General features: G+C 29.0%; 2 protein-coding genes across 2 annotated transcripts; both read right to left on the reverse strand.

The window, feature by feature from the left end:
* Nucleotides 1-8,143: 8,143 nt before the first annotated feature.
* Nucleotides 8,144-34,527, reverse strand: LOC149537776 (uncharacterized). Its single transcript, XM_089802374.1, has 7 exons — nucleotides 34,464-34,527; nucleotides 34,238-34,344; nucleotides 33,756-33,968; nucleotides 33,598-33,662; nucleotides 32,748-33,366; nucleotides 32,577-32,666; nucleotides 8,144-8,236 (listed from the first exon to the last, which is right to left on the reverse strand). The coding sequence occupies exons 1-7, from the start codon at nucleotides 34,525-34,527 to the stop codon at nucleotides 8,144-8,146; spliced, it is 1,251 nt and encodes a 416-aa protein (XP_089658500.1).
* Nucleotides 34,528-37,147: 2,620 nt separating this feature from the next.
* Nucleotides 37,148-37,720, reverse strand: LOC149537777 (uncharacterized). The gene has a single exon (XM_089802375.1). The coding sequence runs from the start codon at nucleotides 37,718-37,720 to the stop codon at nucleotides 37,148-37,150; it is 573 nt and encodes a 190-aa protein (XP_089658501.1).
* Between the last annotated feature and the right edge of the window lie 34,369 nt (nucleotides 37,721-72,089).

Below are 72,089 nucleotides of genomic sequence, written 5' to 3' on the forward strand. Positions count from 1 at the left end.
ATGCTTATTTGGTGACACCTTCTAGCTATTTCTAGAAGCATTCTAAATGTTTCCTGAAAGCTCTTTATATTCAGGCATTCATAGAAGCTTAGAGATAGCGTTTGGAGTGCAATTGGAGCATTGGAGGACTCAATAATTCTGAAGAAGGGAGGAGCTTGCTCTGCGGATTTTTTGAGGAAGAGCGATTTAGCATCAGAATCTGGATAGATTCTTGTGATTTTACTTATGCTATTTTCGCATCACGCATTCTCTGTCTTCTTCATGTCTTCCATATGTCTTCTGAGAAGTTTCATATTTATATACATTCTCAATGTGGGTAGATTAATTTAATTGGAGAATTTTATATGAATTCTATAATGCAAATATCTTATTCTTAATTGTAGATATAATCTTTGTGGGAAAAAAAAAATACATGGTTATGTATTCAGATCTGCATACATATACGTATATATAAATATATATTTATATATGCATATGTATACATTTATTATGGATCTATTATAAAATTTGAATATATATATATATATATAATCCTAAATGCTAACTTGCCTACTTTACTAACCCTAATTGATCTAGACTATCTAGATTTACAATCTAGATTTAGGGGACATATATGTATACATATATACATGTTTAACTCAAGAGTGAAATATTATGTACTTGATTAAATTATCTAACCTTCAGATGGTCCTTCTTCAATATCCATTGCTTCATCTTCAATTTCCTCATGTCTAACATTTTCATCATCTACTAGAATTGCACGTGCATGATATAAAAAATAAAATCAAGTAAGTTTATAAGGGGAAATATCGCTCACTAAATTTAAAAATTAAAGATATAAAGTTTGATAGAGACCTAGAATTCTAGAAAGATCTATATTATATACTTGCAAGAGATGCACATGTACCTGTTTGAACTTGGGATGAACCTTCTCCAATGTCGATAGGTTGTCCTGGTTGACTACGTCCTAAATAAATTCATTTATTTAATTTTAATCATAATCTAATAAACCTTAATGGACTATAAATTATTAACATAATTGGATAAGCAAGGTAATTCCCATGCTAAATAAATTCATAATTTAAATTTATTCATAATGTAATATTCACCCTAAGGGCCTAAATATGAACATAATTTCAAATAAAATCTTAATATTAAGTTAATCTAGTAATGCTAATTTAAGATAAATATGATATTCCTAATTGGATTTAGACCCTAATCCTAACTAAATAAACTAATTAAATACATTGGAAAAAAGATTGTGCATGTGTACCTGATCTAAGATAGTATCTTGCTAGCATTTTTTGACGATTTTCATCTTCTTGTTCCTTAGTTCTTCTTCGTGCATATTTACCTTCTCTTTTATCTTTATTGCCCATGTCGTAAATTCTTCCTCCAAAATTTGAAAATAGGTTAAAGTTTGTCAAATATTTCTTTCTACCCAATTCAAAAGCCAATAACTTGATTTCACATAAATGCAAATTGTAAAAAATGAAACTCATATTTATATACAAATTTTTTTTTTTAAAACCTCTTTATTAGCCGACTAGACAAAAATCCTAAGGAGCCAACTAGAAAAACACCCCTATGGTCTACTTCTTGGGTTATAGTTATGATTCTAGGGTTAGGATACATTGGGTTTACATTTCTATTAGTACTATTCATAGGGATAGGATATGGGTTGACATTGGTATTAGTATTATTTTTAGGGTTATGGTTTGTACATCAGGGTTTAAATTTATGGATCTAGGATTATGATTAGGGCTTATAATTTAGGATAAGGGTTGGGGCTTATCATCTAGTATAAGGGAACTTACCATTATAATTTATGATTAGGGTTAGAATAATGGTTTAGTACTTAAATTAGTTTATATCTAGCTAGCTTTTAAAATTAGAGTTTAGCATTTAAATTTAACAAATTTTAGGATCTTAGTGTACATACATCTTGATTCTAGGGTTTAGTATAATTTAGGGTCATGGTTTAACATTTATTCAATTATAGCTTATAGGTTTGTACATGATCATTGCTAGAAGTATGGTTAGAGGGTTAGGGTATGGGTTTACATCATGTTGAACTAGAAGTATGATTCTGAGGGTTAGGATTTGTATTAGCAATAAAAATTTTGATTATGGTTTTAACACATAGTTTAAATAAATTTATATAATTAAAATTAGGATCAAGTATTAATATGATTTACTATTTAATGTTGGGGTTTATCATTTAGACCTCTACGGTTCAAATTGAGATTTAGAAAAGTTTTATGGTTTCAAGTGTGCATCTAAGATTAGGGGTTATAATTTATGATTAAAGGGTTTTGCAGTTAGGATTATGACCAGGTTTAGTATAATTTAGGGCTATTGTTTAGCATTAAGGAACTTAAGACTTAAAATTTAAGTTAAATATATTTAATCTTTACATGAACATTAGATTATATGATGTACATTTTTTTATGTAACTTGTATATTATTTAATCAAGTTATGTTCTTATAATTAACTTTTATTAATTAAAGGTTGTAACATGTATTCTTTAGGTCATACACATTCTAAGTTATATATGTTTCAAGTATGTATGTATATGTATGTTATATTCTTACCTAGATGCAAATTAATCTCTGACATTCTTATATATGTATTTAATTTAGGATCTGGACCCAAGTTAAGACATGTGATTGAATTATAATATAGTTAATTATATAATTAGATTATTTTTAAATTCAATTGACAAACTGACATTATAGTTAATTCTAAATGAGGCCTAGCCAAGGGATCCAAAGAACTAATCAAAAGTTTTACTAAGCAAACAATAACATACATACAATAATTTACAATTATAAAAAACATAAGAGATTGAAAATTCCTTAATGAGCACATTTACATTTCATTTTTAAATAATTATAAGTACTAAAAGTAAAATAAATAACACATCCACATGAAATAATATTAACTAGACTTCAGTTCAATCCATTTAAATAATTTATATACATTTGTTCCGAATGCCACTTGAAAAATTAATTCGGAATGCACAATCATCCACTGTACATGTCACAGGGTATGAAAGGTTGAAAGAATATACATTTATAAAATAGTTTACATCATCCATTTTCGATCCATGAAACAAAGTACAATACAATTTAAGTAAAATTATTTTAAATAGTATTAGAAGTTTTTTGTTTGGATCCCTTGGCGAGTTGTTATGTGATTAAGTACTTACTTATATGTTTAGGGTTTTATTGTACATAACTATATGGTTAGGTCATGATTATAGTTTAAATAATGAATTTAGGTCAAGGCTATATGGTTTTAGGTCAAGGTTATATGGTTCTAGGTCAAGGTTATATGGTTCTAAGTCAAAATTATATTTATTTGTAAAATTACATGTAACTTAAACAATAAATTTACATCTAATCTAATCATTCAACATTGTAATAAATACATAAATTAAATACATTTCAAAACATCTAAAATAATAAATTTTAAATTAAAAGACAATATTATATACTTAGATCTAATGTAGATGAAAATTATCTTTTAAAAAATCTTATTTGTGCATTTAGAGATTCATAATAACATTAGAGGCTTAAGCATGAATAGTAAAATAAAATATATAAAGAAACATATATAAAAAAACAATAAAATATACGAAAAAATATATAAATTTTAACTAAAACAATAGAAAAAAGGAAAAAACAAATGTTTCATACCTTTTTCAGACGGTCGATAAAGCGGATGCCAGTCTCTCTCCAACTTTCGATTGAAATAACGAGGAGAGAATCTGACTGCGCCGCTATTTATGCTAGCGGGTTTCATAGTTTCAATCGAAACTTTAAATCGCGGGGAAACCCGCGTTCCAAGTTTCAATCGAAACTTTACTTAAGTTTCGATCAAAACTATGAAACCTGGTTAGTTTTGATCGACAGTTACTTTCTATCGAAAGTAATTAGTTTCGATCGAAACTTTGAAAAGGAGCTTCTATCGAAACTATATGGGTAATTTTTTGGACCCGCGCTTGTTTGGAGGAATTTATTCCTCCGAAAAAGTGTAACCCACTATTGTGGGTTCAACCATATATATATATATATATATATATATATATATATATATAATACACCGAATTGAGCGATTAATAAAATTGAAGTGAAAAATTTATTAATTTGTATCACGATTCATATCACATGAAACAAAAGTTTATACATTATTTGTTGTGGGCACGATTCGTACCCTGCACCGGTGGAAGGCAGAGACCTGCCATCGCAGGTTTGCGGCAACAGGGGTACTACGTACCTATTGTCGGCGCAGTGCCTGCGATCGCAGGTATTGTGTACCGCAGCAAGAGTTGGGGGGGGGGGGTTTAATTGATGTTAACGATATCAAAAAAAATAAAAATAATAACGTTTATATACAATTCGATTCTCATATGGTGTCAATCAAAATTGTTAATTCAATTTTATGATATGTTATTTAAGTTATTATTTGATCAATGATTTATATTGAAGGTTTATTTTCATAATGTGACTTTTTAATAATTTTCAACTATTTAATAATTTAAATTTTTTAAATTATTAAATAAGGAATTGATAGTTGGGTGGGGGATGTATCAAACAAATGTTATTAATTGGAAAATGGATTTTTAGTTCTAATAAGGAAAACTTTTATTTATCCAAAAACAATATATGTGTTCCTCCATTCATTCTTCAGACTTCGAAACTTAAACTGAGATCTCTACATATAAATTCAAGTTGTAAAACCAAAACATGTGTCTACATTGTGTATTCTTTAAGCTATTGTTTTGGGTTTTGGGTTGACTAGTGTTGACCAGTATAGGATGTCTACCAGAGGCTTGGGGGTTATGTGATTGTGGTGACATGATGATGTTTTAATCTCGATCTTTATAAACCCAACCATGGTTATGTGATAGAATCCTCTATGTATTGGTTGTAATTACTAATTGTTATAGTTGAGATTCTTATGTATGAGACACTTGACTTAACCATTATTTTGGTCATCGATCAGTTATCCTTGGTTATTTTTCTAGTCGCCATAATGAGACTATTATGTGGATTTATTTTGATGATGTCATGATGTGACATGTTTGACTCAACCATTTTTGGAGTCTTCGATCAGTATGATTGAGATATATATATGTTTGTTATTGAGAACCATTGGATATTTGATTATCAGTTATACTTCAGTTGCCAATAGAGAGTTGTTGTGTTCATGATTTTCTATGGATGTTTGCTCATGGATATTTGATGCTTTTATGCATATTTGATGATTTTATGAATTATCTTTTGTAATTTTGAGATTTATGAGTCCATGAGCATTAGCGTAGGATATCTGCATGTAGCGCATTTTTCACCAAATAAGATATTGACTAAGGTAGCGCATTTTTCACCGATTAGGTCTTTCTACACAGTAGCTTCTGTAGCTAATGTCTTTATGCGTGACATTGTGAGGTTACATGGTATTCCTAGAAAGATCATTTCTAACAGGGATCCTGTATTCACATCTGCATTCTGGACATCGCTGCAGCATGAGCTTGGAGTGCAACTAAACTTCAGCTCGGCATATCATCTAGAGACTGATGGTTAGATAGAGAGGGTGAATTAGGTTTTGGAGGATATGTTACAGATGTATGTGATGGATAGGCAGACACATTGGGAGGATTATCTCTACTTAGTGGAGTTTGCTTACAACAACGGTTATCATAGTTCTATTGGTATGGCACCATTTCAGACATTATATGGACGTCCTTATCGTACACCATTGAGTTGGGATAGTCTTGAGGATCGCATCCTGTTGGGAACTGTGATGCTTCGTGATATGGAGCAATAGGTAGCGCGTATTCGTGAGCACTTGACTACAACACAGGATAGGCAGAAGAAGTACACTGATGCTCATAGGACTAATAAGCAGTTTTATGTGGGTGATAATATTTTTTTGAGAGTGCGACTGCGAAAGAGTTCGATCCAATATGGAAAGGGTTCTAAGCTAGCACCTCGCTATGTGGGACCATTCGAGATTCTAGAGAGGATTGGCCTAGTTGCTTACCGTCTTGCTCTACCACCTAGCCTAGCTCGCATTCATGATGTTTTTCATGTTTCAGTGCTTTGACAGTATATACCAAATATTGTACATGTTCTTGATTGGAATGTGTTGCAGGTAGAGGACGGGCAGCTGGCTTTGGAGCCGATTCGTATTCTGGAGCAGCGGGAGTTGACTCTTAGGGGTCAAACCATCGAGCAGGTAAGGGTCCAATGGGACCCTACTGATGATTCTTCAACTACTTGGGAGGATGCAGCTAGATTGAGGGAGTTATATCCCTACTTGTTTGTAGGCTTCCAGGAGTAAGCCTAACCCAAGGGGGGTGGATGTAGTCCCTACCCTCGTTCACATCTTTTCTGGACATTGTTGTTATTATCAGACTATGATAGACTAGTTTTATGTCGATGGATTAGTGGTATTGTTTTGACACTATTAGACATTATGTTATGGATTCAGTGGTTATATGATGAGATCATTTAGATTTTACATTTCATGCATACATGATGATCATTATACTATTTTCAGTTATTATTGATGATTATATGGATGATTTATTATCTTATGTGTTTTATTATGGATTCTTACCCCATACTTGCATGTGTATGGTGTGCTTGTTTTCTTATTGTATGGCATTTCTGATGTGGTTAAGGAAGGGAGTCGTAGTCACCTGCTTAGTCGGGATCTACACGATGCACCACTTCCTGCCATTGTTTGTTTAGCTTAGCATTACATATATTGTATGTACATGCATGGTTTTTCTGTAGGTTGCAGGTACCGGATATCGACTTCCCTGAATTGCCAGGATGAGCGTACCCTATTATACTATCTTAATGATAAGAGAAGGGAGATAAATTCTCAGGTCCAAATCCCAAACCTTTAAACCAATTGTCCTAGTGAGGTAGGACAAGTATCTGGATATTTTACCCACTGAATGTGTCGGATGACATGATTAATGATTTTTAACCCTTTAGACTAATTTTGAGTGATTTTCTCTATGATGGGTTTTCATATTTTATCTTGGAGGTCTATGGTGAATTTTCTATTAACTAGGTCTTAATAAATGGATTTAATTGATAAATTAATTATTTGAGAAAATTAATATAAAATATCATGTTATTTGATATTTTTTATTGTAATTAATTAAATGTGAATTATTGAGGAAAATGAATTAAATAAAAGAAAATTAGAAATTAAAATTAATAATAATAATAAAATAATAATAATAAATAATAATAAAGTAATAAATAAATAATAATAATAAAAGTTATAAAAGTTAAAATGAAAGTTAGAAATATTTAAATAAAAATTATATAAAAAGTGAATTGGAGTTATAAGCTTGCATGGGAATTAACGCACTTCTCTATTTCTCAAGTATCAACAACACGGGAGTTAGTGCATCAATTAAGCACATGGTGTCTACAATCCTAAGGCTCATCTTGAAGGTTGGAAAAGACCCATGCTTAGTTGGTGACACCTTCCATCTATTTTTAGAAGCATTCTAGATGTTTACTAAAAGCTCTTTATATCCAGGCATTCATAGAAGCTTAGAGATAGAGTTTGGAGTGCAATTGGAGCATTGGAGGACTCGAGAATTCTGAAGAAGGGAGAAGCTTGCTCTGCAAATTTTTTGAGGAAGAGCAATTTAGCATCAGAATTCAGGTAGATTCTTGTGATTTTACTTATGCTATTTTCGCATCACACATTCCATGTCTTCTTCGTGTCTTCCATATGTCTTCTGAGAAGTTTCATATTTATATGCATTCTCAATGTGGGTAAATTAATTTAATTGGAGAATTTTATATACATTCTATAATGCAAATATCTTATTCTTAATTGTAGATATAATCTTTGTGAGAAAAAAAAACATACATGGTTATGTATTCAGATCTGCATACATATACATATATATAAATATATATTTATATATATGCATATGTATACATTTATTATGGATCTATTATAAAATTTGAATATATATATATATATATACACTGATATATATATATATATATATATATACCTATGTATATTTATATATAATGCATCGAATTGAGCGATTAATAAAATCGCAGTGGAAAATTTATTAATTTGTATCGCTATTCATATCGCATGAAACAAAAGTTTATACATTATATGCTGTGGGCACGATTTGTACCCTGCGCCAGTAGAAGGCAGAGACCTGCCGTCGCAGGTCTGCGGCAACAAGGGTACTACGTATGTTCTCATAATTACTTTTTCTATTTAATTAAATAATCTTTAATTAATTAGAGGCAATTTTCTTATTTAATTAAATAACTTCATTTAATTAATTAGGAATGGCTTCTCATTTAATTAAATAACTTTGTTTAATTAATTAGAAGTACTCCATTTAATTAAATAATTTGTTTAATTATTTCAAAATTCTTTTGAAAACTAGTCAACTCAAGTCAACCGTGGTTAAATCTGGTCAACTTTTGGTCAAACTTGATCTTTGCGTATGTGAATATGAGCAAATGTGAGTATGAATTCTAGCAACAATTCGATGCAAATTCTCATTCAACCTTTCAAAATGAAGAAATGAGGGTCTCTTAAATAGACTTTCATGGAATTCATCAACGGTTGAGATCGATTTCAATCAATGGTCAGGATTAAAGGTGAAGTTCAGTCATAAAGGGAGATTTTCAAATTAAAGGGAGTTAACAGATTTAATTTGAGTAAAATAAAGAGTTAACTGATTCAATTTGAGTAGAAAAAGAAGGTAACTGATTTAACTCACTTTTTATCAATAGTGAACTGGAAATTTTCCTTTTTGAACTGAAGAGAGATTTTGTTGAGATATTTAATTTAATAAAATGTGATATGCTCTCACAATTACTTTTTCTAATTAATTAAATAATTTTTAATTAATTAGAAGCACTTTTCTTATTTAGTTAAATAATTTTATTTAATTAATTAGGAATGGCTTCTCATTTAATTAAATAACTTTGTTTAATTAATTAGAAGTAAGTACTCCATTTAATTAAATAATTTCGTTTAATTATTTCAAAATTCTTTTTGAAACTAGTCAACTCAAGTCAACCCTAGTTAAATCTGGTCAAGTTTTTGTCAAACTTGATCTTTGCGTATGTGAGTATGAGCAAATGTGAGTATGAATTCCAGCAACAATTCGATGCAAATTCTCATTCAACCTTTCAAAATGAAGAGATGAGGGTCTCTTAAATAGACTTTCTTGAAATTCATCAACGGTTGAGATCGATTTCAATCAATTGTCAGGATTAAATGTAGTGGCTGCCCCTAGTTCGCATTTTGTTATCGTTGTTGAACTCTTTTAGAGCTAGTTTTATATTTTTGGTTAGCAGCATTCTTTCGAGATTATCAGATATTGGGCTATGGATTCAGTTTATTATGTTATGAGATTACTTAGACTCTACATTTCATGTATGTATGATAATTATTTTTAGTGTTCGCAATTATTGATGATGATTATTACATTGTTTTCAGTTGTTGATGATGATTAGGAAGATGGTTTATTATCATGTGTTTTCTTATGGATACTTACCCCATACCTGCATGTGTATGGTGTGCGTGTTTGCTTTGTGTGTTTGCTTTTTTATGGCGTGTCTAATATGGTTAAGGAAGGGAGTCGTAGTCACCTACTAGTCGGGATCTACACGATGCACCACTTCTTGCCATTGCCTATTTAGTTTAGTATATATTGTGTTTGTACATGCATAATTTTTATGTAGGTTGCAGGTACCAGGTATCGACTTTTCTGAATTTGTCAGGATGAGCATACCCTATCATATTATCTCAATGATAAGAGAGGGGAGATAAATTCTCAAGTCCAAATCCCAACCCTTTAAGCCATTTGTTCTAATTAAAAATTAGGACAAGTATCTGAGTTGAGTACCCTCTGAATGCGTCAGATGACGTAATTCGTGATTTAAACCCTTGGTTTGATTTTGTATGTATTTGGCTATGATGGTTTTCATATTTTACCTTATGAGTCTTTGATGTATTTTCTATTAATTAAGCCTAATTAAAAAGATTTAATTAATGATTTAATTTAATAGAAAATTAATATGATATTTTAATATTTATTTTATTTAATTAATTGAAAAATTAATTAAATAAAATAATTAAATTTGAAGATAAAAGTTATAATTTTAAATTTGGAATGTGACAATATTAATTTTAATAATAATATATTTGGAGTTCATTTTTAAATAAATGACTAAATAATATTATTATTAAAGCTAATAAATATTTTAGCAATAAATTTTTAGAAAATGAAATTTAAAAGTGGAAAATATATTTAAAATTATTAAAAGATTCTATATTTCATGTGATTAAAATATAAATATATTAAGATTTAAAAGTGGAACTATTAAAGTAAGTGCATGAGATTTAATAAATAAATTTATTAAATTGGAAAGAATAAAGTAAATATTAAATTAATTGATGTGCATTATTTTAATATTTGCTCACATAGAAGTTGGCAAATTCTCGAGAGTTGTCATGTAGACAACACTGGAGTTTGCACTCTAAAAATGCAGTAGTTGTCTACACTTAAGAGTTACCATTTTATTTGAGCACATGGTGTCTACAACCTTATGACTTATCTAGAAGGTTGGAAAAGACTTATGCTTGGTTGTCATGCTTATCTTCTAGTTGTTTCTAGAGACACTCTAGATGCATCTTAGAGGCCTTTAAATAGAGGCTCTCCTAGTGTGTTTTGGACAAGCTTAAATGGAAGCTACAAGATACAAGCTAAAATGAAAACTTTAAAGCTTACATGCATTGGAGAAGCTCATATGCTCATATGTTCCTACATGCTTCTATGTTTCTATAAGCTCCTCTAGTCACTTGGAGGATTCGATTGGCTTGGATCTTGGAGGAATTGCGAATGATGGAGAAGGAAGGGATTTTCTATGGACTTTTGAGGCATGGCGGATTAGCATCAGTGTCTAGGTGCACTCATAAAACTTGCAAACAAAAAATTGGAAACCCCTACACATTATTCAACTATGTGAATTTAATAAACCAAAATATGTGTTTGCATCGTGTATTATATATGCTTCTTGTTTTCGATTTTACGTTAACTAGTGTTGACCAGTCCTAGGTTGTTACCAAAGGCTTGGGGGTTATGAGATGTGATGGCATGTTGATTTTATTTGGTCTCAATCTTTATAAGCCCAACCATGGTTATGTGATCGTATGCTCTATGTAATATTTGTATTTATTGATTGTTATTGTTTATTAGTCTTCATTTGTGAAGCTGAGATGTATGTGTATGAGACACTTGAGCTAATCATTTTTGAGTCATTGATCGGTTATCCTTGGATTGCTTTCTAGTCGCCATGATGGGACTAAAATGTGGATTTATTTATTGATGATGTCATGTTGTGACATGTTTGACTCAACCATTTTGGAGTCTTCGATCAGTATGATTTTGAGATATTCTTGGTTGCTTGTTGAAGAACCAATGGCTGTAGTTATTTATTTTGAGATATATTTTGGTTGTTGAGAACCAATGGATATTTATGATTATCAATGGTGCCTTTAGTTGCCAATAGAGAACTATTGTGGTCATGATTTTCTATAGATGTTTTTTCAGATGCTCATGGAGATTTGATGATTCTTATCTTGGAGATTTAATGATTCTTATTATGGATATTTGATGCTTTTATGCATATTTGATGATTTTATTATAGATTATCTTTTGTGATTTTGAGATTTATGATTCCATGAGCTTAGGGTAGGTAATCTACTTGTAGTTTCGAGAAGTGGTTTGAAATGGGGGCCGGAGCCCTAAGTGGCTGCCAAGGTAACTTATTGTAAGTTTGGTTAATAAGTGATAACATTTACACACTAAATGGAGATTAAATGAACCTAAAAAGATAATTGTTTTGGTTCTCACCCATGCCTTGAGCGCTTGTACAGGCTAGGATGGGAGTAGTAAGAATGCATGGTTGCGACCTTGCATTTCATAGTATGCCTCGTCAGTATGAGAGGATACTAGTGGCTGCATGAGATCAGTATGGACCCGTGGAGTTGAGCTAACTGCTAGGATAACTTGTACGTGATAAATGTGATGACACTTTTTCGCTTGCATAGTAGGTTTCCTACATGTCATTATGTGCCTCTGGGAATTAGATGTTGGTTTTGTGTGATGGAACCTTTGAGTTAGTATACTTTTAGGATTCCTAAACTTATAGAAGTTTGTGCTTTGTGAATTGATATCCTGTTTGGGACTTGAGATTATCTCCTCAGCACGGTGGGAGTGGACCACTTAGGTTCCACGCGGTCGGGTGGTAGTGTATTTTTCACTCTTATCATTTGAGATCTATCCATAGACACCGTGGTTAGAGTATTCTTGGTTGGTATTTATCTTCATTTTGTTCTTGGATCATTATGATAGATGATATACCTTATGATGGATTTATTTACTGGTATGTTTCTTATATCGATTATTTGCATATGTTAGATGATGTTACTTTATGCTTTACTTTGTATGTTAGTAGGATGTTTTAGGAGTGACATTCCTACTATGATAATATCGATGATCTCTTCGATGCTTTGGAATGTTACACATGGAGGGATAAGTAGGATCCACGATGGTCTAATGATGCTATTTATAGTTGGGAAGAACCGTGCACTTAGTTATTTATGTTTGTGATATATGGTTATATTTTATGATGGATGTTTATTCTTTCAAGCTTTTCATACCTTGTAACACGTACAGTGGATGATTGAGCAATCTAAAATGTAATTACAAAAAGGACACTTGCATATTGTTTAAGAACATTGGATGTATCATGGTTATTTCATAAGGATGTGATGTTGGATGATTAGTTATGTTAGATGTAATTCAATGTTAAGAGATCTTTAAAGAATGTAACCTGTTATGTTATGTTTACTTTCAGTTGGATGTTACTATTGCTTCCACGAATGTTATGAATGGTTTATCTTTTATGTTTAAAAAAAAAATTGTTTGGTAAACTTAGTGAAATTTTTTGGATCCTTTGGCAGGGCATTACATTTGGTATCAGAGCCCAAGTTTCAACATTGGGAGCTCTGGGTATATTGGAATGCTACTAGTTATTAACTAGTTGAACAAAACAAAACTTTAAACTATCATGTGTATCTCTTTTAAACTGAAAACTTGAAACTAGGTGGACTAAAATAGAACTTAAACTGTTACTTGCATATTTTTCATACTCCAACACTTAGCTTTCTTAACTGAAAATTCTACTTAAACCTAAACATGGGTAAAACTGGAAAATTGAAACTTATTCTAGTTGCAAAACATGTATCATTCTATCTATGATTTAAGGTAGTATGCCTTTGATTATTTTTGAACGCATTAAGTTGCTCTTATTTAGAATGTATTAGGAGATCTATTTCAGTAGTTGTTAAAGAAATGATGTGGGATCAATATGATTTTCGGTTTACCACTAAACCAAAATCATATTGCTCTAAGTGCGTTATAATATTCTCAGTGGAATCATATCCCCCTGTAAGGAGGAAAAAGGATCAATGGGACCCACATAGTGAGTATCTTAGTTTCTCATTCTTGTAGGCTTCTAGGAGTAAGCCTAATCCCAAGGGGGTAGATGTAGTGCCTTCCCCTGGTTCGCATTTTGTTATCATTGCTGAACTCTTTTAGAGCTAGTTTTATATTGTTGGTTAGTAGCATTCTTTTGAGATTATCAGATATTGGGCTATTGATTCAGTTTATTATGTTATGAGATTACTTAGACTCTACATTTCATGTATGTATGATAATTATTTTTAGTGTTCACAATTATTGATGATGATTATTACATTGCTTTCAGTTATTGATGATGATTAGTAAGATGGTTTATTATCATGTGTTATCTTATGGAAACTTATCTCATACTTGCATGTGTATGGTGTGTGTGTTTGCTTTGCATGTTTGCTTTTGTATGGCGTGTCTGATGTGGTTAAGGATGGGAGTCATAGTCACATGCTAGTCGGGATCTACACGATGCACCACTTCCTGCCATTGCCTGTTTAGTTTAGTATATATTGTGTTTGTATATGCATGGTTTTTATGCAAGTTGCAGGTACCGGGTATCGACTTCTTTGAATTTTCCAAGATGAGCGTACCCTATCACATTATCTCAATGATAAGAGAGAGGAGATTTATTTTCAAGTCCAAATCTCAACCTTTTAAGCTATTTGTTCTAATTGGAAATTAGGACAAGTATCTGAGTTGAGTACCCTCCAAATGCGTCAGATGACGTAATTTGTGATTTAAACCCTTGGTTGGATTTTGTATGTATTTGATTATGATGGTTTTCATATTTTACCTTATGAGTCTTTGATGTATTTTCTATTAATTAAGCCTAATTAAAAAGATTTAATTAATGGTTTAATTTAATGGAAAATTAATATGATATTTTAATATTTATTTTATTTAATTAATTGAGAAATTAATTAAATAAAATAATTAAATTTGAAGATAAAAGTTATAATTTTAAATTTGGAATGTGACAATATTAATTTTAATAATAATATATTTGGAGTTCATTTTTAAATAAATGACTAAATAATATTATTATTAAAGCTAATAAATATTTTAGCAATAAATTTTTGGAAAATGAAATTTAAATGTGGAAAATATATTTAAAATTATTAAAAGATTCTATATTTCATGTGATTAAAATATAGATATATCATGATTGAAAAGTGAAATTATTAAAGTAAGTGCATGAGATTTAATAAATTAATTAATTAAATTGGAAAAAGTAAATTAAATATCAAATTAATTAATGTGCATTATTTTAATATTTTCTCACATAGGAGTTGGCAAATTCTCGAGAGTTGTCATGTAGACAACACTGGAGTTTGCACTCTAAGAATGCACTAGTTGTCTACACTTAGGAGTTACCATTTTATTTGAGCACATGGTGTCTACAACCTTATGACTTATCTAGAAGGTTGGAGAAGACTTATGCTTGGTTGTCATGCTTATCTTCTAGTTGTTTCTAGAGACACTCTAGATGTATCTTAGAGGCCTTTAAATAGAGGCTCTTCTAATGTGTTTTGGACAAGCTTAAATGGAAGCTACAAGCTACAAGCTAAAATGGAAGCTTCAAAGCTTACATGCATTCGAGAAGCTCATATGCTCATATGTTCCTACATGCTTCTATGTTTCTATAAGCACCTTTAGTCACTTGGAGGATTCGATTGGCTTGGATCTTGGAGGAATTGCGAATGATGGAGAAGGAAGGGATTTTCTATGGACTTCTGAGGCATGGCAGATTAGCATCAGTGTCCAGGTGCACTCGTGATATTCGCATATTCTTTTTGCACTATTTCTCTTCCTATCTTCATCATGTCTGTTATATGTGTCTGAATACTCTTGTGAATGATTCTACAATTAAATTGGAATCTAGATATGTAAGGTTGTAAAGAAAACAATAGAAAACTCTAGTTCCAAATGAGAAAGAATTAGATCTATCGGGTTTGGGTTCGAATTAGAATCAAATTGATAAATAGATTTGAAGAGGGTTTCTAAATCTAGAGTCAAACCTATTTATAAATTAATGGTTAAATTTAGAAAATAATTATTTTAGGAGAAAATTCTTAATTCATCACAAATTGTCCTGTCGCTACCCTTTGGATAGACCCGAACTCAGTCATTCATAACTTTTTATTGTAATCGAATTTATTCGATCGCTCCAGTCAGAATGGGTGCAACTTGGCCCTCTCCAACATATTTCAATTTTAGCCCAATCCAATGGTAAATTAGGGAGATATGGCCATCGTACTAAGACTATTTTATTCAAGGACATATATTTCTCCATTTCTCATAATCAAGAGTTCTTTATGCTTAAACTCACAAAAATAATATATCAAAGCATGGAATGAATTAAAGATATTATTGCAATCTTCCCTTAGTAGAATCTTATTAATATGCATTAGTTTTATATGGTTTATTATCTAGTCTAATTAAATCAAATTTAATTAAGATTAGTTAATAGTAGAAGAAGTGTAATTAATTATTAGTCAATCTAAGTAAATAGATTTTTAAATGAGAAAAAATTAAAAGAAAAAATATTGATATAGTTTATGTAGTGAACTTTTAATATTAATTATTTAATGTATATTAAATACTATTTAATATATATTAAATAGTTAAGAGGTGGTAATTATAAAGATGTTTAATGATGATTATTAAGAGACGCAAATTTTAATGATATTGGACAATGGGTCATTGTTACATTTTGACCTTGTTTTAACATAGCTACGATTTGAATTATTGTTATGATTAATACATTATGTCTTATTGATATACCTTAATGGTATTAAGAGTTATCTAATGAAGTTTATGTAAAGGTTCTCTAGATCGATTATTTATAGTTTTGATAAGTTTATTATTTATTAATGTTTGTTGGGTCTAACAAATTATTAATAAATAATAATATAAATGGTTTAAATAGCTATCAATTAATTTGATTAGAGTAATCTAGCGGAGATTATTTATTAATTGAAGTTTGTAAAAGATAATAATTTTTGGATTTGGATTATAATTGATTTTAATCAATTAATGTTCATTGAGTTGACAATATGATTATATGCGATAGAGTTTTAACTTGAAATGATTATCATGATGAATGTGATCTATTAATAAGATTCTCAATATAGTTTGTTATTAAATATTAACCAATTATTATTATTGAACTATTAAAATGATTATTTGTGCATTAGATTGTAGTTGACTTTTAATGTACAAATTATACTTAGTTATTAGTTAACTAATATTCATTGGGTTGATGGTTTGGTTGTGAAGTTATTAATTAAATCAATTAACTAGAGTTAATTGGATTTAATTAATAATTAAGTTATGTAATGGAGATTTAATTGATATAATTCTTTTAATGAGATTGTAGAAATACTAATATCAAAGTTGTTAGGTCTTATCCTAATAACTTGAATAAAGACTTTAGTTATTTGTATGGTTATTAGTGATGACTTTATGAAGAGGCTTAAATTTTAGTAATATTTAATTAAGCTTTAATTAAGAATTATTAGAATGATAATAGGTCATGGATGGTGTACCTATGTTAATTGGTGGATTTAATTGATCATTTTTAAAAAGTTATAATCTCTTATTCGAAGATTGATAATTAGTTCTTTTATGAATGAATAATGATCTTTTGATTATGTTGAAATGTAGATGTAACATTAAAGGGAGTTAACAGATTTAATTTGAGTAAAATAATGATTTAACTAATTCAACTTGAGTAGAAAAAGGAGTTAACTGATTTAACTCATTTTTGATCAATAGTAAACTGAAAATTTACCTTTTTGAATTGAAGAGAGATTTTGTTGAGATATTTAATTTAATAAAATGAGATATCCTCTCATAATTACTTTTTCTATTTAATTAAGTAATCTTTAATTAATTAGATGCACTTTTAGTGTTTAATTAAATAACTTCATTTAATTAATTAGGAATGGCTTCTCATTTAATTAAATAACTTTGTTTAATTAATTAGAAGTAAGTACTCCATTTAATTAAATAATTTCATTTAATTATTTTAAAATTCTTTTAGAAACTAATCAACTCAAGTCAACCGTGGTTAAATTTAGTCAACTTTTGGTCAAACTTGATCTTTGCGTATATGAATATGAGCAAATGTGAGTATGAATTCCAGCAACAATTCGATGTAAATTATCATTTAACCTTTCAAAATGAAGAGATGGGGGTATCTTAAATAGACTTTCTTGGAATTCATCAAAGGTTGAGATCGATTTCAATCAACGGTCAGGATTAAAGGTGAAGTTAAGTCATAAAGGGAGATTTTCAAATTAAAGTGAGTTAACAGATTTAATTTGAGTAAAAAAAGAAGTTAACTGATTCAATTTGAGTAAAAAAAGAAGTTAACTGATATAACTCATTTTTTTATCAATAGTGAACTGGAAATTTCCCTTTTTGAACTGAAGAGAGATTTTGTTGAGATATTTAATTTAATAAAATGAGATATGCTCTCATAATTACTTTTTATATTTAATTAAATAATCTTTAATTAATTAGAGACACTTTTCTTATTTAATTAAATAACTTCATTTAATTAATTAGGAATGGCTTCGCATTTAATTAAATAACTTTGTTTAATTAATTAAAAGTAAGTACTCCATTTAATTAAATAATTTCGTTTAATTATTTCAAATTTTTTTTTGAAACTAGTCAACTCAAGTCAACCTTGGTTAAATCTGGTCAACTTTTGGTCAAAGTTGATATTTGTGTATGTGGATATGAGCAAATGTGAGTATGAATTCCAGCAACAATTCGATGCAAATTCTCATTCAACCTTTCAAAATAAAGAGATGAGGGTCTCTTAAATAGACTTTCCTAGAATTACTCAACGGTTGAGATCGATTTCAATCAACGGTCAGGATTAAAGGCGAAGTTTAGTCATAAAGGGAGATTTCTAAATTAAAGCGAGTTTACAGATTTAATTTGAGTAAAATAAGGAGTTAACCGATTCAATTTGAGTAGAAAAAGGAGTTACCTGATTTAACTCATTTTTGATCAATAGTGAAATGAAAATTTTCCTTTTTGAACTGAAGAGAGATTTTGTTGGGATATTTAATTTAATAAAATGAGATATGCTCTCATAATTACTTTTTCTATTTAATTAAATAATCTTTAATTAATTAGAGGCACTTTTCTTATTTAATTAAATAACTTCATTTAATTAACTAGGAATGGCTTCTCATTTAATCACATAACTTTGTTTAATTAATTAGAAGAAAGTACTCCACTTAATTAAATAATTTAGTTTAATTATTTTAAAAAAAATTTGAAACTAGTCAACTCAAGTCAACTGTGGTTAAATCTGGTAAACTTTTCGTCAAACTTGATCATTGCGTATGTGAATATGAGCAAATGTGAGTATGAATTCCAGCAACATTTCAATGCAAATTCTCATTCAGCCTTTCAAAATGAAGAGATGAGGGTCTCTTAAATAGACTTTCCTGGAATTTATCAATGGTTGAGATCGATTTCAATCAACGGCCACGATTAAAGATGAAGTTCAGTCATAAAGGGATATTTCCAATTTAAAGGGAGTTGACAGATTTAATTTGACTAAAATAAGGAGTTAACTGATTCCATTTGAGTAGAAAAAGAAGTCAACTGATTTAACTCATTTTTGATCAATAGTGAACTGAAAATTTCCCTTTTTGAACTGAAGAGAGACTTTGTTCAGATATTTAATTTAATAAAATGAGATATGCTCTCATAATTAGTTTTTCTATTTAATTAAATAATCTTTACTTAATTAGAGACAGTTTTCTTATTTGATTAAATGACTTCATTTAATTAATTAGGAATGACTGTTCATTTAATTAAATAACTTTGTTTTATTAATTAGAAGTAAGTACTCCATTTAATTAAATAATTTCATTTAATTATTTCAAAATTCTTTTCGAAACTAATCAACTCAAGTCAATCGTGGTTAAATCTAGTCAACTTTTGGTCAAACTTGATATTTGTGTATGTGAATATGAGAAAATGTGAGTATGAATTCCAGCAACAATTCGATGCAAATTCTCATTCAACCTTTCAAAATGAAGAGTTCAGGGTCTCTTAAATAGACTTTCACAGAATTCATCAACGGTTGAGATCAATTTCAATCAACGGTCAGGATTGAAGGTGAAGTTCAGTCATAAAGCGAGATTTCCAAATTAAATGAAGTTAGCAGATTTAATTTGTGTAAAATAAAGAGTTAACTAATTCAATTTTAGTAGAAAAATGAGTTAACTGATTTAACTCATTTTTGATCAATAGTGAACTGAAAATTTCTCTTTTTGAACTGAAGAGAGTTTTAGTTGAGATATTTAATTTAATAAAATGAGATATGCTCTCATAATTACTTTTTTTATTTAATTAAATAATCTTTACTTAATTAGAGACACTTTTCTTATTTAATTAAATGACTTCATTTAATTAATTAGGAATGACTTTTCATTTAATTAAATAACTTTGTTTTATTAATTAGAAGTAAGTACTCCATTTAATTAAATAATTTTGTTTAATTATTTCAAAATTCTTTTCGAAACTAATCAACTCAAGTCAACCGTGGTTAAATCTAGTCAACTTTTGGTCAAACTTGATATTTGTGTGTGTGAATATGAGCAAATGTGAGTATGAATTCCAGCAACAATTTGATGCAAATTCTCATTCAACCTTTCAAAATGAAGAGATGAGGGTCTCTTATATAGACTTTTCTAGAATTCATCAATGGTTGAGGTCAATTTCAATCAACGGTCAGGATTAAAGGTGAAGTTCAGTCATAAAGGAAGATTTTCAAATTAAAGGGAGTTAACAGATTAAATTTCAGTAAAATAAGGAGTTAACTGATTAAATTTGAGTAGAAAAAGGAGTTAACTAATTTAAATCATTTTTTATCAATAGTGAACTAGAAATTTCCCCTTTTAAAAAGAAGAGAGATTTTGTTCAGATATTTAATTTAATAAAATTAGATATGCTCTCATAATTACTTTTTTTATTTAGTTAAATAATCTTTAATTAATTAGACACACTTTTCTTATTTTATTAAATAACTTCATTGAATTAGTTAGAAATCGCTTCTCATTTAATTAAATAACTTTTTTTAATTAATTAGAAGTAAGTACTCCATTTAATTAAATAATTTTGTTTAATTATTTCAAAATTCTTTTCGAAACTAGTCAACTCGAGTCAACCGTCGTTAAATCTGGTGAACTTTTGCTCAAACTTTATCTTTGCGTATATGAATATGAGCAAATGTGAGTATGAATACCAACAACAATTCGATGCAAATCTCATTCAACCTTTCAAAATGAAGAGACGAGGGTCTCTTAAATAGATTTTTCTTGAATTCATCAATGGTTGAGATTGATTTTAATCAACGGTCAGGATTAAAGGTGAAGTTCAGGCATAAAGGGAGATTTCCAAATTAAAGGGAGTTAACAGATTTAATTTGAGTAAAATAAAGAGTTAACTGATTCAATTTGAGTAGAAAAATGAGTTAATTGATTTAACTCATTTTTTATCAATAGTGAATTGGAAATTTTCCTTTTTGAACTGAAGAGAGATTTTGTTGAGATATTTAATTTAATAAAATGAGATATGCTCTCATAATTACTTTTTATATTTAATTAAATCTTTAATTAATTAGAGATACTTTTCTTATTTAATTAAATAGCTTCATTTAATTAGTTAGGAATGGCTTCTCATTTAATTAAATGACTTTGTTTAATTAATTAGAACTAAGTACTCTATTTAATTCAATAATTTCATTTAATTATTTCAAAACAAAATTTGAAACTAGTCAACTCAAGTCAACCGTGGTTAAATCAGGTCAACTTTTGGTCAAACATGATCTTTGTGTATGTGAATATGAGCAAATGTGAGTATGAATTCCAGCAACAATTCGATGCAAATTCTCATTCAACCTTTCAAAATGAAGAGATGAGAGTCTCTGAAATAGACTTTCATGAAATTCATAAACGATTTAGATCGATTTCAATCAATGGTCAGGATTAAAGGTGAAGTTCAGTCATAAAGGGAGATTTTCAAATTAAAGGGAGTTAACAGATTTAAGTTGAGTAAAATAAGGAGTTAACTGATTCAATTTGAGTAGAAAAAGGAGTTAACTCATTTAACTCATTTTTGATCAATACTGAACTGGAAATTTCCCTTTTTGAACTTAAGAGAGATTTTGTTAGATATTTAATTTTATAAAATGAGATATGCTCTCGTAATTACTTTTTGTATTTAATTAAATAATCTTAAATTAATTAGAGACAATTTTCTTAATTAATTAAATAACTTCATTTAATTAATTAGGAATGGCTTCTCATTTAATTAAATAACTTTGTTTAATTAATTAGAAGTAAGTACTCAATTTATATAAATAATTTCGTTTAATTATTTCAAAATTCTTTTCAAAACTAGTCAACTCAAGTCAACCGTGGTTGAATTTAGTCAACTTTTGGTCAAACTTGATCTTTGCATATGTGAATATGAGCAAATGTGAGTATGACTTCTGACAAAAATTTGATGCAAATTCTCATTCAACCGTTCAAAATGAAGAGATGAGGGTCTCTTAAATAGACTTTCCTAGAATTCATCAACGGTTCAGTTCGATTTCAATCAACAGTCAAGATTAATGGTGAAGTTCAATCATAAAGGCAGATTTGCAAATTAAAGGGAGTTAACAAATTTAATTTGAGTAAAATAAGGAGTTAACCGATTCAATTTGAGTAGAAAAATGAATTAACTAATTTAACTCATTTTTTATCAATAGTGAACTAGAAATTTCCCTTTTTGAACTGAAGAGAGATTTTGTTGAGATATTTAATTTAATAAAATGAGATATGCTCTCATAATTACTTTTTCTATTTAATTAAATAATCTTTAATTAATTAGAGACACTTTTCTTATTTAATTAAATAACTTCATTTAATTAGTTAGGAATGGCATCTCATTTATTTAAATAACTTTGTTTAATTAGTTAAAATGAAATACTCCATTTAATTAAATAATTTCGTTTAATTATTTCAAAATTCTTTTCGAAACTAGTCAACTCAAGTCAGCCGTGGTTAAATTTGGTCAAATTTTGGTCAAATTTGATTTTTGCGTATGTGAATATGAGCAAAGGTAAGTATGAATCCTAGCAAAAATTCGATGCAAATTTTTAGTCAACCTTTCAAAATGAAGAGATGAGGGTCTCTTAAATAGACTTTCCAAGAATTCATCAACGGTTGAGTTCGATTTCAATCAATGGTCAAGATTAAAGGTGAAGTTCAGTCATAAAGGGAGATTTTCAAATTAAAGGGAGTTAAAAGATTTAATTGGAGTAAAATAAGGAGTTAACTGATTCAATTTGAGTAGAAAAAGGAGTTAACTGATTTAACTCATTTTTGATCAATAGTGAACTAAAAATTTCCCTTTTTGAACTAAAGAGAGATTTTGTTGAGATATTTAAATTAATAAAATGAGATATGCTCTCATAATTACTTTTTCTATTTAATTAAATAATCTTTAATTAATTAGAGATACTTTTCTTATTTAATTAAATAACTTCATTTAATTAGTTAGAAATGCCTTCTCATTTAATTAAATAATTTTTTTTTATTAATTCAAATTTTTTTTCGAAACTAGTCAACTCATGTCAACCGTGGTTAAATCTAGTCAACTTTTGGTGAAACCTGATTTTTGCGTATGTGAATATGAGCAAATGTGAGTATGAATTTCAGCAACAATTCAATGCAAATTCTCATTCAATCTTTCGAAATGAAGAGATGAGGGTCTCTTAAATAGACTTTCCTGGAAATCATCAACGGTTAAGATCGATTTCAATCAACCGTCAGATTAAAGGTGAAGTTCAATCATAAAGGGATATTTCCAAATTAAAGGGAGTTAATAGATTTAATTTGAGTAAAATAAGAAGCTAACTAATTCAATTTGAGTAGAAAAAGGAGTTAACTCATTTAACTCATTTTTTATCAATAGTGAACTAGAAATTTCCCTTTTTGAATTGAAGAGAGATTTTGTTGAGATAATTAATTTAATAAAATGAGATATGCTCTAATAATTACTTTTTCTATTTAATTAAATAATATTTAATTAATTAGAGACACTTTTCTTATTTAATTAAATAATTTCATTTAATTTATTAGGAATGGCTTCTCATTTAATTAAATAACTTTGTTTAATGAATTAGAAGTAAGTACTCCATTTAATTAAATAATTTCGTTTAATTATTTCAAAATTCTTTTCGAAACTAGTCAACTCAAGTCAATCGTGGTTAAATCTAGTCAAACTTTTGGTCAAACTTGATCTTTGTGTATGTGAATAGGAGCAAATGTGAGTATGAATTCCAGCAACAATTTGATGCAAATTCTCATTCAACCTTTCAAAATGAATTGATGAGGGTCTCTTAAATAGACTTTCTTTGAATTCATCAATGGTTGAGATCGATTTCAATCAAAGGTCAGGATTAAAAGTGAACTTCTGTCATAAAGGGAGATTTCCAAATTAAACGGAGTTAACAGATTTAATTTGAGTAAAATAAGAAGTTAACTGATTCAATTTGAGTAGAAAAAGCGGTTAACTAATTTAACTCATTTTTTATCAATAGTGAATTGAAAATTTCCCTTTTTGAACTGAAGAGAGATTTTGTTGAGATATTTAATTTAATAAAATGAGATAGGCTCTCATTATTACTTTTTTTATTTAATTAAATAATCTTTAATTAATTATAGACAATTTTCTTATTTAATTAAATAACTTCATTTAATTAATTAGGAATGGCTTCTCATTTAATTAAATAATTTTTTTTAATTAACTAGAAGTAAGTGCTCCATTTAATTAAATAATTTTGTTTAATTATTTTAAACTTCTTTTCGAAACTAGTCAACTGTGGTTAAATCTAGTCAACTTTTGGTCAAATTTGATCTTTTTGTATGTGAATATGAGCAAATGTGAGTATGAATTCCAGCAACAATTCAATGCAAATTCTCATTCAACCTTTTAAAATGAAGATATGAGGGTCTCTTAAATAGACTTTGTTCGAATTCATCAACGGTTGAGATCGATTTCAATCAACGAACAGCATTAAAGGTGAAGTCCAGTCATAAAGAGAGATTTCCAAATTAAAGGGAGTGAACAGATTTAATTTGAGTAAAATAAGGAGTTAACAGATTTAATTTGAGTAGAAAAAGGAGTTAATTGATTTAACTCATTTTTGATCAATAGTGAACTGAAAATTTTCCTTTTTCAACTGAAGAGATATTTTGTTGAGATATTTAATTTAATAAAATGAGATATGCTCTCACAATTACTTTTTCTATTTAATTAAATAATCTTTAATTAATTAGAGACAATTTTCTTATTTAATTAAATAACTTCATTTAATTAATTAGGAATGGCTTCTCATTTAATTAAATAACTTTCTTTAATTAATTAGAAGTACTCCATTTAATTAAATAATTTCGTTTAATTATTTCAAAATTCTTTTTGAAACTAGTAAACTGTGGTTAAATTTGGTCAACTTTTGGTCAAACTTGATCTTTGTGTATGTGAGTATGAATTCCAGCAACATTTCGATGCAAATTCTCATTCATCCTTCCAAAATGAAGAGATGAGGGTCTCTTAAATAGACTTTCCTGAAATTCATCAATGGTTGAGTTTGATTTGAATCAATGGTTAGGATTAAAGGTGAAGTTCAATCAAAAAGGGAGATTTCCAACCTATAGGGAGTTAACATATTTAATTTGAGTCAAATAAGGAGTTAACTAATTCAATTTGAGTAGAAAAAGGTGTTAACTAATTTAACTCATTTTCTATCAATAGTGAACTGAAAATTTCCCTTTTTAAACTGAAGAGAGATTTTGTTGAGATATTTAATTTAATTAAATAACTTCATTTAATTAATTAGGAATGGCTTCTCATTTAATTAAATAACTTTGTCTAATTAATTAGAAGTAAGTACTCCATTTAATTAAATAATTTCGTTTAATTATTTTAAAAATAATTTGAAACTAGTCAACTCAAGTCAACCATAATTAAATCTAGTCAAACTTAATCTTTGCGTATGTTAATATGTGCAAATGTGAGCATGAATTCCAACAACAATTTGATACAAATTCTCATTCAACCTTTTAAAATTAAGAGATGAGAGTCTCTTAAATAGACTTTCCTGGAATTCATCAAAGGTTGAGATCGATTTCAATCAACAGTCAGGATTAAAGTTGAAGTTCAGTCATAAGGGAAGATTTCCAAATTAAAGGGAGTTAATAGATTTAATTTGAGTAAAATAAGGAGTTAACTGATTCAATTTGAGTAGAAAAAGGAGTTAAATGATTTAACTCATTTTTGATCAATAGTGAACTAAAAATTTCCCTTTTTGAACCGAAGATTGATTTTGTTGAGATATTTGATTTAATAAAATGACACATGCTTTCATAATTACTTTTTCTATTTAATTAAATAATCTTTAATTAATCAGATGCACTTTTCTTATTTAATTAAATAACTTCATTTAATTAATTAGGAATGGCTTCTCATTTAATTAAATAACTTTGTTTAATTAATTAGAAGTAAGTACTCCATTTAATTAAATAATTTTGTTTAATTATTTTTAAAAAAATTGAAACTAGTCAACTCAAGTCAACCGTGGTTAAATCTGGTCAAACTTTTGGTCAAACTTGATCTTTGCGTATGTGAATATGAGAAAATGTGAATATGAATTCTAGCAACAATTTGATGCAAATTCTCATTCAACCTTTCAAAATGAATTGATGAGGGTCTCTTAAATAAACTTTCTTGGAATTCATCAACGGTTGAGATCGATTTCAATCAACGGTCAGGATTAAAAGTGAACTTCAGTCATAAAGGGAGATTTCCAAATTAAACGGAGTTAACAGATTTAATTTGAGTAAAATAAGGAGTTAACTAATTCAATTTGAGTAGAAGAAGCAGTTAACTATTTTAACTCATTTTTTATCAATAGTGAACTGAAAATTTCCCTTTTTGAACTGAAGAAAGATTTTGTTGAGATATTTAATTTAATAAAATGAGATAGGCTCTCATTATTACTTTTTTTATTTAATTAAATAATCTTTAATTAATTATAGATAATTTTTTTATTTAATTAAATAACTTCATTTAATTAATTAGGAATGGCTTCTCATTTAATTAAATAACTTTGTTTAATTAACTAGAAGTAAGTGCTCCATTTAATTAAATAATTTCATTTAATTATTTCAAACTTCTTTTCGAAACTAGTCAACTATGGTTAAATCTAGTCAACTTTTGGTCAAACTTGATCTTTGTGTATGTGAATATGAGCAAATGTGAGTATGAATTTCAGCAACAATTCAATGCAAATTCTCATTCAACCTTTTAAAATGAAGATATGAGGGTCTCTTAAATAGACTTTCCTCGAATTCATCAACGGTTGAGATCGATTTCAATCAACGAACAACATTAAAGGTGAAGTTCAGTCATAAAGGGAGATTTCCAAATTAAAGGGAGTGAACAGATTTAATTTGAGTAAAATAAAGAGTTAACAGATTTAATTTGAGTAGAAAAAGGAGTTAATTGATTTAACTCATTTTTGATCAATAGTGAGCTGAAAATTTTCCTTTTTGAACTTAAGAGATATTTTGTTAAGATATTTAATTTAATAAAATGAGATATGCTCTCACAATTACTTTTTCTATTTAATTGAATAATCTTTAATAAATTAGAGATAATTTTCTTATTTAATTAAATAAATTTATTTAATTAATTAGGAATTGCTTCTCATTTAATTAAATAACTTTCTTTAATTAATTAGAAGTACTCCATTTAATTAAATAATTTCGTTTAATTATTTCAAAAAAAATTTCGATACTAGTAAACCGTGGTTAAATTTGGTCAACTTTTGGTCAAACTTGATCTTTGTGTATGTGAGTATGAATTCCAGCAACATTTCGATGCAAAGTCGCATTCATGCTTTCAAAATGAAGAGATGAGGGTCTCTTAAATAGACTTTTCTTGAATTCATCAATGGTTGAGATCGATTTGAATCAATGGTTAGGATTAAAGGTGAAGTTCAATCAAAAAGGGAGATTTCCAACCTATAGGGAGTTAACATATTTAATTTGAGTAAAATAAGGGGTTAACTCATTCAATTTAAGTGAAAAAAGGAGTTAACTCATTTAACTCATTTTTGATCAATAGTGAACTGGAAATTTCCCTTTTTGAGTTGAAGAGAGATTTTGTTGAGATATTTAATTTAATAAAATGAGATATGCTCTCATAATTACTTTTTCTATTTAATTAAATAATCTTTAATTAATTAGAGACACTTTTCTTATTTAATTAAATAACTTCATTTAATTAATTAGGAATGGCTTCTCATTTAATTAAATAACTTTATCTAATTAATTAGAAGTAAGTACTCCATTTAATTAAATAATTTCGTTTAATTATTTCAAAATTCTTTTCGGAACTAGTCAACTCAAGTCCACCGTGGTTAAATCTGGTCAACTTTTGGTTAAACTTGACCTTTGCGTATGTGAATATGAGCAAATGTGAGTATGAATTCCAGCAATAATTTGATGCAAATTCTCATTCAACCTTTTAAAATAAAGAGATGAGGGTCTCTTAAATAGACTTTCCTGGAATTCATCAACAGTTGAGATCGATTTCAATCAACGGTCAGGATTAAAGGTGAAGTTCAGTCATAAAGGAAGATTTCCAAATTAAAGGGAGTTAACAGATTTAATTTGAGTAAAATAAGGAGTTAACTGATTCAATTTGAGTAGAAAAAGCAGTTAACTGATTTAACTCATTTTTTATCAATAGTAAACTAGAAATTTCCCTTTTTGAACCGAAGGGAGATTTTGTTGAGATATTTAATTTAATAAAATGGCATATGCTCTCATAATTACTTTTTCTATTTAATTAAATAATCTTTAATTAATCAGATACAGTTTTCTTATTTAATTAAATAACTTTGTTTAATTAATTAGAAGTAAGTACTCCATTTAATTAAATAATTTTGTTTAATTATTTAAAAAAAAATTTGAAACTAGTCAACTCAAATCAACCGTGGTTAAATCTGGTCAAACTTTTGGTCAAACTTGATCTTTGCGTATGTGAATATGAGCAAATGTGAGTATGAATTCCAACAACAATTTGATGCAAATTCTCATTCAACCTTTCAAAATTAATTGATGAGGGTCTCTTATATAGACTTTCTTGGAATTCATCAACAGTTGAAATCGATTTCAATCAACGGTTAGGATGAAAAGTGAACTTCAGTCATAAAGGGAGATTTCCAAATTAAACAGAGTTAACATATTTAATTTGAGTAAAATAAGGAGTTAACTGATTCAATTTGAGCAGAAAAAGCAGTTAACTGATTTAACTCATTTTTGATCAATAGTGAACTGAAAATTTCCCTTTTTGAACTGAAGAAAGATTTTGTTGAGATATTTAATTTAATAAAATGAGATAGGCTCTCATTATTACTTTTTTTATTTAATTAAATAATCTTTAATTAATTATAGACAATTTTCTTATTTAATTAAATAACTTCATTTAATTAATTAGGAATGGCTTCTCATTTAATTAAATAACTTTGTTTAATTAACTAGAAGTAAGTGCTCCATTCAATTAAATAATTTCGTTTAATTATTTCAAACTTCTTTTCGAAACTAGTCAACTGTGGTTAAATCTAGTCAACTTTTGGTCAAACTTGATCTTTGTGTATGTGAATATGAGCAAATGTGAGTATGAATTCTAACAACAATTCAGTGCAAATTCTCATTCAACCTTTTAAAATGAAGATATGAGGGTCTCTTAAATAGACTTTCTTCGAATTCATCAATGGTTGAGATCGATTTCAATCAACGAACAGCATTAAAGGTGAAGTTTAGTCATAAAAGAAGATTTCCAAATTAAAGGGATTGAACAGATTTAATTTGAGTAAAATAAGGAGTTAGCAGATTTAATTTGAGTAGAAAAAGGAGTTAATTGATTTAACTCATTTTTATCAATAGTGAACTGAAAATTTCCCTTTTTGAACTGAAGAGATATTTTGTTGAGATATTTAATTTAATAAAGTGAGATATGCTCTCACAATTACTTTTTCTATTTAATTAAATAATCTTTAATTAATTAGAGACAATTTTCTTATTTAATTAAATAACTTCATTTAATTAATTAGGAATGGCTTCTCATTTAATTAAATAACTTTCTTTAATTAATTAGAAGTACTCCATTTAATTAAATAATTTCTTTAAATAATTTCAAAATTCTTTTCGAAACTAGTTAACCATAGTTAAATTTGGTCAACTTTTGGTCAAACTTGATCTTTTTGTATGGGAGTATGAATTCCAGCAACATTTCGATGCAAATTCTCATTCATCCTTTCAAAATGAAGAGATGAGGGTCTCTTAAATAGACTTTCTTGGAATTCATCAATGGTTGAGATCGATTTGAATCAATGGTTAGGATTAAAGGTGAAGTTCAATCAAAAAGGGAGATTTCCAACCTATAGGGAGTTGACATAGTTAATTTGAGTAAAATAAGGAGTTAACTGATTGAATTTGAGTAGAAAAAGGAGTTAACTCATTTAACTCATTTTTGATCAATAATGAATTGGAAATTTCCCTTTTTGAGCTGAAGAGAGATTTTGTTGAGATATTTAATTTAATAAAATGAGATATGCTCTCATAATTACTTTTTCTATTTAATTAAATAATCTTTAATTAATTAGAGACACTTTTCTTATTTAATTAAATAATTTCATTTAATTAATTAAGAATGGCTTCTCATTTAAATAAATAACTTTGTCTAATTAATTAGAAGTAAGTACTCCATTTAATTAAATAATTTCGTTTAATTATTTCAAAATTCTTTTCGAAACTAGTCAACTCAACTCAACTGTGGTTAAATCTGGGCAATTTTTGGTCAAACTTGATCTTTGCGTATGTTAATATGAGCAAATGTGAGTATGAATTCCAGTAACAATTCGATGCAAGTTCTCATTCAACCTTTCAAAATGAAGAGATGAGGGTCTCTTAAATAGACTTTCTTGGAATTCATCAACGGTTGAGATCTATTTCAATCAACAGTCAGGATTAAATGTGAAGTTCAGTCATAAAAAGAGATTTCCAAATTAAAGGGAGTTAATAGATTTAATTTGATTAAAATAAGGACTTAACTGATTCAATTTGAGTAGAAAAAGGAGTCAACTGATTTAACTCATTTTTTTATCAATAGTGAACTGGAAATTTCCCTTTTTGAACTGAGGAGAGATTTTTTTGATTTATTTAATTTAATAAAATGAGATATGCTCTCATAATTACTTTTTCTATTTAATTAAATAATCTTTAATTAATTAGAGACACTTTTTTTATTTAATTAAATAACTTCATTTAATTAATTAGGAATGACTTCTAATTTAATTGAATAACTTTGTTTAATTAATTAGAAGTAAGTACTCTATTTAATTAAATAATTTTTTTCAATTATTTCAAAATTCTTTTCGAAACTAGTCAACTCATGTCAACCGTGGTTAAATCTGGTCAACTTTTGGTCAAACTTGATCTTTGCGTATGTGAATATGAGCAAATGTGAGTATGAATTCCAGCAACAATTCGATGCAAATTCTCATTCAACCTTTCAAAATGAAGAGATGAGGGTCTCTTGAATAGACTTTCCTGGAAGTCATCAACGGTTGAGATCGATTTCAATCAACGGTCAAGATTAAAGTTGAAGTTCAGTGATAAAGGGAGATTTCCAAATTAAACGGAGTTAACAGATTTAATTTGAGTAAAATAAAGAGTTAACTGATTCAATTTTAGTAGAAAAAGGAGTTAACTGATTTAACTAATTTTTGATCAATAGTGAACTGGAAATTTCTCTCTTTGAACTGAAGAAAGATTTTGTTGAGATATTTAATTTGATAAAATGAGATTGTCTCTCATAATTACTTTATCTATTTAATTAAATAATCTTTAATTAATTAGATACACTTTTCTTATTTAATTAAATAACTTCATTTAATTAATTAGGAATGGCTTCTCATTTAATTAAATAACTTTGTTAAATTAATTAGAAGTAAGTACTCCATTTAATTAAATAATTTTGTTTAATTATTTCAAAATTCTTTTGAAAACTAGTCAACTCAAGTCAACCGTGGTTAAATCTTGTCAACTTTTTGTCAAACTTGATCTTTGCGTATGTGAATATGAGCAAATGTGAGTATGAATTCCAGCAACAATCCGATGCAAATTCTCATTCAACCTTTCAAAATGAATAGATGAGAGTCTCTTAAATAGACTTTCCTGGAATTCATCAACAGTTGAGATCGATTTCCATCAACGGTCAAGATTAAAGGTGAAGTTCAGTAATAAAGGGAGATTTTCAAATTAAAGGGAGTTAATAGATTTAATTTGAGTAAAATAAGGAGTTAAGTGATTCAATTTGAGTAGAAAAAGGAGTTAACTGATTTAACTCATTTTTGATCAATAGTGAATTGGAAATTTCCCTTTTTGAACTGAAGAGAAATTTTGTTGAGATATTTAATTTAATAAAATGAGATATGCTCTCATAATTACTTTTTCTATTTAATTAAATAATATTTAATTAATTAAAGACACTTTTCTTATTTTTTTGAAAAAAGAGGAGTAAAAACTTTATTGAAAGTGAAATCAAAGTAGTACAGAACAGACCAGGGCTTGAACCCTAGGAAATACTAGAAACCACAGAAAAGCTGGAGAAGCAAAATCAATTCTCCTTGATTCCACTTACATCCTTTGTCAATGTACTCTCCAAATCTTGACGTAACTCACTTGGCAGCTGCTCCCACTCATCAATCCACCAACCATCTATATTTCTAGATGCCCATTTTGCCAAACTATCAGCTGCCCTATTCCACTCCCTTGGAATATGGGTATAAGACACTGAATCCAACATAGAACTAACCTGTAAAATCTATTGCACTATCAAAGACAACTCCCGACTAACATTCGAACACTTTCTCTCAAGTAGAAGATTCACAAGAACTTGAGAGTCAGATTCACAAATCACCTTACGCCACCCAAGAGCAAATGCCCTCTACAAAGCATAAAGAATAGCCAACCCTTCCATTCTATTAACAGTTTGCATCCCTTTATTGACTGAGAATATAAAAACTACCTTACCAGAATAATCCCTACCAATTCCACTTATACCAGTAGGCCCTGGATTTCCCCTAGACAAACCATCAGTATTAACTTTTAAAATGCCAACCGGAGGGGTCATCCATTTCCCTATCCTTTGAACTTTATGTTTTACCCTTCTACCTCTCCTAGCACAGGCAGACTCTGGAGAAATTCCTAGAATTCCAAACTTGTCAACCATTACAGCATCCTCCCTCTCAAGAGGCATCACCACCTCACTCTTAGCTAAGACTGTGTCCTGAATCATTCCCAAAATTCTAATCCAAACCTGCTGAATCCCCAAAGCTTCTCCTCGAAATATTCTTTGATTTCGTTCTAGCCAGACTTGCCATAGCAAAAAGGTAGGTCCAATATACCAAACATCTTGCAAGAAGGGAGCCAGGGATGGGGGCCTCCCCAGTCTCAACAAAAAATTTGCTAGAGAGGAAACATGAATGCACGGGCGTTTCCAAACATCCCACCAGAAATGCCATAACTGTAGAGTGAAAGAGCAATGGAAGAACAAATGCACAGAGTCTTCCTCCTCACTACTACAAAGGATACATCTCGATGGGCCGAAGAAACCCCTCTTCCGAATATTGTCCCAAGTTAGGCACCTGTTCCAAACCAAGGTCCAAGTAAAGCAGTTACATTTTGGCCAAGAAAATTGACTCCAAACTTTCTTCCACCATTGAACCTCCCCTCCCACCAGCTGTTGGGAGAGCAACTCCTAATAACCAGAGGAGACAATATACATGCCCTTAGGATTAGGGGACCAAGCCAACACATCATCACCCCTAAGGGCATTACAGTTTCGCCCCGAAAGAATGTACTAGAGCTTAGCTCACTCCACTTTCGAACCAAAAATAGGCCATTCCTCCGGATTCTTCCACCTCGCCTCCACTAGCTGACCCTAAGGGGAAAAAGATTTAAAGTCACACACTCTTGACCATCTAGCATCAGAGAAACTCTGAACCAACATGCACAAATGAGGATACTAAACAACCAGCGGAGGATACTCATCCCAAGAATCATGCCAGAACTGAGCCTCTAAGCCACTTTTGTAGATCCAATGTAAGCCACCCTTAATGAGCGCAGCTCCTTTCTTGAGAGTACTCCAAATCACAGAGCCTTTCCCGCACAAGCTATACCGAGGGATATCATTATGGGGGATCCCTGGAAGGTACTTTAGAGACAAAATTCTAGCCCAAACCTGATCCTTTTCCACACACCAATGCCAATACAATTTGGCAGCCAAAGTAGTACCAGTTAGCACTGATTGTCATAAACCAAGACCACCAAACTATTTTGGGCTACAGACAACCTCCCATTTGACAAGACTCCACTTGGTTGAAGAAAGATTACTAGCCCATAAAAGTTGTCTTGCTAAGGAGTCTAGTTCCCTAACAAAGCTCAACGGCGCCACCTAAACCATACTCCTATAGAGAGGCAGAGTTTGAACCACAGATTGAATCATTTGGACCCAACCAACAAAGGAAGCCAGCGATGGGTCCAATGAGTAACTTTGGCCCGGAACTTGTCAAGAATGACCTGCCAAGAATCCTTAGACTGCCTACCACTAGAGACAGGAATGCCTAAGTAGAGCACAGGAAGACTTCCAATTTGGAATCTAAGAATATAAGCGATTCTCCTCTGAATAGAAGGTGGAGTGTTAAAGAAAAAATGGAAGATTTGTCCTCATTAATCAACTAACTTGAAGCAGCAAGATAAACATCCAACACTTTGCGTATATAAGAAACCTCCCGAATGGTAGCCATGCCCATCAAAGTCATATCATCCACAAACTGTAGGTAAGACTACACAAGAAGACCTCCTCCCCATTGCCAGCCCTGAATAAAGCCCCCTTCAACATTATTTTTTATCAACCGACCCAGACCTTCTGCCAAAAGAAGAAACAAATAAGGAGATAGGGGATCGCCCTGCCGTAATCCCCGAGAGGTGCCAAATAGATTAGAGTGTTCCCCATTAATCAAGACTGGGAAAGAAGTTGAATTCACACAACTCATAACCCACCGGATCCATTCCTCCTCAAAACCAAAGGCACCCAGAACCTTTTGGAGAAATGACCAATGCACTCTATCATATGCCTTAGCCATATCTAACTTAATGAACATAGCCTTGTCTTTTGAATTGGCCATAGAATGATTAGTCTCAGTCGCCACAACCATCCCATCCAGGATCTGGCATCCCTTCACAAAGCCACTCTGTTCTTTAGAAATTAACATTGGAAGCCACTTTTTTAACCTGTTAGCTATCAACTTAGATATGATTTTATAAATAACATTACAAAGAGAGATAGGGCGAAATTGACTTATCCGATCAGCCCCCTCCCCCTTGGGGATGAGAGCAAGGAAAGTAGAATTCAGAGCCTAAAGCATTTGTTTGTTCCTCTGGGATTCTTGAACAACTACCAGTAAATCTATCTTAATAATATCCCAAAATTCCTGGAAGAACTCAATCAGAAAGCCGTCTGGACCTGGAGCTTTTCCTTTTTTCATCTGGAAAATAGTCCCCTCCAATTCCTCCAAAGAGATGGCCCTCATAAGATGTTCTTTCATTTCCAAAGAGACTAAAGAAGGAATACAAGAGAGGACTTGGGCCTCTTCAACCGAGTCCCCTTGTGAAACCTCCCTAAATAAAGACTCAAAATATTGTACAGCTTCGCTGAAAATATCCTGAGAAGAAGAGAGCATCTCCCCCTATCATTCACCAAGGTTGAAATGGAGTTACCGTGTTGTTTGGCCTTAATTGAATTGAAGAATAAAGCAGTATTCTTATCACCCTCTTGAAGCCATTCAATTCGAGATTTTTATTTCCAGTAGATTTCCTCTCTCAGTTCCCACTCCTCCAAAGTTTTCAGAGCCCTAGCTTCCTCTTGCAACAAATATTCTGACACCCCATCTTCCCTTAACAACCTGGTAATATCATTCAACTCAGCCTGGGCCGCATATTTTTCCTGGAAAATATTACCAAAGCAATACCTGTTCCATCTTTAAAGTTGATATTTAACATATTGTAGGAGTTTAGCAAAAGTATACATTGCTATACCAAAGGCAGGTCTACCAACCTTCCACCACTCAGCTACATAGCCATATAGATCTGGGTCCCTTAACCACATAAGCTAGAATTTAAAAGGTGGTTTCTGAGGCAGTTGGTTGGAGGAGATAACTAACTTAATGGGCTAGTGATTCGATCCTCTCTAGTCCAATATCTCAGACCTGGATGACCACAATCCACCCATCCAAAAACAGGAAACCATGAAGCGATCTAATCGTTCAGCAATGCAATTGTCTCCTATTCTTCTATTATTTCAAGTGAACTAGCCATTACTAGGCTTGATATCTACGAGATTGAGTGCCGAGATGTTATCTCAAAGAAGCACAGAGGAGGGCTCAAGTCTTGCAATACCCCCCCGTTTCTCAGAAAGATCTAAGATAGCATTAAAGTCTCCAACAATAATCCATGGCAAATAAGGAAATAACCTATGAAAAAAATGAATATTATTCCATGTAAGGACCTTACCTTGGAGCTCAATAGGGGCATAGATGTTGGAGAGAAGAACAGACTCTCCTGACTCATAGCACAGAGAGACCAGGGAAATAGATGATCTAAAGGAAATCCACCACATAGGCTGGATCTTTTGTGGGTTCTAGAAGCAAGCTACCCCCCCTGAAGACCCCTGAGCTCCAATGCACTGACATTGACCATTCTTCCACAATTTAGGAGCTATACTCATCATACTCTCAATAGAAACTTTGGTTTCGTAAAGAAAAAGAACATCAGGAGAATGAATTCTAAGCAATTCTCGAACAACTTTTTGTCTAGGGCCGTTGTTCAAGCCCCTTGTATTCCATGAAATAATGATCATTTTCGAGGATCCGAGAAATGAGAATCCAAGGTCTTGACAGCTCCTAACTCCACCAGATTCTCCCCAATCATCTTAATCTTCTCCATGTCCTTCTTATGCCCACTTTTACCACTTTTCTCAGAAACCCCCTTCTTAGCATCCTTTTGAAGAATACCCAAGTGAGGAGAAGACTTGCCACGCTTATCTATATCCGAAACAACACTCCATGCAGGAAGGGCAGCTTCCACTACTTCTTGTCCCTGATCAGCATTTAACCCCAGTGTAACCTGAGCCCCTACCTGCCCATCAGTGACCATAGGCATAACAGGTTCGACCTGTGGAGCAGGAGGAGGGTTGGGAGGGACAATCTCTTGATCGGGCTCTGCAACCAATTGATCCATGCTACTAAATCCTGGATTAACTTCTTGCTGCCCCAGTTCATCTAGGACTTCAAATCTGTTAAAGGTATCCTCCTCTTGTCTCTCCATCAAAGTCCTCTTTTGACCTCTATTACGATTGCGAACCTTGACCTATACAAAGCCCTCTGCATCCTTTTCCTCTCCTGAATTTGGCTTCTTCCCTTTGTCAGCACCAAGACTGTTACGAGTAGGGGGCGGAGGCTGCTGAGCCACCGACTTGGCCTTCAGGCACCTACGCAAAAGGTGGCCATATTCATGACAAAGTCGGCACTGGAAGGGAAGAGTCTCATAATCAAGTTGCTGCACCCAAGAATGTGGCCCTGCGCACATTTCCACTTCATCTGGCAAAGGTCTACTCAAATCTAGCTGCACACAAATTTGAGAAAAAATCATAACCCTCTTACCAAGGGTTTGGGTTGAAGACCCTACCGATTTCCCCAACATCGAAGCGAGCATATGGAAAACATCCTCCCGACAACACTCTATTGGAAATCTGGGTAGCCGAACCCACACTGGGACCCAATTCAGGAGCTCCTCAGAGGGGTTAAATCTTGCATGCCATGGCTTAACAAATAGCCCAACCTGGTTGGAAAAATAAGGCCCGCCCTCAAATACCCTATTATGATCTGCTATGCTGGTGAATGTAACCATGAAGTAGTTGTTTGCCAGCAACGTGACTTCCATTTCAGCCTCTCGATCCTAAATTCTCTGAGCCCAGTTCTCTAGAAATTGAAGGGACACTCTTAAACCAAAAAAATTACAATACAGTGAATGCTTTCAATAGTATTCCACATCCTCAACAATCATCTCGTAAGGGATTACCAATTTAGGTCTTTCTTTGCATCGCTATAGGAACCCGTTTATCTTTGTGATCCGTGAAATGCTAGATAGATTTGATGCTTTAACTCCCGAGCTGTGAGAAAAAAGGGCATTATCAAACACCCTCACCCCTTGATTTGGCAGATACATGTCCTCTGCATCATGCAAGATGATGTCAGGAGTAACCCCTGACGGCTCACCCTTCGACATACTTCCTCCGGCCTGAAGTGATCACCGCAATAGACCACTTACCAGACACCGCACGACCCACCATCCCCCCTATTCACAGACCGACCCAACAGAAAAGATCTTACTGCGAAAAAATGCATTTCAGACCAGACCCCTTCCCCCACGCAGGCTGAAACACCTCCCCCCTCTGGCGCACACATAGAAAGCACTGAAAGGAGCTAGGGCACGGCTACCCTAGCTAGTCGATCGCATGCAGACACCCAGCGTAGACATTCTAAAAACTCTATCATAATCGTCTTCGACACTTTTCTTATTTAATTAAATAACTTCATTTAATTAACTAGGAATGGCTTCTAATTTAATTAAATAACTTTGTTTAATTAATTAGAAGTAAGTACTCCATTTAATTAAATAATTTCGTTTAATTATTTAAAAATTCTTTTCAAAACTAGTCAACTCAAGTCAACTGTGGTTAAATCTAGTCAACTTTTGGTCAAACTTGATCTTTGCATATGTGAATATGAGAAAATGTGAGTATGAACTCTAACAGCAATTCGATGCAAATTCTCATTCAACCTTTCAAAATGAAGAGATGAGGGTCTCTTAAATAGACTTTCCTAGAATTCATCAATGGTTGAGATCGATTTCAATCAACGGTTAGGATTAAAGGTGAAGTTCAGTCATAAAGGGAGATTTCCAAATTAAAGGCAGTTAACAGACTTAATTTGAGTAAAATAAGGAGTTAACTGATTCAATTTGAGTAGAAAAAGGGGTCAACTGATTTAACTCATTTTTGATCAATAGTGAACTGGAAATTTTCCTTTTTGAACTGAAGAGAGATTTTGTTAAGATATTTAATTTAATAAAATGAGATATGCTCTTAAAATTACTTTTTCTATTTAATTAAATAATCTCTAATTAATTAGAGATGCATTTCTTATTTAATTAAATAACTTCATTTAATTAATTAGGAATGGCTTCTCATTTAATTAAATAACTTTGTTAAATTAATTAGAAGTAAGTACTCCATTTAATTAAATAATTTCATTTAATTATTTTAAAATTCTTTTCGAAACTAGTCAACTCAAGTCAACCGTGGTTAAATATGGTCAACTTTTGGTCAAACTTTATCTTTGCGTATGTGAATATGAGCAAATGTGAGTATGAATTCCAGCAACAATTCAATGCAAATTCTCATTCAACCTTTCAAAATGAAGATATGAGGGTCTCTTAAATAGACTTTCCTTGAATTCATCAACGGTTGAGATTGATTTCAATCAACGATCAGGATTAAAGGTGAAGTTCAATCATAAAGGGAGATTTCCAAATCAAAAGGAGATAACAGATTTAATTTGAGTAAAATAAGGAGTTAACTGATTCAATTTGAGTAGAAAAAAGGAGTTAACTGATTTAACTCATTTTTTATCAATAGTGAACTGAAAATTTTCCTTTTTGAACTGAAGAGAGATTTTGTTGAGATATTTAATTTAATAAAATGAGATATGCTCTCATAATTACTTTTTCTATTTAACTAAATAATCTTTAATTAATTAGAGACACTTTTCTTATTTAATTAAATAACTTCATTTAATTAATTAGGAATGAATTCTCATTTAATTAAATAACTTTGTTTTATTAATTAGAAGTAAGTACTCCATTTAATTAAATAATTTCGTTCAATTGTTTCCAAATACTTTTCAAAACTAGTCAACTCAAGTCAACCGTGGTTAAATCAAGTGAACTTTTGGTCAAATTTGATCTTTGCGTGTGTGAATATGAGCAAATGTGAGTATGAATTTCAGCAACAATTCGATGTAAATTCTCATTCAACCTTTCAAAATAAAGAGATTAGGGTCTCTTAAATAGATTTTCTTGTAATTCATCAACGGTTGAGATCGATTTCAATCAACGGTCAAGATTAAAGGTGAAGTTCAGTCATAAATAGAGATTTCCAAATTAGAGGGAGTTAACAGATTTAATTTGAGTAAAATAAAGAGTTAACTGATTCAATCTGAGTAGAAAAATGAGTCAACTGATTTAACTCATTTTTGATCAATAGTGAACTGAAAATTTCCCTTTTTGAAATGAAGAGAGATTTTGTTGAGATATTTAATTTAATAAAATGTGATATGCTTTCATAATTCATTTTTCTATTTAATTAAATAACCTTTAATTAATTAGAGACACTTTTCTTATTTAATTAAATAACTTCATTTAATTAATTAGGAATGGCTTCTCATTTAATTAAATAACTTTGTTTAATTAATTAGAAGTAAATACTCCATTTAATTAAATAATTTCGTTTAATTATTTCAAAAAAATTTCAAAACTAGTCAACTCAAGTCAACCGTAGTTAAATCTGGTCAACTTTTGGTCAAACCTGATCTTTGTGTATGTAAATATGAGCAAATGTTAGTATAAATTTCAGCAACAATTCAATGCAAATTCTCATTCAATCTTTCAAAATGAAGAGATGAGGGTCTCTTAAATAGACTTTCCTGGAATTCATCAACGGTTGAGATCGATTTCAATCAATGGTCAGGATTAAAGGTGATGTTCAGTCATAAAGGGACATTTCCAAATTAAAGAGAGTTAACAAATTTAATTTGAGTAAAATAAGGAGTTAACTAATTCAATTTAAGTAGAAAATGGAGTCAACTGATTTAACTCATTTTTTTATCAATAGCGAACTGGAAATTTCTCTTTTTGAACTGAAGAGAGATTTTGTTGAGATATTTAATTTAATAAAATGAGATATGCTCTCATAATTACTTTTTCTATTTAATTAAATAATCTTTAATTAATTAGAGGCACTTTTCTTATTTAATTAAATAACTTCATTTAATTAATTAGGAATGGCTTCTCATTTAATTAAGTAACTTTGTTTAATTAATTACAAGTAAGTACTCTATTTAATTAAATAATTTTATTTAATTATTTCAATTTTTTTTTGAAAACTAGTCAACTCAAGTCAAGCGTGGTTAAATCATGTCAACTTTTTGTCAAACTTGATCTTTGCATATGTGAATATGGGCAAATGTGAGTATGAATTCTAGCAACAATTCAATGCAAATTCTGATTCAACCTTTCAAAATGAAGAGATGAGGGTCTCTTAAATAGACTTTCCTAAAATTCATCAACGGTTGAGATTGATTTTAATCAACTGTCAGGATTAAAGGTGAAGTTCAGTCATAAAGGGAGATTTTCAAATTAAAGGGAGTTAACAGATTTAATTTGAGTAAAATAAGGAGTTAGCTTATTCAATTTGAGTAGAAAAATGAGTTAACTAATTTAGCTAATTTTTGATCAAAAGTGAACTGAAAATTTCCCTTTTTGAACTGAAGAGAGATTTTGTTGAGATATTTAATTTAATAAAATGATATATGCTCTCATAATTACTTTTTCTATTTACTTAAATAATCTTTAATTAATTAGAGACATTTTTTTTATTTAATTAAATAACTTCATTTAATTAGTTAGGAATGGCTTCTCATTTAATTAAATAACTTTGTTTAATTAATTAGAAGTAAGTACTCCATTTAATTAAATAATTTTATTTATTTATTTTAAAACTCTTTTCGAAACTAGTCAACTCAAGTCAACCATGGTTAAATCTTGTCAACTTTTGGTCAAACTTGATCTTTGCATATGTGAATATGAGAAAATGTGAGTATGAATTCAAGGAAAAATTCGATGCAAATTCTTATTCAACCTTTCAAAATGAAGAGATGAGGGTCTCTTAAATAGATTTTTTTGGAATTCATCAACGGTTGAGATCGATTTCAATCAACGGTCAGGATTAAAGGTGAAGTTCAGTCATAAAAGGAGATTTTCAGATTAAAGGGAGTTAAGAGATTTAATTTGAGTAAAATAAGGAGTTAACTTATTCAATTCGAGTAGAAAAAGAATTTAACTGATTTACTCATTTTTGATCAATAGTGAACTGTAACTTTCCCTTTTTGAACTGAAGAGAGATTTTGTTGAGATATTTAATTTATTAAAATGAGATATGCTCTCTTAATTACTTTTTCTATTTAATTAAATAATCTTTAATTAATTAGGGATACTTTTTTTATTTAATTAAATAGCTTCATTTAGTTAATTTAGAATGGCTTCTCATTTAATTAAATAACTTTCTTTAATTAATTAGAAGTAAGTACTCCATTTAATTAAATAATTTCATTTAATTATTTAAAAATTCTTTTCGAAACTAGTCAACTCAAGTCAACCGTGGTTAAATCTGGTCAATTTTTTGTCAAACTTAATCTTTGTGTATGTGAATATGAGCAAATGTGAGTATGAATTCCAGCAACAATTCGATGCAAATTCTCATTCAACCTTTCCAAATTAAGATATGAGGGTCTCTTAAATAGAATTTAATGGAATTCATCAACGGTTGAGATCAATTTCAATCAACGATTAGGATTAAAGGTGAAGTTCAGTCATAAAGGGAGATTTCCAAATTAAAGGGAGCTAACAAATTTAATCTGAGTAAAATAAGGAGTTAACTGATTCAATTTGAGTAGAAAAAAGAGTTAACTGATTTAACTCATTTTTGATCAATAGTGAACTGAAAATTTCCCTTTTTGAACTGAAGAGAGATTTTGTTGAGATATTTAATTTAATAAAATGAGATATGCTCTCATAATTACTTTTTCTATTTAATTAAATAATCATTAATTAATTAGAGACAATTTTCTTATTTATTTAAACAACTTCATTTAATTAATTACGAATGACTTCTCATTAAATTAAATAACTTTGTTTAATTAATTAGAATTAAGTATTCCATTTAATTAAATAATTTCATTTAATTATTTTAAAATTTTTTTTGAAACTAGTCAACTCAAGTCAACCATGGTTAAATCTAGTCAACTTTTGGTGAAACTTGATCTTTGCGTATGTGAATATGAGCAAATGTGGGTATGAATTCCAGCAACAATTCGATGCAAATTTTCATTCAACCATTCAAAATTAAGAGATGATGGTCTGTTAAATAGAGTTTCCTAGAATTCATCAATGGTTGAGATCGATTTCAATCAACAATCAGGATTAAAGATGAAGTTCTGTCATAAAGGGAGATTTTCAAATTAAAGGGAGTTAACAGATTTAGTTTGAGTAAAATAAAAAGTTAACTGATTCAATTTGAGTAGAAAAAGGAGTTAACTGATTTAACTCATTTTTAATCAATAGTGAATTTTAAATTTCCCTTTTTGAACTGAAGAGAGATTTTGTTGATATATTTAATTTAATAAAATGAGATATTCTCTCATAATTACTTTTTTTATTTAATTAAATAATCCTTAATTAATCAGAGACACTTTTCTTATTTAATTAAATAACTTCATTTAATTAATTAGGAATGGCTTCTCATTTAATTAAATAACTTTGTTTAATTAACTAGAAGTAAGTGCTCCATTCAATTAAATAATTTCGTTTAATTATTTAAAAATTCTTTTCGAAACTAGTCAATTGTAGTTAAATCTGGTCAACTGTTGGTCAAATTTGATTTTTGCGTATGTGAATATGAGAAAATGTGAGTATGAATTCTAGCAACAATTCGATACAAATTTTCATTCAACCTTTCAAAATGAAGAGATGAGGGTCTCTTAAATAGACTTTCATGGAATTCATCAACGGTTGAGATCGATTTCAATCAACGATCAAGATTAAAGGCGAAGTTCAGTCATAAAAGGAGATTTCCAAATTAGAGGGAGTTAACAAATTTAATTTGTATAAAATAAGGAGTTAACTGATTCAATTTGTGTAAGAAAATAAGTTAACTAATTTAACTCATTTTTTATCAATAGTGAACTGAAAATTTCCCTATTCTAAAGAGAGATTTTGTTGAGATATTTAATTTAATAAAATGAGATATGCTCTCATAATTACTTTTGGTCAAACTTGATCTTTGCGTATGTGAATATGAGCAAATGTGAGTATGAATTCCAGCAACAATTCGATGCAAATTCTCATTCAACCTTTCAAAATGAAGAGATGAGGGTCTCTTAAATAACCTTTCTTGGAATTCATCAATGATTAAAATTGATTTCAATCAATGGTCAGGATTAAAGGTGAAGTTCAGCCATAAAGGGAGATTTCCAAATTAAAGGGAGTTAACAGATTTAATTTGAGTAAAATAAGGAGTTAACTGATTCAATTTGAGTAGAAAAAGGAGTCAACTGATTTAACTCATTTTTTATCAATAGTGAACTCGAAATTTCTCTTTTTGAACTGAAGAGAGATTTTGTTGAGATATTTAATTTAATAAAATGAGATATGCTCTTATAATTACTTTTTGTATTTAATTAAATGATCTTTAATTAATTAGAGACACTTTCTTATTTAATTAAATAACTTCATTTAATTAATTAGGAATGGCTTCTCATTTAATTAAATAACTTTGTTTAATTAATTAGAAGTAAGTACTCGATTTAATTAAATAATTTTGTTTAATTATTTAAAAATTTGTTTCGAAACTAGTCAACCGTAGTTAAATCTAGTCAACTTTTGGTCAACCTTGATCTTTGCGTATGTGAATATGAGCAAATGTCAGTATGAATTCCAGCAACAATTTGATGCAAATTCTCATTCAACCTTTCAAAATTAAGAGATGAGGGTCTCTTAAATAGAATTTCCTTGAATTCATCAACGCTTGAGATCGATTTCAATCAACGATCAGGATTAAAGGTGAAGTTCAGTCATAAAGGGAGATTTCCAAATTAAATGGAGTTAACAAATTTAATTTAAGTAAAATAAACAGTTAACTGATTCAATTTGAGTAGAAAAAGGAGTTAAGTGATTTAACACATTTTTGATCAATAATGAATTGGAAATTTCCCTTTTTGAACTGAAGAGAGATTTTGTCGAGATATTTAATTTAATAAAAAGAGTTATGCTCTCATAATTACTTTTTCTATTTAATTAAATAATCTTTAATTAATTATAGATGCTTTTTTTTAATTTAATTAAATAACTTCATTTAATTAATTAGGAATGGATTATCATTTAATTAAATAACTTTGTTTAATTAATTAGAAGTAAGTACTCCATTTAATTAAATAATTCCGTTTAATTATTTCAATTTTTTTCGAAACTAGTCAACTCAATTCAATCGTGGTTAAATCTGGTCAACTTTTGGTCAAACTTGATCTTTGCATATTATAATATGACCAAATGTGAGTATGAATTCTAGCAAAAAATCGATGCAAATTCTCATTCAACCTTTCAAAATGAAGAGATGAGGGTTTTTTTAAATAGACATTCTTGGTATTCATCAACGGTTGAGATGGATTTCAATCAACAGTCAGGATTAAAGTTAAAGTTCATTCATAAAGGGAGATTTTCAAATTAAAGGGAGTAAATAGATTTAATTTGAATAAAATAAGGAGTTAACTGATTCAATTTGAGTAGAAAAAAGAGTTAACTGATTTACCTCATTTTTTATCAATAGTGAACTGGAAATTTCCCTTTTTGAAATGAAGAGAAATTTTGTTGAGATATTTAATTTAATAAAATGAGATATGCTCTCATAATTACTTTTTCTATTTAATTAAATAATCTTTAATTAATTAGAGACAATTTTCTTATTTAATTAGATAACTTCATTTAATTAGTTAGGAATGGCTTCTCATTTAATTAAACAACTTTGTTTAATTAATTAGAAGTAAGTACTCCATTTATTTAAATAATTTTGTTTAATTATTTCAAAATTCTTTTCGAATTTAGTCAACTCAAGTCAACCATGGTTAAATCTGGTCAACTTTTGGTCAAACTTGATCTTTGCATATGTAAATATGAGCAAATGTGAATATGAATTCTACCAACAATTCGATGTAAATTCTCATTCAACTTTTCAAAATGAAGAGATGAGGGTCTCTTAAATAGACTTTCTTGGAATTCATCAACAGTTGAGATCGATTTCAATGAACTGTTAGGCTTAAAGGTGACGTTCAGTCATAATGGAAGATTTCCAAATTAAAGAGAGTTAACAGATTTAATTTGAGTAAAATAAGGAGTTAACTGATTCAATTTGAATAGAAAAAGGAGTTAACTGATTTAACTCATTTTTTATCAATAGTGAACTGGAAATTTCCCTTTTTGAACTAAAGAGAGATTTTGTTGAGATATTTAATTTAATAAAATGAGATATGTTCTCATAATTACTTTTTCTATTTAATTAAATAATCTTTAATTAATTAGAGACACTTTTCTTATTTAATTAAATAACTTCATTTAATTAGTTAGGAATGGCTTCTCATTTAATTAAATAATTTTGTTTAATTAATTAGAAGTAAGTACACCATTTAATTAAATAATTTTATTTAATTATTTAAAAATTCATTTCGAAACTAGTCAACTCAAGTCAACCGAGCTTAAATCTGATCAACTTTTGGTCAAACTTGATCTTTGCGTATTTTAATATGAGCGAATGTGAGTATAAATTTCAGCAACAATTCGATGCAAATTCTCATTCAACTTTTCAAAATAAAGAGACGAGGGTCTCTTAAATAGACTTTCCTAGAATTCTTCAACAGTTGAGATCGATTTCAATCAATGGTCAGGATTAAAGGTGAAGTTAAGTCATAAAGGAAGATTTTCAAATTAAAGTGAGTTAATAGATTTAATTTGAGTAAAATAAGGAGTTAACTGATTCAATTTGAGTAGAAAAAGGAGTTAACCGATTTAACTAATATTTGATCTATAGTGAACTAGAAATTTTCCTTTTTGAACTGAAGAGAGATTTTGTTGAGATATTTAATTTAATAAAATGAGATATGCTCTCATTATTACTTTTTCTATTTAATTAAATAATCTTTAAATAATTAGAGGAAATTTTCGTATTTAATTAAATAACTTCATTTAATTAATTATGAATCGCTTCTCATTTAATTAAATAACTTTTTTTAATTAATTACAAGTAAGTACTCCATTTAATTAAATAATTTCATTTCATTATTTTAAAAAAAAATTCGAAACTAGTCAACTCTTTTCAAAATTAGTCAACTCAAGTCAACCATGGTTAAATTTGGGCAACTTTTGGTCAAGCTTGATGTTTGCGTATGTGAATATGAGAAAATGTGAGTATGAATTCCAGCAACAATTCGATGCAAATTCTCATTCAAACTTTCAAAATAAAGAGATGAGGGTCTCTTAAATAGACTTTCCTGAAATTTATCAATGGTTGAGATCGATTTCAATCAGCGGTCAGGATTAAAGGTGAAGTTTAGTCATAAAGGGAGATTTCCAAATTAAAGAGAGTTAATAGATTTAATTTGAGTAAAATAAGGAGTTAACTGATTCAATTTGAGTAGAAAAAGGAGTTAACTGATTTAACTCATTTTTTATCAATATTGAACTGGAAATTTCTCTTTTTGAACTAAAGAAAATTTTGTTGAGATATTTAATTTAATAAAATGAGATATACTCTCATAATTACTTTTTCTATTTAATTAAATAATCTTTAATTAATTAGAGACACTTTTCATATTTAATTAAATAACTTCATTTAATTAATTAGGAATGGCTTCTCATTTAATTAAATAACTTTGTTTAATTAATTAGAAGTAAGTACTCCATTTAATTAAATAATTTCATTTAATTATTTTAAAATTCTTTTCGAAACTAGTCAACTCAACTCAACCCTAGTTAAATCTGGTAAAATTTTGGTCAAATTTCATCTTTGCGTATGTGAATATGAGCAAATGTGAGTATGAATTTCAGCAACAATTCGATCCAAATTCTCATTCAACCTTTCAAAATGAAGAGGTGAGGGTCTCTTAAATAGACTTTCCTCGAATTCATCAACGGTTGAGATTGATTTTAATCAACGGTCAGGATTAAAGGTGAAGTTCAGTCATAAAGGGAGATTTTCAAATTAAAGGTTGTTAACAGATTTAACTTGAGTAAAATAAAGTGTTAACAGATTCAATTTGAGTAGAAAAAGGAGTTAACTGATTTAACTCATTTTTTATCAATAGTGAATTGGAAATTTCCTTTTTTGAACTTAAAAGAGATTTTGTTGAGATATTTAATTTAATAAAATGAGATATGCTCTTATAATTACTTTTTCTATTTAATTAAGTAATCTTAAATTAATTAGAGACACTTTTCTTATTTAATTAAATAACTTCATTTAATTAATTAGGAATGGCTTCTCATTTAATTAAATAATATTGTTTAATTAATTAGAAGTAAGTACTCTATTTAATTTAATAATTTTATTTAATTATTTAAATTTTTTTGAAAACTAGTCAATTCAAGTCAAGTGTGGTTAAATCTGGTCAACTTTTGGTCAAAGTTGATCTTTGCATATGTGAATATGAGCAAATGTGAGTATGAATTCAAGCAAGAATTCGATGCAAATTCTCATTCCACCTTTCAAAATGAAGAGATGAGAGTGTCTTAAATAGACTTTCCTGGAATTCATCAACGGTTGAGATCGATTTCAATCAACGGTCAGGATTAAGGGTGAAGTTCAGTCATAAAGAGAGATTTCCAAATTAAATGGAGTTAACGGATTTAATTTGAGTAAAATAAGGAGTTAACTGATTCAATTTGAGTAGAAAAAGGAGTTAAATGATTTAACTAATTTTTTATCAATAGTGAACTGGAAATTTCTCTTTTTGAACTGAAGAGAGATTTTGTTGAGATATTTAATTTAATAAAATGAGATATGCTCCCATAATTACTTTTTCTATTTAATTAAATAATCTTTAATTAATTAGAGACACTTTTCTTATTTAATTAAATAACTTCATTTAATTAATTAGGAATGGCTTCTCATTTAATTAAATAACTTTGTTTAATTAATTAAAAGTAAGTACTCCATTTAATTAAATAATTTCATTTAATTATTTCAAAATTCTTTTCGAAACTAGTCAACTCAAGTCAACCCTAGTTAAATCTGGTAAACTTTTGGTCAAATTTCATCGTTGCATATGTGAATATGAGAAAATGTGACTATGAATTTCAGCAACAATTCGATGCAAATTCTCATTCAACCTTTCAAAATGAAGAGATGAGGGTCTCTTAAATAGACTTTCTTAGAATTCATCAACAGTTGAGATCGATTTCAATCAAAGGTTAGGATTAAAGGTGAAGTTCAGTCTTAAAAGGAGATTTCTAAATTAAAGGGAGTTAACAAATTTAATTTTAGTGAAATAAGGAGTTAACTAATTCAATTTGAGTAGAAAAAGGAGTTAACTAATTTCACTCATTTTTTATCAATAGTGAATTGGAAATTTCCCTTTTTGAACTGAAAAGAGATTTTGTTGAGATATTCAATTTATTAAAATAAGATATGCTCTCATAATTACTTTTTCTATTTAATTAAATAATTTTTAATTAATTAGAGACACTTTTCTTATTTAATTAATTAATAATGGCTTCTCATTTAATTAAATAAGTTTTTTTAATTAATTAGAAGTAAGTTATCCATTTAATTAAATAATTTCATTTAATTATTTCAAAATTCTTGTCGAAACTAGTCAACTCAAGTCAATTGTGCTTAAATCTGGTCAACTTTTGGTCAAACTTATTTTTTGCGTATGTGAATATGAGCAAATGTTAGTATGAATTCCAGCAACAATTTGATGCAAATTCTCATTCAACATTTCAAAATGGTGAAATGAAGGTCTCCTAAATTGACTTTCCTGGAATTCATCAACGGTTGAGATCGATTTCAATCAGCGGTCAGGATAAAAGGTGAAGTTCAGTTATAAAGGGAGATTTCCAAATTAAAGGGAGTTAACAGAATTAATTTGAGTAAAATAAGGAGTTAACTGATTCAATTAGAGTTGGAGAAGGAGTTAACTGATTTAACTCATTTTTTATCAATAGTGAACTGGAAATTTCCCTTTTTGAACTGAAGAGAGATTTTGTTGAGATATTTAATTTAATAAAATGAGATATTCTCTCATAATTACTTTTTCTATTTAATTAAATTATCTTTAATTAATTAGAGACACTTTTCTTATTTAATTAAATAACTTCATTTAATTAATTAGGAATGGCTTCTCATTTAATTAAATAACTTTATTTAATTAATCAGAAGTAAGTATTCCATTTAATTAAATAGTTTCATTTAATTATTTCAAAATTCTTTTCGAAACTAGTCAACTCAAGTCAACCATAGTTAAATCTAGTCAACTGTTGGTCAAACTTGATCTTTGCGTATGTCAATATGAGCAAATGTGAGTATGAATTCTAGCAACAATTCGATGCAAATTCTCATTCAACCTTTCAAAATGAAGAAATGAGGGTCTCTTAAATAGACTTTCCTTGAATTCATCAACGGTTGAGATTGATTTCAATCAGCGGTCAGTATTAAAGGTGAAGTTCAGTCATAAAAGGAGATTTTCAAATTAAAGGGAGTTAACAGATTTAATTTGAGTAAAATAAGGAGTTAAATGATTCAATTTGAGTAAAAAATGGAGTTAATTGATTTAACTCATTTTTGATCAATACTGAACTGGAAATTTCCCTTTTTGAACTGAAGAGAGATTTTGTTGAGATATTTAATTTAATAAAATGAGATATGCTCTCATAATTACTTTTTCTATTTAATTAAATAATCTTTAATTAATTAGAGACACTTTTCTTATTTAATTAAATAAATTCATTTAATTAATTAGGAATGGCTTCTCATTTAATTAAATAACTTTTTTTAATTAATTAGAAGTACTGCATTTAATTAAATAATTTCGTTTAATTATTTCAAAATTTTTTTCGAAATTAGTAAACTCAAGTCAACCGTGGTTAAATTTGGTCAACTTTTGGTCAAACTTGATCTTTGCGTATGTGAATATGAGCAAATGTGAGTATGAATTCCATCAACAATTTGATGCAAATTCTCATTCAACCTTTCAAAATGAAGAGATGAGGGTCCCATAAATAGACTTACCTAGAATTCATCAATGGTAAAGATCGATTTCAAACAACGGTCAGGATTAAAGGTGAAATTCAGTCATAAAGGGAGATTTCCAAATTAAAGGGATTTAACAGATTTAATTTGAGTAAAATAAGGAGTTAACAGATTCAATTTGAGTAGAAATAGGAGTTAACTCATTTAACTCATTTTTTATCAATAGTGAACTGGAAATTTCCCTTTTTGAACTGAAGAGAGATTTTGTTGAGATATTTAAATTTAATAAAATGAGATATGCTCTCATAATTACTTTTTCTATTTAATTAAATAATCTTTAATTAATTAGAGACAATTTTCTTATTTAATTAAATAACTTCATTTCATTAATTAGGAATGGCTTCTTATTTAATTAAATACCTTTGTTTAATTAATTAGAAGTATGTACTCTATTTAAATAAATAATTTCATTTAATTATTTCAAAATTCTTTTCGAAACTAGTCAACTTACAGTCAACCGTGGTTAAATCTAGTCAACTTTTGTTCAAACTTGATCTTTGCGTATGTGAATATGAGCACATGTGAGTATAAATTTCAACAACAATTCGATGCAAATTCTCATTCAACCTTTCAAAATGAAGAGATGAGGGTCTCTTAAATAAACTTTCGTGGAATTCATCAACGGTTGAGATCGATTTCGATCAACGGTCAGGATTAAAGCTGAAGTTCAATCTTAAAAGGAGATTTCCAAATTAAAGTGAGTTAACAGATTTAATTTGAGTAAAATAAAGAGTTAACTGATTTAATTTGAGTCAAAAAAGGAGTTAACTGATTTAAATCATTTTTGATTAATAATGAACTGGAAATTTCCCTTTTTGAACTGAAGAGAGATTTTGTTGAGATATTTAATTTAATAAAATGAGATATGCTCTTATAATTACTTTTTCTATTTAATTAAATAATCTTTAATTAATTAGAGACACTTTTCTTATTTAATTAAATAACTTCATTTAATTAATTAGACATGGCTTCTCATTTAATTAAATAACTTTGTTTAATTAATTAGAATCAAGTAATCAATTTAATTAATTAATTTTGTTTAATTATTTCAAAATTATTTTTAAAACTATTCAACTCAAGTCAATCGTTGTTTAATATGATCAACTTTTTGTCAAACTTGATCTTTGCGTATGTGAATATGAGCAAATGTGAGTGTGAATTTCAACAACAATTCGAGGCAAATTCTCATTCAACCTTTCAAAATGAAGAGATGAGGGTCTCTTAAATAGACTTTCCTAGAATTCATCAATGGTTGAAATCGATTTCAATCAGTGGTCAGGATTGAAGTTGAAGTTCAGTCATAAAGGGAGATTTCCAAAATAAAGGGAATTAACAGATTTAATTTGAATAAAATAAGGAGTTAACTAATTCAATTTGAGTAGAAAAGGAGTTAACTGATTATCCTTATTTTTGATCAATAGTGAATTAGAAATTTCTCTTTTTTAACTGAAGAGAGATTTTGTTTAGATATTCAATTTAATAAAATGAGATATGCTCTCATAATTACTTTTTCTATTTAATTAAATAATCTTTAATTAATTAGAGACACTTTTCTTATTTAATTAAATAACTTCATTTAATTAATTAGGAATGGCTTCTCATTTAATTAAATAACTTTGTTTCATTAATTAGAAGTAAGTACTCCATTTAATTAAATAATTTCGTTTAATTATTTCAAAATTGTTTTTGAAACTAGTCAACTCAAGTCAACTATGGTTAAATCTGGTCAACTTTTGGTCAAATTTGATCTTTGCGTATTTGAATATGAGCAAATATGAGTATGAATTTCAACAACAATTTGATGCAAATTCTCATTCAACCTTTCAAAATGAAGTGATGAGGGTCTCTTAAATAGACTTTCCTTGAATTCATCAACGGTTGAGATCGATTTCAATCAACGGTCAGGATTAAAGTTGAAGTTCAGTTATAAAGGTAAATTTTCAAATTAAAGGGAGTTAACATATTTAATTTGAGTAAAATAAGGAGTTAACTGATTTAATTTGAGTAGAGAAAGGAGTTAACCGATTTAACTCATTTTTTTATCAATATTGAAGTAGAAATTTCCCTTATTGAACTGAAGAGAGATTTTGTTGAGATATTTAATTTAATAAAATGAGATATGCTCTCGTAATTACATTTTCTATTTAATTAAATAATCTTTAATTAATTAGAGACACTTTTCTTATTTAATTAAATAACTTCATTTAATTAATTAGGAATGGCTTCTCATTTAATTAAATAACTTTGTTTAATTAATTAGAAGTAAGTACTCCATTTAATTAAATAATTTCGTTTAATTATTTCAAAATTTTTTTCGAAACTAGTCAACTCAAGTCAATCGTGGTTAAATCTGGTCAACATTTAGTCAAACTTGATCTTTGCGTATGTGAATATGAGCAAACGTGAGTATGAATTCCATTAAAAATTTGATGCAAATTCTCATTCAACCTTTCAAAATGAAGAGATGAGGGTTTCTTAAAAAGACTTTCCTGTAATTCATCAATGGTTAACTGATTCAATTTGAGTAGGAAAAGGATTTAACTGATTTAACTCATTTTTGATCAGTAGTGAACTAAAATTTTCCATTTTTGAACTAAAGAGAGATTTTGTTGAGATTTTTAATTTAATAAAATGAGATATGCTCTCATAATTAATTTTTCTATTTAATTAAATAATCTTTAATTAATTAGAGACAGTTTTCTTATTTAATTAAATAACTTCATTTAATTAATTAGGAATGGCTTCTCATTTAATTAAATAACTTTGTTTAATTAATTAGAAGTGTGAGGCCTCGTCCCGACCCATCGTAGCATAGTGATACATTACCCTTATTTTGTTATTCACGACTCGAGATGTCGAGACATTATTTGATGCTTAGAACATATTTTATTATTTCATGTTGTGTGATGTTATTTTTCAAATATATTTGATGATTGCCATTTAATGTTTCATGTATATGTTCTTTGATGAAATCAGTAAAGGTAGGATCGAGACTTTGATTTAAGAGATTTTAAATGATTAAGAATTAAGTAGGATAAAGAAACCCTTATTGATGTATGTTTTAATTTATGAGAATTTCTGAATACGCATACATTTATGTACATGTGATTTTACGGGACTACTGATGTGTGCAATGAGTGTGCAGATATTTTAGTTGAGAAACCCTACGGAGGAACAAAACTGATCTCTATGTGCTAAATTTGAAAAAAACTTTGTTGTTTGTAATTCACATATTTGTATTGTGAGATGTATGTATGCATCTTCCTTATTCAGTGAATGTTAATGTTCGTAATTATTTTCTTTCAGTGTTGCTTGACACTCATAATATGGTTATGTGCTTCAGTGGTTGTTTAGGGTTAATTGTTTAACCTTTGAACCAAGTTGGTTTAAGTTAGTGTCAATTTTTCTATTTTAGTTCTTTATCAAGCTTAGTCATCCCTAAATCCGGATTAGTGCTTATTTGCAAGTTAGAGTAGTGAGTTGGACCTATTTTATTCCTAAATTTTATTTGACTCTTAACCTCTTTCCTAAGGCTTTAAAAACTTGTTTTTATTCTAACCAAAGGGTATGGGTATGGGTTAGGGGTCTTTTCCAACCCCTAAGCCCCTTTTTTTGACTTTTGAGGTCACTCAAAAAGTTCCTTTTTGCCTTTGTGCAAAAATTGATCATGGTTATCTTGAGTTACCTCACCTCATCTCCACTTAGGGTCTAACCATAGTGTAGATTGAGTTAGGAGTTTCTAGAGTGGCTAGTGGGTGGAAATAGTTATTGCTCCTTTTGGGTGGTTGAGTTGGAGGCTTATTTAGAGGCCTTCCTTGGACTAGTGGGTGGTTGCCCAATCTCTACATTTAGAGAGGAATGCTTGAAGGTTGAAGGAAGAAAAGGGATACTCTACTCAAACTTGTTCATTGCCATTACCTCCTTGTGAAGGTAGGAAATTCTCATCTCCCCTATTCAATTTTTATGGTTTGTTTCATGTTCATGCTACCTTGTTGTTGTTTCACTATTTGTACGGATGTGGGTACGTTGGGAAGATTTGATAACCATATTATTTTGGTTGTTTTTCCTTTCTTGTTTATGGTTGCAATTTTGAGTTTTTCTTGCATGGGTGTTTTGGTATTACTCACCCTTGGAGAGGGCAAAAGTGACCAATTTTGGGAAAGGTCTATTTAGTTGGACTTCAACCAATGTAGAGTCTCTTCTCAGGATGAGAAGAGGGATAAAGGGTAGGGTGTTATGGGCCCCTACCCGTCAGCGCAAACCTGGTATGAGTATGGCATGTTTAAAAGGAAGAACGGAAGTTCTTGGTTATTAGCCCCGATTGGGCATCTAAATTGGTGTTGTGCTTGACTTCTCCTATTGGAAGAATCCACCTTTCCCTAGTCTTGATTCATTGTGAATCCTATTGTGTAAACCATGTATGATTATGCATGTTTGATTTCTTTTGGTTCTGCTTGGTTGTCACCCGATCAATTATTGGTTTCCTCCATGGTTCTTGAAAAGAGATTTCTCAAAACATTACAAATTCCTTGATTTTGATCACGAGGAAAATTTTGATTTAATTGTTGAAACTTAAGATTGAGATCCTATTGTAATTTGTATTTTAAACCTTATTGTAAATGGCAACGACACCGGGTTTTCTTACTAGTTCTTTCCCGGTGGAGCCTTGAACTAAGATGCATAATAGAAAAAAAAAGAGATTTATGAATTTATCCTTGCAATGTTTCCTTGTGAATTAAAAAATTTGGCTTATGTTTGTGAGAAAATTGTTGGTAGATAATGTCTCGAATTATGAATGTTCAAGTTTTAATTATGATAATGAAGAGTTGAATTGATATAGTGAGTTTCAAATATGATGTATAAGTATTATGATTAGATCAAATCAAGAGCAAACCCTATATTACGAAATCAAAGATATTTCATTTCTTGATAAATTTCATGGTGGTTATAATCAAATTTGAATTAGAATAATCCACCACCTTTTCTTTTAATTATGTGTATAGTATCATTCACCTCCTAGTTCTTCAAATATGATCAATTGGACTGAGAGGTTGTATTCTTGAAATCAAAAATAATAATAATAATCAGAATTTAGAACTCATACCATGTCCTTGAAGAATTAATACAAAACATACATGTTTAAATAAGAGATTGAGAGACTAGTCAACTCAAGTAAACCGTGATTAATTATGGTCAACTTTTGGTCAGACTTGATTTTTGCGTATGTGAATATTAGAAAATGTGAGTATGAATTCCAGCAACAATTTGATCCAAATTCTCATTCAACCCTTCAAAATGAAGAGATGAGGGTCTCTTAAATAGACTCTCCTGGAATTCATCAACGGTTGAGATCGATTTCAATCAACGATCAGGATTAAAGGTGAAGTTCACTCATAAAGGAAGATTTCCAAATTAAAAGGAGTTAAAAGATTTAATTTGAGTAAAATAAGGAGTTAACTGATTCAATTTGAGTAGAAAAAGGAGTTAACTGATTTAACTCATTTTTTATCAATAGTTAACTAGAAATTTCCATTTTTGAACTAAAGAGAGATTTTGTTGAGATATTTAATTAAATAAAATGAGATATGCTCTCATAATTACTTTTTCTATTTAATTAAATAATCTTTAATTAATTAGAAACACTTTTCTTATTTAATTAAATAATTTCATTTAACTAATTAGGAATGGTTTCTCATTTAATTAAATAACTTTGTTTAATTAATTAGAAGTAAGTACTCCATTTAATTAAATAATTTTGTTTAATTATTTCAAAATTCTTTTCGAAACTCGTCAACTCAAATCAACTGTGGTTAAATCTAGTCAACTTTTGGTCAAACTTGATCTTTGCATATGTGAATATGAGAAAATGCGAGTATGAATTTCAGCAACAATTCAATGCAAATTCTCATTCAACCTTTCAAAATGAAAAGATGAGGGTCTCTTAAATAGACTTTCCTGTAATTCATCAACGGTTGAGATCGATTTCAATCAACGGTCAGGATTAAAGGTGAAGTTTAGTCATAAAGGGAGATTTCCAAATTAAAGGGAGTTAACAAATTTAATTTAAGTAAAATAAAGAGTTAACTGATTTAATTTGAGTAGAAAAAGGAGTTAACTGATTTAACTTATTTTTAATCAATAGTGAACTGGAAATTTCCCTTTTTGAACTGAAGAGAGATTTTGTTGAGATATTTAATTTAATAAAATGAGATATGCTCTCATAATTACTTTTTCTATTTAATTAAATAATCTTTAATTAATTAGAGACACTTTTCTTATTTAATTAAATAACTTTATTTAATTAATTAGGAATGGCTTCTCATTTAATTAAATAACTTTTTTTATTTAATTAAAAGTACTCCATTTAATTAAATAATTTCGTTTAATTATTTCAAAATTCTTTTCGAAACTAGTCAACTCAAGTCAACCGTGGTTAAATCTGGTCAACTTTTAATCAAACTTGATCTTTGCATATGTGAATATGAGCAAATGTGAGTATGAATTCCAACAACAATTCGATGCAAATTCTCATTCAACCTTTCAAAACGAAGTGATGAGAGTCTCTTAAATAGACTTTCCTAAAATTCATGAATGGTTGAGATCGATTTCAATCAACAGTCAAGATGAAAGGTGAAGTTCAGTCATAAAGGGAGATTCCAAATTAAAGGGAGTTAACATATTTAATTTGAGTAAAATAAGGAGTTAACTGTGTAGTGCCTACCATCGTTCACATCTTTTCTAGACTTATTTTTGCTATTATTATCAGACTATGTAGACTAGTTTTATGTTGATGGTTTAGTGGTATTTTTTTGACACTATCAGATATTATGATAGGGATTCAGTTGATATATGATGAGATCATTTAGACTTTACATTTCATGTATGTATGATGATCATTACATTATTTTCAGTTATTAATGATGATTAGTTAGATGGTTTATTATCTCATGTATTTTATTATGGTTACTTACCCCATACTTGCATGTGTATGGTGTGTGTGTTTTTTTATTGTATGGCATTTCTAGTGTTGTTAAGGAAGGGAGTCGTAGTCACCTTCTTAGTCAGGATCTACACGATGCACCACTTCCTGCCATTGTCTGTTTAGCTTAGCATTATATATTGTATTTACATGCATGATTTTTTTGCAGGTTGTAGGTACCAGGTATTGACTTTCTTGAATTGCCAGGATGAGCATACCCTATTATACTATCTCAATGATAAGAGAAGGGAGATAAATTCTCAAGTCCAAATCCCAAACCTAAAAAAAAATTATTTGTCCTAGTGAGTTAGGACAAGTATCGGAGTTGAATACCCACCGAATGTGTTGGATGACATATTTCGTGGTTTTTAACCCTTTAGATTTATTTTGTATGATTTGTTCTATGATGGGTTTTCATACTTTATCTTGGAGGTCTATGGTGAATTTTCTATTAATTAAGTCTTAATAAATAGATTTAATTAATAAATTATTTATTCGAAAAAATTAATAAAATATCATGATCTTTGATATTCTGATTGTGATTAATTAAATGTGAATTATTGAGGAAAGAAATTAAATAAAAGAAAGCTAGAAATTAAAATTAATAATAATTATAAAATAATAATAAAGTAATAAATAAAATAATAATATTAAAGTTTATAAAAATTAAAATAAAAATTGTAAAATTTAAATAGAAATTATTGGGGTTATAAGCTTGCATGAGAATTAACATGTGTCAACAACACGGGGGTTAGTGCATCAATTAAGCACATGGTGTCTACAACTCTATGACTCAGCAAAAAGGTAGGAAAAGACCTATGCTTAGTTGGTGACACCTTTCGGCGGTTTCAAGAAGCATTCCAAAGGTTTCTTGAGAGCTCTTTATATTCAGACATTCATAGAAGCTTAGAGAGAGAGCATGGAGAGCAATTGGAGCATTGGAGGACTCAAGAACTTTGAAGAAGGGAGCTTTCTCTATAGGTTTTCTGAGAAAAGGAGAATTAGGATCAGAATCCGAGTAGATTCTTGTGATTTTTCTTATGCTATTTCCGCATCATGCATTCCTATCTTCTTTGTGTCTTCCATATGTCTTCTGAAGAATTTCATATTTTTATTGTATGCATTTTCAATTTGGGCAATTAAATTTATTTAAGAATTTTATATGCATGGATTTAAAAAAAAAAGAGAAAACGGGGCTAGGGTTAATTCATAGCCAAACCCATTAGATTAATTATTGGATAAATTTGAGATCAAAGTTTATAGGAAATTTCTGAAAATTAGAATTTCTAAATAAACCGTGTATATACATGTTTATATTTTTTAATCTGCACACACACACATATGCAATTATATATATAAATATGTATACATGATTATATGTTGTGATGTTTTTTCAATTCTGCAAGTATATATATATATACATACATATGTATATATAATGTATATATTTAATTTTAAAAAAATGAATATATGTGGCAGAGGCCGGCGGCACTGCTATCGCAGCCTCTGCGACACTGTTGCAGGCTTGCGACAGCAGGCCCGCACAGTACCTCCTCTGTGCAGTGATATAGATATATATGAATTGACTTCCAAGGTTGTGACACAATTTTGCGATTTGCAATTTGTGAATTGCAGTTTTATTATTATATTTTGTTTTATAAAATGTCTTTTTTTATATGTATAGATGTATATTTATGTATATATATATATATATATATATATATATATATATATATATATATATATATATATATATATATATATATATATATATATATATATATATATATATATATATATATATATATATATAAGTATATATATATATACAAGTATATATGTGTATATATATATATATATATTATTAAATATAAATGATTATTATAAAGTTCTCAATTAATGGATCACTCTTTTAATGATTAAAATTTTGCTATTAAGCTTGTCAATTATGAAGAGATATTAACAATTAATTTAATTAAACTTAGTTTTTTTTAAAGATTAATTATTAGAATATATAATTGAAGTTTTTGATTCATTGAGAATGTCAATTTTCAAACAATGTCATATAAATCAATTAGAAAATTGAGTCTGATGGAGAAACTTTTATCTATCAAACGAATACTTGGGTTAGGAAAAACGTGAAATTTTTCCACTTGATATAATTCGGAAAAACGTAAACTGAGACTTTTAAAATTCAAAACTTAGCAAAACCAAAACATGTGTTTACATTGTGTATTCCTTATGCTATTGTTTTGGGTTTTGGGTTGACTAGTGTTGACCAGTATAGGACGTCTACCAGAGGCTTGGGGGTTATATGACTGTGATGCCATGATGATGTTTTAATCTCGATCTTATATCCCAACCATGGTTATGTGATGGAATGCTTTATGTATTGGATGTGAATACTGATTGTTATAGTTGAGATTCTTATTTATGAGACTTAACCATTATTTTTGGTCATCGATCAATTATCCTTGGTTATTTTCTAGTCGCCATGATGGGACTAAAATGTGGATTTATTCTTGATGATGTCATGTTGTGACATGTTTGACTCAACCATTTTTGGAGTCTTCGATCAGTGTGTTTGAGATATATTGTTGGTAATTGAGAACCGTTGGATACTTTTGATTATCAGTGATGCTTCAGTTGCCAATAGAGAGCTGTTGTGGTCATGATTTTTTATGGGTGCTTGCTCATGGAGATTTGACGCTTTTATGCATATTTGATGATTTTATGGATTATCTTTTGTAATTTTGAGATTTATGAGTCCATGAGCATTAGGGTAGGATATCTGCATGTAGTGTCAGGAAGTGGCTTGCAATGGGGGTCAGGGCCCTAAGAGGTTGCCAGGGTAACTCATTGTAAGTTGGATTAATAAGTGATAACATTCACACCTAATACTAACTGAATGAACCTAAAAAGATAAGAGTTTTGGTTCTCGCCCATGCCTTGAGTGCTTGCATAGGCTAGGATGGGAGTATTGAGAACGCATGGTTGCGACCTTGCATTCCATGGTATGCGTTGTCAGTATGAGAGGATACTAGTGGCTGCATGAGATTAGTATAGACCCGTGGACTTTAGCTAACTGCCAGGGTAACTTGTAGGTGATAAATGTGACGACACTTTTTCGCTTACATAGTAGGTTCCTACATGTCATTGTGTGCCTCTAGGATTAGATATCAGTTTTGTGATTAGAACCTTTGAGTTAGTATACTTTTAGGATTCTTGAATTTTAAGGATTTATGCTATGTGATTTTGATAACCTGTTTGGGACTTGAGATTATCTCCTTAGCACGGTGGAAGTGGACCACTTAGGTACCATGCGGTCGGGTGGTAGTGTATTTTCCACTCTTATCATTTTGAGATTCATTGAGACATCGTGGCTGATGCGTCCTTCGTGATGGTGGGTATGTATCCTTTCATTGATGGTTAGCATATGTTAGATGATGCTATCTTATGCTTATATTTGCATGTTAGATTACTTTTTACATATGATGTTGTATATGTTAGGAGTGACATTCCTACTATGTTAATACTGATGATCTCTTCGGTGATTTGGGATGTTACGCATGGAGGGATGGCTAGGGCCCACGATGGTCTAATGATGCTATTAACGGTTGGGAGGAACCGTGCACTTAGTTAGTTATGTTTGATCTTACGATGGATGTATATGTATTCTATGATGATGTATCATGTGTATCATGTGATTGTCTTTGATGTATCATGGATTAGAATAGGATGATGTACCTTATTTCACATATGTATATTCTTTTAAGCCTTCATACCCTGTGACATGTACAGTGGATGATTAAGCATTTAGAAATGTAATGTATGAACATTGGACTTATCATTATTATTTCATGTGGATATTGTACTAGATGAACTCATGTATGTTAGTTAATTTTGATGTGACTCAACGTTAAGGGATTCTCAAAGAATGAAATCGGTTATGTATGTTATGTTTACTTTTAAATGGACATTGCTATTGCTTCCATTATTATGTACAAGTTATATGTGGTATTTACTTTCATGTTATTTTTTAAAAAAAAATGTTACCAAACTTAGTAAAATTCTAAGTTAATTCTTTGGATCCCTTGGCGGGGCATTACAAACCGATTCAATTTGAGTAGAAAAAGGAGTTAACTGATTTAACTCATTTTTCATCAATAGTGAACTGGAAATTTTTATTTTTGAACTGAAGAGAGATTTGGTTGAGATATTTAATTTAATAAAATGATATATGCTCTCATAATTACTTTTTCTATTTAATTAGATACACTTTTCTTGTTAAATTAAATAACTTCATTTAATTAATTAGGAATGGATACTCATTTAATTAAATAACTTTGTTTAATTAATTAGAAGTAAGTACTCCATTTAATTAAAAAATTTCAATTAATTATTTCAAAATTCTTTTCGCAACAAGTCAAGTCAAGTCAACCGTGGTTAAATCTGTTTAACTTTTGGTCAAACTTGATCTTTGCGTATGTGAATATGAGAAAATGTGAGTATGAATTCCAGCAACAATTTGATGCAAATTCTAATTCAACCTTTCAAAACGAAGAGATGAGGGTCTCTTAAATAGACTTTCCTGGAATTCATCAACGGTTGAGATCGATTTCAATCAACGGTCAGGATTAAAGGTGAAGTTCAGTCATGAAGGGAGATTTCCAAATTAAAGGGAGTTAATAGATTTAATTTCAGTAAAATAAGGAGTTAACTAATTCAATTTGAGAAGAAAAAGGAGTTAAGTCGTTTAACTCATTTTTGATCAATAGTGAACCAAAAGCTTCCGTTTTTGAACTGAAGAGAGATTTTGTTGAGATATTTAATTTAATAAAATGATATATGCTCTCATCATTACTTTTTCTATTTAATTAAATAATCTTTAATTAATTAGAGACACTTTTCTTATTTAATTAAATAACTTCATTTAATTAATTAGGAATGACCTCTCATTTAATTAAATAACTTTGTTTAATTAATTAGAAGTACTCTATTTAATTAAATAATTTCATTTAATTATTTTAAAATTCTTTTTGAAACTAGTCAACTCAAGTCAACCGTGGTTAAATCTGGTCAACTTTTGGTCAAACTTGATCTTTGCGTATGTGAATATGAGCAAATGTGAGTATGAATTCTAGCAAAAATTCGATGCAAATTCTCATTCAACCTTTCAAAATGAAGAGATGAGGGTCTCTTAAATAGACTTTCTTGAAATTCATCAAAGGTTGAGATCGATTTCAATCAACGGTCAGGATTAAAGGTGAAGTTCAGTCATAAAGGGAGATTTTCAAATTAAAGGGAGTTAACAGATTTAATTTGAGTAAAATAAGGAGTTAGCTAATTCAATTTGAGTAGAAAAAGAAGTTAACTAATTTAACTAATTTTTGATCAAAAGTGAACTGAAATTTTTCCTTTTTGAACTGAAGAGAGATTTTGTTGAGATATTTAATTTAATAAAATGAGATATGCTCTCATAATTACTTTTTCTATTTAATTAAATAATCTTTAATTAATAAGAGGCATTTTTCTTATTTAATTAAATAACTTCATTTAATTAATTAGGAATGGCTTCTCATTTAATTAAATAACATTGTTTAATTAATTAGAAGTAAGTACTCCATTTAATTAAATAATTTCATTTAATTATTTCAAAATTCTTTCTGAAACTAGTCAACTCAAGTCAATCGTGGTTAAATCTAGTCAACTTTTGGTCAAACTTGATTTTTGCATATATGAATATGAGCAAATGTGAGTATGAATTCCAGCAATAGTTCAATGCAAATTCTCATTCAACCTTTCAAAATGAAGAGATGAGGGTCTCTTAAATAGACTTTTTTGGAATTCATCAACGGTTGAGATACATTTCAATCAACGGTTAGGATTAAAGGTGAAGTTTGGTCATAATGGGAGATTTTCAAATTAAAGGGAGTTAACAGATTTAATTTGAGTAAAATAAAGAGTTAACTGATTCAATTTGAGTAGAAAAAGGAGTTAACTGATTTAGCTCATTTTTGATCAATAGTGAACTAAAAATTTCCCTTTTTGAACTAAAGAGAGATTTTGTTGAGATATTTAATTTAATAAAATGAGATATGCTTTCATAATTACTTTCTCTATTTAATTAAGTAATCTTTAATTAATTAGAGGCACTTTTCTTATTTAATTAAAAAACTTCATTTATTTAATTAGGAATGGCTTCTCATTTAATTAAATAACCCTTGTTTAATTAATTAAAAGAAAGTACTCCATTTAATTAAATAATTTCGTTCAATTATTTCAAAAAAAATTTGAAACTAGTCAGCTCAAGTCAACCGTGGCTAAATCTGGTCAAACTTGATCTTTGCGTATGTGAATATGAGCAAATGTGAGTATGAATTCAAGAAACAATTCGATGCAAATTCTCAATCAACCTTTCAAAATGAAGAGATGAGGGTCTCTTAAATAGAATTTTCTGAAATTCATCAACGGTTGAGATCGATTTCAATCAACGTTCAGGATTAAAGGTGAAGTTCAGTCATAAAGGGAGATTTCCAAATTAAAGCGAGTTAATAGATTTAATTTGAGTAAAATAAGGAGCTAACTGATTCAATTTGAGTAGAAAAAGGAGTTAATTGATTTAACTCATTTTTTATCAATAGTGAACTGGAAATTTCCCTTTTTGAACTGAAGAGAGATTTTGTTGAGATATATAATTTAATAAAATGAGATATGCTCTCATAATTACATTTTCTATTTAATTAAGTAATCTTTAATTAATTAGAGGCACTTTTCTTATTTAATTAAATAACTTCATTTAATTAATTAGGAATGGCTTCTCATTTGATTAAATAACCCTTGTTTAATTAATTAAAAGAAATTACTCCACTTAATTAAATAATTTCATTTAATTATTTCAAAAAAAAATTTGAAACTAGTCAACTCAAGTCAACCATGGTTAAATCTGGTCAACTTTTGGTCAAACTTGATCTTTGCGTATGTGAATATGAGAAAATGTGAGTATGAATTCCAACAACAATTCAATACAAATTCTCATTCAACCTTTCAAAATGAAGAGATGATGGTCTCTTAAATAGACTTTTCTGAAAGTCATCAACGGTTGAGGTCGATTTCAATCAACGGTCAGGATTAAAGGTGAAGTTCAGTCATAAAGGGAGATTTTCAAATTAAAGGGAGTTAACAAATTTAATTTTAGTAAAATAAGGAGTTAACTGATTCAATTTCAGTAAAAAAAATAGTTAAATGATTTAACTCATTTTTGATCAATAGTGAACTGGAAATTTACTTTTTTGAATTGAAGAGAGATTTTGTTGAGATATTTAATTTAATAAATTGAGATATGCTCTCATAATTACTTTTTCTATTTAATAAAATAATTTTTAATTAATTAGAGGCTCTTTTCTTATTTAATTAAATAACTTCATTTAATTAATTAGGAATGGCTTCTCATTTAATTAAATAAATTTGTTTAATTAATTAGAAGTAAGTACTCCATTTAATTAAATAATTTTATTTAATTATTTCAAAATTCTTTTCGAGACTAATCAATTCAAGTCAACCATGACTAAATCTGGTCAGTTCTTGGTCAAACTTGATCTTTGCGTATGTGAATATGAGAAAATGTGAGTATGAATTCCATCAACAACTCGATGCAAATTCTCATCCAACCTTTCAAAATGAAGAGATCAGGGTCTCTTAAATAGACTTTTCTTGAATTCATCAACGGTTGAGATCGATTTCAATCAACGTTTAGGATTAAAGGTGAAGTTCAGTCATAAAGGGAGATTTCCAAATTAAAAGGAGTTAATAGATTTAATTTGAGTAAAATAAGGACTTAACTGATTCAATTTGAGTAGAAAAAGGACTTAACTTATCTAACTCCTTTTTGATCAATAGTGAACTGTAAATTTTCATTTTTGAACTGAAGAGAGATTTTGTTGAGATATTTTATATAATAAAATGAGATATGCTCTCATAATTACATTTTCTATTTAATTAAATAATCTTTAATTAATTAGAGACACTTTTCTGACTTAATTAAATAACTTCATTTAATTAGTTAGGAATGGCTTCTCGTTTAATTAAATAACTTTGTTTAATTAAGTAGAAGTAAGTACTCCATTAAATTAAATAATTTTGTTTAATATTTTAAAATTCTTTTCGAATCTAGTCAACCATGGTTAAATCTGGTCAACTTTTGGTCAAACTTGATCTTTGCATATGTGAATATGAGCAAATGTGAGTATGAATTCCAGCAACAATTCGATCCAAGTTCTCATTCAACCTTTCAAAATGAAGGGATGAGGGTCTCTTAAATAGACTTTCCTGAAATTCATCAACGGTTGAGATCGATTTCAATCAACGGTCAGGATTAAAGGTGAAGTTCAGTCATAAAGGAAGATTTCCAAATTAAAGGGAGTTAATAGATTTAATTTGAGTAAAATAAGGAGTTAACTGATTTAATTTGAGTAAAAAAAAGAGTGAACTGATTTAACTCATTTTTTATCAATAGTGAACTGGAAATTTCCCTTTTTGAATTGAAGACAGATTTTGTTGAGATATTTAATTTAATAAAATGAGAGATACTCTCATAATTCTTTTTTCTATTTAATTAAATAATCTTTAATTATTTAGAGACACTTTTCTTATTTAATTAATTCACTTCATTTAATTAGTTAGGAATGGCTTCTCATTTATTTAAATAACTTTTTTTAATTAATTAGAAGTAAGTATTCTATTTAATTAAATAATTTTATTTAATAATTTAAAAAAAAAATTCAAAACTAGTCAACTCAAGTCAACCGTGGTTAAATCTATTCAACTTTTGGTCAAACATGATCTTTGCGTATGTGAATATGAGCAAATGTGAGTATGAATTCCAGCAACAATTCGATATAAATTTTCATTCAACCTTTCAAAATGAAGAGATGAGGGTCTCTTAAATAGACTTTCATTAAATTCATCAACGGTTGAAATCGATTTCAATCAATGGTCTGGATTAAAGGTGAAATTCGGTCATAAAGGAAAATTTCTAAATTAAAGGGAGTTAACAGATTTAATTTGAGTAAAATAAGGAGTTAACTGATTCAATTTGAGTAGAGAAAGGAGTTAACTGATTTAACGCATTTTTGGTCAATAATGAACTGGAAATTTCACTTTTTGAACTGAAGAGAGATTTTGTTAAGATGTTTAATCTAATAAAATGAGATATGCTTTCATAATTACTTTTTCTATTTAATTAAATAATATTTAATTAATTAGAGACGCTTTTTTTATTTAATTAAATAACTTCATTTAATTAATTAGGAATGGCTTCTCATTTAATTAAATAACTTTTTTAATTAATTAGAAGTAAGTACTCCATTTAATTAAATAATTTCATTTAATTATTTCAAAAAAAAATTTGAAACTAGTCAACTCAAGTCAACTATGGTTAAATCTATTCAACTTTTGGTCAAACTTGATTTTTACGTATGTGAATATGAGCAAATGTGATTATGAATTCCAGCAACAATTCGATGCAAATTCTCATTCAACCTTTCAAAATGAAGAGATGAGGGTCTCTTAAATAGACTTTCCTGGAATTCATCAACGGTTGAGATCGATTTCAATCAACGGTCAGGATTAAAGGTGAAGTTTAGTCATAAAGGGAGATTTCCAAATTAAAGGGAGTAAACAAATTTAATTTGAGTTAAATAAGGAGTTAACTGATTCAATTTGAGTAGAAAAAAGAGTTAAGTTATTTAACTCATTTTTGATCAATAGTGAACAGCAAATTTTCCTATTTGAACTGAAGAGAGATTTTGTTGAGATATTTAATTTAATAAAATGAGATATGCTCTCATAATTACTTTTTCTATTTAATTAAATAATCTTTAATTAATTAGAGACAATTTTCTTATTTAATTAAATAACTTTATTTAATTAGTTAGGAATGGTTTTTCATTTAATTAAAAAACTTTGTTTAATTAATTAGAAGTAAGTACTCCATTTAATTAAATAATTTTGTTTAATTATTTCAAAATTCTTTTTGAATCTAGTCGACTCAAGTCAACCATGGTTAAATCTGGTCAACTTTTGGTCAAACTTGATCTTTGCATATGTGAATATGAGCAAATGTGAGTATGAATTCCAGCAACAATTCGATGCAAATTCTCATTCAACTTTTCAAAATGAAGAGATGAGGGTTTTTTAAATAGACTTTCTTGGAATTCATCGACGGTTGAGATCGATTTCAATCAACGGTCAGGATTAAAGGTGAAGTTCAGTCATAAAAGAAGATTTGCAAATTAAAGAGAGTTAACAGATTTAATTTGAGTAAAATAAGGAGTTAACTAATTTAACTCATTTTTGATCAATAGTGAACTAGAAATTTCTCTTTTTGAACTGAAGAGAGATTTTTTCGAAATATTTAATTTAATAAAATGAGATATGCTCTCATAATTACTTTTTCTATTTAATTAAACAATCTTTAATTAATTAGAGACACTTTTCCTATTTAATTAAATAACTTCATTTAATTAGTTAGGAATGGCTTCTCATTTAATTAAATAACTTTGTTTAATTAATTAGAAGTAAGTACTCCATTTAATTATATAATTTCGTTTAATTACTTTAAAATTCATTTCGAAACTAGTCAACTCAAGTCAACCATGCTTCAATCTGATCAACTTTTAGTCAAACTTGATCTTTGCGTATTTTAATATGAGCGAATATGAGTATAAATTCCAGCAATAATTCGATGCAAATTCTCATTCAACTTTTCTAAATAAAGAGATCAGGGTCTCTTAAATACACTTTCTTAAAATACATCAACAGTTGAGATCAATTTCAATCAACGGTTAGGATTAAAGGTGAAGTTAAGTCAGAAAGGGAGATTTCCAAATTAAACGGAGTTAACAGATTTAATTTGAGTAAAATAAGGAGTTAACTGATTCAATTTGAGTAGAAAAAGTAGTTAACTAATTTAAATCATTTTTTATCAATAGTGAACTGGAAATTTCCCTTTTTGAACTGAAGAGAGATTTTGTTTAGATATTTAATTTAATAAAAAGAGATATGCTCTCATAATTACTTTTTCGATTTAATTAAATAATCTTTAATTAATTAGAGACACTTTCTTATTTAATCAAATAACTTCATTTAATTAATTAGGAATGGCTTCTTATTTAATTAAATGATTTCATTTAATTATTTCAAAAAAAATTTCGAAACTAGTCAACTCAAGTCAACCGCGATTAAATCTGGTCAACATTTGGTCAAACTTGATCTTTACATATGTGAATATGAGCAAATGTGAGTATGAATTCCAGCAACAATTCGATGCAAATTCTCATTCAACATTTCAAAATGAAGAGATGAGGGTCTCTTAAATAGACTTTCTTGGAATTCATCAACGGTTGAAGTTCAGTCATAAAGAGAGATTTCCGAATTAAAGGGAGTTAACAGACTTAGTTTGAGTAAAATAAGGAGTTAACTGATTCAATTTGACTAGAAAAAGGTTTTAACTGATTTAACTCATTTTTTATCAATAATGAACTGGAAATTTCCCTTTTTGAACTGAAGAGAGATTTTGTTGAGATATTTAATTTAATAAAATGAGATATGCTCTCATAATTACTTTTTCTATTTAATTAAATAATCTTTAATTAATTAGAGACTTTCTTTTATTTAATTAAATAACTTCATTTAATTAGTTAGGAATGGCTTCTCATTTAATTAAATAACTTTGTTTAATTAATTAGAAGTAAGTACTCCACTTAATTAAATAATTTGGATTAATTATTTCAAAATTCTTTTCGAAACTAGTCAACTCAAGTCAGCCGTGGTTAAATCTTGACAACTTTTGGTCAAACTTGATCTTTGCATATGTGAATATGAGAAAATGTGAGTATGAATTCCAGGAACAATTCGATGCAAATTCTCATTCAACCTTTCAAAATGAAGAGTTGAGGGTCTCTTAAATAGGTTTTTTTGGAATTCATCAACGGTTGAGATCGATTTCAATCAATGGCCAGAATTAAAGGTGAATTTCAGTCATAAAAGGAGATTTCAAAATTAAAGGGAGTTAAGAGATTTAATTTGAGTAAAATAAGGAGTTAACTTATTCAATTTGAGTAGAAAAAGGAGTTAACTGATTTAACACATTTTTGATCAATAGTGAACTGTAACTTTCCCTTTTTGAACTGAACAGAGATTTTGTTGAGATATTTAATTTAATAAAATGAGATATGCTCTCATAATTACTTTTTCTATTTAATTAAATAATCTTTAATTAATTAGAGACACTTTTCTTATTTAATTAGATAACTTCATTTAATTAATTAGGAATGGCTTCTCATTTAATTAAATAATTTCTTTTAATTATTTCAAAATTCTTTTCGAAACTAGTCAACTCAAGTCAACTGTGGTTAAATCTGGTCAACTTTTGGTCAATCTTGATCTATGCGTATGTGAATATGAGCAAATGTGAGTATGAATTCCAGCAACAATTTGATGTAAATTCTCATTCAACCTTTCAAAATGAAGAGATGCGGGTCTCTTAAATAGACTTTACTAGAATTCATCAACGGTTGACATCAATTTCAATCAACGATCAGGATTAAAGGTGAAGTTCAGTCATAAAGGGAGATTTCCAAATTAAAGGGAGTTAACAGATTTAATTTGAGTAAAATAAGGAGTTAACTGATTCAATTTGAGTAGAAAAAGGAGCCAACTGATTTACTCATTTTTGATCAATAGTGAACTGAAAATTTCCCTTTTTGAACTGAAGAGAGATTTTGTTGAGATATTTAATTTATTAAAATGAGATATGCTCTCATAATTACTTTTTCTATTTAATTAAATAATCTTTAATTAATTAGAGACACTTTTCTTATTTAATTAAATAACTTCATTTAATTAATTTAGAATGGCTTCTCATTTAATTAAATAACTTTGGTTAATTAATTAGAAGTAAGTACTCTATTTAATAAAATAATTTTATTTAATTATTTCTAAAGTCTTTTCGAAACTAGTCAACTCAAGTCAACTGTGGTTAAATCTGGTCAACTTTTGGTCAAACTTGATCTTTGTGTATGTGAATATGAGCAAATGTGAGTATGAATTCCATCAACAATTCGATGCAAATTCTCATTCAACCTTTCTAAATTAAGATATGAGGGTCTCTTAAATAGACTTTCCTGGAATTCATCAATGGTTGAAATCGATTTCAATCAACGATCAGCATTAAAGGTGAAATTCAATCATAAAGGGAGATTTTCAAATTAAAGGAAGTTAACAAATTTAATTTGATTAAAATAGAGAGTTAACTGATTAAATTTGAGTGGAAAAAGGAGTTAACTGATTTAACTCATTTTTGATCAATAATGAACTGAAAATTTCCTCTTTTGAACTGAAGAGAGATTTTGTTGAGATATTTAATTTAATAAAATGAGATATGCTCTCATAATTCCTTTTTCTATTTAATTAAATGATTTTTAATTAATTAGAGACATTTTTCTTATTTAATTAAATAATTCCATTTAATTAAATAATTTTGTTTAATTATTTCAAAATTCTTTTCGAAACTAGTCAACTCAAGTCAACTGTGGTTAAATCTGGTCAACTTTTGGTCAATCTTGATCTATGCGTATGTGAATATGAGCAAATGTGAGTATGAATTCCAGCAACAATTTGATGTAAATTCTCATTCAACCTTTCAAAATGAAGAGATGCGGGTCTCTTAAATAGACTTTACTAGAATTCATCAACGGTTGACATCAATTTCAATCAACGATCAGGATTAAAGGTGAAGTTCAGTCATAAAGGGAGATTTCCAAATTAAAGGGAGTTAACAGATTTAATTTGAGTAAAATAAGGAGTTAACTGATTCAATTTGAGTAGAAAAAGGAGCCAACTGATTTACTCATTTTTGATCAATAGTGAACTGAAAATTTCCCTTTTTGAACTGAAGAGAGATTTTGTTGAGATATTTAATTTATTAAAATGAGATATGCTCTCATAATTACTTTTTCTATTTAATTAAATAATCTTTAATTAATTAGAGACACTTTTCTTATTTAATTAAATAACTTCATTTAATTAATTTAGAATGGCTTCTCATTTAATTAAATAACTTTGGTTAATTAATTAGAAGT

This window comes from Cupressus sempervirens, chromosome 9 (assembly GCF_028749045.1).
Source record: "Cupressus sempervirens isolate cs-2001-9-10 chromosome 9, ASM2874904v1, whole genome shotgun sequence".
In the NCBI taxonomy this organism is placed as follows: domain Eukaryota; kingdom Viridiplantae; phylum Streptophyta; class Pinopsida; order Cupressales; family Cupressaceae; genus Cupressus; species Cupressus sempervirens.

What these genes read in the sequence shown, in the direction of transcription:
- LOC149537776 (XM_089802374.1), bottom strand. Translation starts at nt 34,527, where the DNA reads ATGGCTACCATTCGGGAGGTTTCTTATATACGCAAAGTGTTGGATGTT. An exon ending in TGTTTATCTTGCTGCTTCAA is followed by an intron (nt 34,345 to 34,463) that starts GTTAGTTGATTA and finishes TGCTCTACTTAG; the next exon opens with GCATTCCTGTCTCTAGTGGT. An exon ending in TTGAGAGAAAGTGTTCGAAT is followed by an intron (nt 8,237 to 32,576) that starts GTTAGTCGGGAG and finishes TTGTTGCCGCAG; the next exon opens with ACCTGCGACGGCAGGTCTCT.
- LOC149537777 (XM_089802375.1), bottom strand. Translation starts at nt 37,720, where the DNA reads ATGGAAGTCACGTTGCTGGCAAACAACTACTTCATGGTTACATTCACC.